Source organism: Sorex araneus, chromosome 7 (assembly GCF_027595985.1).
Source record: "Sorex araneus isolate mSorAra2 chromosome 7, mSorAra2.pri, whole genome shotgun sequence".
NCBI lineage: Eukaryota > Metazoa > Chordata > Mammalia > Eulipotyphla > Soricidae > Sorex > Sorex araneus.
The window spans coordinates 56792871-56853818 of record NC_073308.1 but is presented as its reverse complement, the minus strand read 5'-3'; the positions used below and the strand labels follow the sequence as shown (position 1 = coordinate 56853818).

Here is a 60948-nt window from a genome sequence, read left to right as displayed (position 1 = left end):
TATTAAAAGCTTAGTATATTTCCCAGCCAAGATTATGTGTGGATAGTAGATCAGGTAAAACAACTGGTTTATATTTAAATCAAAATAATTCCCATGCATAATATTAGAGCTAGATCTTATTTTATATAAATTAACATGCTTTCATTTATTTACATAAATGGTAAGTTGATTTATCATATCAGCAGCACTAAATAGCATTCTTTCTATTTTTCCATATATTTCCATTTACTCTATTTTTAAGGTGTGTGATTATATATTTTTGCTCACATATAAGTTCTGATGTAAAATAAACATTTTAAAGCATTTGATAAAAAAGATACTTTAAGAGCTCTATTTCTTTTAATATCCAATAATAAGTGGTTCCTTCTTATCAAACTTGCAGTTAATTTGTAAGTTAAGGAAGTCAGAAGGTCATATCTTTATTAGCAAATCTCTTCCTTCCCCACTGACCCAGAACCTCATACTCAATGTTTCACTTAGAATCCAGTTTTCTCTTTGCTCAAATGCACTCAAAAGTGCTAGTGAATGACTTTTTTTTGTTAGCTGAAATAATGAAAGGAGTTGTGACTATTGTGTTCTCTCAACACTAGTACCAGAACTTTATGAAGAAACAACAAATAGACTCTAAGCCATGCAGAGTTAAGAAGCACGTGAATACAGCACATATCATTGTGTAATAAATTGTCATTAAAGGACTTGATGCTCATGAAATGATCCAAAAATAGAAACCCTAATTTCATGGTAGGGAAAACTGGAAAAATACCAGAGCATTGATAAACACAAGCACAGACCTTAGAATAACCTTTAAAAAAAAAGTGTTCCTCTTCATTCTTAAAAAACAAAAAACAAAAAAACCCCTTGAAAATGGTAGCTATAACATGCTTTATATATTACTTACCCAGGTAACATATTTATAGGCTGTAATTGGAACTCCCTTCAGCTGACATTTTGAAAGCTACATATTGCCTTTTTATTTATAAGTCTTGGATGATTTTCAAATTGCTTAATTGAATGTTGAATTTAGAGCTGGCTAAACCATACCTTAAATGTTTCCTCTTTCTGTTTGATTCTTCACATCTTGGGACAGAGATTGCAATATATTTCCCCCAAGGATATGGTATACTCTAGGTATGACTCTATTCCCATGCTCCTTTGTGACAATGGGTAAGGGTGTTTCTGAAGGACAGTGACCCCATTTCAGATCCTCCATGGCTAGTGGGGATCCTTTCCTTGCTCAAACATCATCCTTAATAGAATCATAAGGACCAGACATAAAACAGCAAAGGTTTAACAAATAGACCTTCTCTTAGTTGCAGAATGAGTATAACACAATTCAAAACCAAAATCAGTAATTGGTTTACAGATGCAAATAAGTGTTAGCTGAAAGGCAGTAAGTGCAAAAAAAAAATTTGCTTGGTGCCCAAAAAGAATATTTAGGTCAAAACTTTTAACTTCATAGAAAAAAAAGATGTTTGTTATTGTTCAGGATGCCCATCTTTCATCCTTCATGTCCTTTCCTGTCTTTCTCCAGGTCAACACATTGAATCAACAGAAAGCAGTTTTCTTTTCTTTCCTCTTTCTCATAGAAAGTCGAAGGCACAAAGGCCCAGAACACCACGACAACCCAAACAGCACTGATTAATGCAGCTCAAAAGAAGGCAAAGAGGAATAATAGCACAGTTTAAAAGAACATGAAAAATTATTGTATCTACATCACTGTCACTGTCACTGTCATCCTGTTGCTCATCAATTTGCTCAAGCGGGTACCAGTAATATCTCCATTGTGAGACTTGTTGTTACTGTTTTTGGCATATTGAATATACCACAGGTTGCTTGCCAGGCTCTGCCGTGCGGGAGAGATAGTCTCAGTAGCTTGCCGACCTCTCCGAGAGAGGCAAAAGGATCAAACCCGGGTTGCCCGTGCGCAAGGCAAACGCCCTATGGGCTGTGCTATCACTAATCTAAGGTATAGAAGGTCATAATTTAAAAGCCGAAAATCTTGGTCTCTCTACTCACTTCTTCTCATTACAGACAATGGCTCTAGCAAAACTTTCCTGAATGGCTTCTGAGATTATGCTTATTGCAATGTATTCCTTTTTTAAAAAAAATATTTTATTTTATTTTTTCGCTTTTTGGGTCACACCTGGTGGTGCACAGGGATTACTCCTGGCTCTGTGCTCAGGAGTCACCCCTGGTGGTGTTCAGGGGACCATATGGTAGGCTGGGAATCGAACCCGGGTCAGCCGCGTGCAAGGCAAACGCCCTACCCACTGAGCTATCGCTCTAGCCCCGCAATATATTCTTATAAGCTGAAAGTAACTTATTGTATAAAACTATTCAAAACTTGAGGGGGCACTGAACATATTAAAAATATTCACAGATGTCAAGAACATGCCTCAGGTGCAGAATACATGTCTCCCAGAAGTGAGATACCTGGATTAGATTCCCTTTACTCTAAAAACAAATAAACATAGAGATGGTTATGCTCATATTCCATTTCCCTTCTAAGAGTTTATCTTTCCTTAAGCATCTTTTTCTATCCTTTATATTGTTTATCTACAATACAGAGCCATTTTTTTAAATAATAAGTATTAGGTAATATTTATTATTCTTGGTTATCTACTAACACAAACACAAGAATAGGAAATTAAAAATATGCACATACTATGACTAGTCTCACAATGGAGATGTTACTGGTGCCTGCTTGAGCAAATCGATGAACAATGGAACGACAGTGCTACAGTGCTACTATGACATAAAATCATACACACAACTACTATAAAGGGACAAAAGGTTGTAGTATTATGAATATCTTTACCTACCACCTGTTCTGTGTTTTATTTTCCTTCACCAAGTGTCATTTTAAAAAGCTTCATTCAAGCATCGTGATTTACAAAGCTATTCATAGTTGAGTTTTAGATGTGCAATGTTCCAGCACTGGACCCGCTACCAGTGTCAACTTCTCTTCACCAATGTTCCCATGTTCCCTCACTTATTCCTCTCCCAACTCCTCCAGTCGGCCCTCTTAAAAGGAACCTAGAAAGAACTTAGAAAAGTTCTGTTGTTTGGATCTGGTGATTTCAGTGTTGACTCTGTGGTTTGTGTATTTGGTGCTCTATCATTCCTAATGTCACTGATGAGTGCACGGCCACTCTGTGATTAAAATTAATTATAATTCAGCAATGATTTAGAGGTTGTATAGAACATCAGGACACTTGCTTTTCACACTGCCAACTCAGGTTTGATCCCTTATGACAGCACATGTTTCCCTGAGTGCTTCCAGGTATGGTCCCTGAGCATTGTTAGATGTAGCCCAGAAACCAAATAAACCGTTTTATGGAATAAAGTGCTTTGTTTATGACTAATCATTTTCTTGTCAATAAAAATTGGATGTTTGGAATTATTTGCTCTTGCATTTGTCTGCACTATAATCATTTCTGCATCAACTCTGCTTCAACACAAGCCTGTAGCTGTGATGTAGCATTTTATTTTGACATTTTCTTTGACATGTTGAAATTGTTTTCACAGAAAGCTATTCACATCATAGAATCCCAATCAAACTTTTCAGACTCACTTGAGACTGATTGCCTGAGAAGCTTGCTTTCCCTTTCTCATTAGTGCTTTTGAGGGACGCAGAGAGGGTGCCACAGCTGGCAGTGGGTTACTCCTGGTTCCCTTCTCTCTCTCGGAGATCACTCCCAGCAGTGCCTGGAAGACCATATGTGGTGCCTGGGGATCTAGCACCAGGCCAGCATCTTACAAGGCAAGCACCCACTCCCATAGTGTCTCTCTCCTGTCCTTCCACCCTTGCTTTGGACCTAACACTTAGTCAATCACTACAATCTCTTCCTGTTCCACTCACCTTTGTGTGGACTCTGTGCATTAACTAACTTAAGTGTCTACTAGATTGGAGTACATAAATTTGTATGCTCATACTTTTAATGAGGACAAAATTCATTTAAGGCAGCATGGCTTGCAATACTATTAATGAGAGAATTAAGTGTGTAATATTCCAACACCACCACGCAGTCCATAAAGTTCTCTCTCTAATCTATACTTCCCTCCCTCACTCAGGTAGGCTCAGTTCTGTAGACCAGTTCTAGACCAAAGGTTGTAGTGCCTTTGGCCATTTGTTATTCCTTACTCTGTTCTTCAGATCATAAGGATGACAGAGATCATTCTGTATCCAACTCACTCATTCTAACTTTCATTTCTTGACATCTATCCCAAAGCTCCAAAACCAATTCAGAAAAGACATTTGTGTTCATTGGGGCTTTAGGGTAGATGACAGGACATAAAATTTCTGGGCCATATGAATTTAAGATTACTCATTTTGCACTTGACCTTTCCTAATTTATCAATGATAAACTAAATTTCTCCAAGAAGGAGAAACAGAAATCATTCTAGACAGTTAAAAACTCCCTGGAGTTAAGGGATTCCAAAGTGTAGGTTGTTCACCTCACCAGCATCCAAACCAGGACATGATTCCATCTGGAAGTGAAGTTTAGTCATGGGCAAAACTGGTTTCAACACAACCTATACCAAACGAAATGACTGTGCATTTTAGCTGGTTCCTTCAACTAGTCTCACCGACTAAAAATAAAATGTGCTAAGGCCAGTATTGTTCAATTTTAGCTTACCAAAAGTTCAGGACCCCAACCACAAAGGAAATGTTATTCGCAGAACAATGATAAATACGAGGATGCTGACCATTAGGGCATAAGGGCATATTCCTTTTGAGGCTTATCCCCTGCAAAACACACACACACACACACACACACACACACACACACACACGCACGCACGCACGCACACGCACACACGCACATACCATACCTCCTTAGATTTTGCAACTCCTGAGGGCAGCCCCTTTGGTTAAGAGGTCAGGAATACTTTTGGTGGAGCCACAACCACCAAAACGCAACCACAGAGTCAGTGTTGACTCTATGGTTTGGGTATTTGACTCTATCATTCCTAATGCCACGGATGAGTGCACGGTCATTCCGTGATTAAAATTAATTATAATTCAGCAATGGTTTAATAGTTGTATAGAATATCAGGGCACTTGCCTTGCACACTGCCAACTCAGGTTCGACCCCTTACGACACCACGTTTCCCTGAGTGCTTCCAGGCATGGTCCCTGGGCATTGTTAGATGTAGCCCAGAAACCAGATGTAGCCCAGAACCCAGAAATGGTTGCGCTCGTCTGGCCCAGAATTCAGGCACGGAGCATGGCCGGGGTTTCTCCGTCGTCATTGTTGTGGCCTCAAATGAAAGGCTTGTCACCGGGGCGGGGGCGGGAAGGCCTGGAGCGCAGCAGCACTGAGAGCATCTGAATTCCCTCCTCTGTCGCTCATTGGCTGGAAGCTGCGAGGCAGCCGCCACCCTCCTGCGGCTCGACTCGCCATTGGCTGCCAAGAGGTGGCAATCAGGGCGGTCCAGCTGCTGCGCTCCTTCCAGCTCTCAGCTGCAGCCGCGGTCCTGTTGCGCTGTCGCCGCTGCAGCCGCCGCCTAGGTCCCCTTGCACCGCGCCTCTGCTTGGAGGCGGCCTCCCCGGCGCCGGGAGCAGACACCATGGTGAGTGCTCGCCATCGGCTTCTAGAACCCTCCGGTCCCAGCCGGGCCTGGTTACCCCAGGGACCCGGCCGCGCCACCGGAACTTGGAGCGGGGGCCGAGGAGCACCCGGCGGGTGGCGGGAGCAGCCCGGCTGTGTGCAAGCTCCTCGGGGGGCTGCGCTGGGGGCGCCGGGGGTAGGGGGGCTGGCGGCGCGAGCTGTCGTAGCCTGTGCTTCCCAGGAGGGTCCGCCGCGCTGCACGGTGGCTTCCAGAGTTCGGGCAGGGGACGTGCGGCCGAGACGCGGGGGCTCCCGGGCGCCGGCCGAGCCGGCTGGTGTGGGAGGCTGAGCGTCGGGAGCAGCGGGGAGATGCGGGGTGCGCGCCCCTCTGCCTGGCTTTCCTCCAGGTCCCTTCCGCCTTGAGCGGTGACAGGTGAGCAGGGGAGAGGAGAGGCGGCATGGGGGTGGGGCGGACGGCCAGACGATCGCGTCCCGGCGGCGCCCCCTCTTTAGCACCGCGCTAGCCCCAACGCAGCAGGGTGCACGGTGGACTCAGCTCCGTTGGGCAGCTCCGCTGCGGCCGCCGAGCGCTTCCCGCCGGCTGCCGCTCCCTGACCCCCGGGTACCCCCTCCCTGTTCCCGCAGTACGGATTTGTGAATCACGCGCTGGAGCTGCTGGTGATCCGCAATTATGGCCCGGAGGTGTGGGAAGACGTCAAGTAAGTGACAAGTCCCCCCGCCCCCTCGCTCGGGCTGGCGCGACGCACGGGGGGTTCCCTGGCGACGCGGGCGCTGTGTCCCCCCGCGCCTCGCTCCCTCCAGCGCTTCCCGGCCGCGGCGCGGGCGCGCATCCTGGGAGCTGCCTCGGCGCGCCGCTCCCGGCTGCAGCTGCGCTCCCACGCTCCGGGCCGAGACCCGGAGAGGAGGGGTGTCGGGCGGGGCCGGGACTGCGAGAGCCTGGGGAAAGGAGGGTGGCGGGGGCGACCTCCCGACCTGGCCTGAGCGTGGGAATGCGCTGCCAACGCCGGGGCCGCTCCCAGGCTCTGCAGGCCCGGCGGCTCCCACGCGCGGAGAAGGACCCCTCCGGGGACCCACAAAGGTCCCACGGTGATCATGCTCCCAGAGGCCCTGGAACTGACGACAGACGGAAGATCTTGGCTCCTCTGTAATTTTTCACACCTTGCAGACATAAAATAGGCGCCTTTGGTATGCATAACCTCTCTTATGACCATGCCTTAAGCAACTGTGAATCAAGTGCCTTGAATTCTGAAATAAAATAAAATTTCTCTTTCTTTATCCCTCTCCTCTTTCACAATTTCGGGTTTTTTTTTTTTTAAACTCTTGTGGAGGGGCCTGTTGATGGGGGGGCTGCTAATTTTAGCCTCCCAGTTGCAGTGGAGAGTTGGGGTTCTGGGCTTCTGGATATGAACAGAAGGTACCACAGCGGACGGCGTTTAAACCTGTTGGAATGATGGGCTATCGCTCCGGACGTGTCAATCTCACAGTCTTCTCTCTGTTTTCCTCTGCTCACTTTAATGAAATTTGCATTTCACGTATTGATCGATGACCGCAACCCACTGGCTGCACCAAAATCATGTTTTTGTATTTTCAGATTGAAAGAATGTGTCAACAGTCAAATGGAGACTTTAGGTGGATAAAGGAGAATACATTGAAATCATTGGCTCTGATTTTGTTTTGTTTGATCAAATAGGTTCCCATGTTATTTTCCTAACAGAGTTATTAATAATGAGTTTTATTTTGGCCATGCTATGCAATTACGTCTAGTAATTTCTTATAACTATCTGTTTCAGTGGAAATAATCAGGGTCAAGCTTAAATCACATTTCAGTGTTCCCTTCCACTGTTTCCTTGTCATTGTGCATTCTTTTATGCTCCATAAACTTTTACCAACACGGCACTTCTACATAAGCTAAAAGGAAGTAGAGAGTTGGCAATGATATGGTTGAATCAAATGAGAAACCAGGACCTTAGGATATGTTGAGAGTGAGTAAACTTGTTCACCTTGTTAAAACATCATCACTGTCATCACTGTCATCCCATTGCTCATCGATATGCTCGAGTGGGCACCAGTAACGTCTCCATTGTGAGACTTGTTTCTGTTTTTGGCATATTGCGTACGCCACGGGTAGCTTGCCAGGCTCAAAAAAATTTTAAATTTTAAAAAATATTTTTGTGTAGAGATTTGTAGAGAATGCATCCACAGAAAGATTTAAAAACAATTACATTATTATAAAGTTATTTTTAAAGTCTCTATCTCTGGGAATTTATTATAGCAGCATGCCTAACCCCCATGTGACATTTTCTTATTAATAAGAAAGAAATTATAAAAATTTCTGGTTAATATGTTGTGACAGTGGATAGTCTTAGAATTTTGAGACCATAATAAAAGGTAGTTATTATGGTTAAACAGGCATTATATATTTAAACCAGATTTAGAACCTGAGTCCTATCTATAACAATTTAGATCACCTTTAATGCAGGATGAAAAATTTATTTTATGAGCAAAAAGCTTAAAAATTAACAAATAGCTTAAAATCAACAAGTAGCTTAAAAATTAAACTTGGTAACTTGTTTACATGATTCCTAGTTCCACCGTAAAAGTATCTTTAAAATATACAAATCCCACTGAAATAACTAACTTTGCCAAATTACTCTAAGAATATCATTGCATTCTACTTTTAAAGCAATGTGTAATTTCTAATCATCAGTACCTTTTAAACCATGAATTTATTTATTTATTTATTTATTTATTTATGTATTTATTTTTGCTTTTTCGGTCACACCCGGCGATGCTCAAGGGTTACTCCTGGCTCTGCACTCAGGAATCACCCCTGGCAGTGCTCAGGGGACCATATGGAATGCTGGGAACCGAACCTGGGTCTGCCCCGTGCAAGGCAAATGCCCTACCTGCCGTGCTATCGCTCCAGCCCCATGAATTTATTTTTAAGTATCTTCAAGCAGCATCTTAATCTGTTTAAATTCTGAACATTTAACTTATTCTAATTTTACTGGTAAAATGAAACAAATAATGTGGAACTTTTGCTTACAAAATTGCTTCAAAGATTATACTGCCTTGCAAGATAGTATTTGATAGTAAGTAAGATAGTACGTATTTGATGGTAAGTAAGATAGTATGTAAGATAGTAAGCAAATTAAGATAGCATTCGTAATCCTAGTGTTAACTTTAATTCTCTGTTTTTGTCTGCTTTTGTCTAAGCATCCCTTTTGGTGGAGACCATCTTGTCTTGGTTTCATTTCTGTATCTGGACTAGACAACATGATTTAGCTTTGTCTAAGAGTAGGTTAATAACCTCTGACTGCCAATCTGAAGCCCCTTAGGTTTTACTATCTGATCCCCAAAGAACATTCCTCTAGTCCACAATGAGAGATTCACTTTGCCTTGGGACAGGAGAAATGTTGGAATCTATTTTTCTAATGTTCCTTGGAAGACTGATCCTTCTTGAGCCCCTAACCCATGAGGCATGGAGAACTGTTGCTGTCAATATTCCAGATGTTTCAGTTCTAAATTTTTAGGAATAACTGAATATATATACATGTGCATATGCAAAAAAATTAACCATCTCAGTAAATAGTAATCAAAACTGATACACATAAAATTTTAAATGATACTTTCTTGGGTTAGTTTGAAATGGACATTGATCTTTCATGAAATTGGTGCTAAACATTTCATAACAAATAAAATTCTAACTAACAAATTCCAGACAGTTAAGATAAGGAAGTGAAAGTGCTTATAAAAGTAAAAAATGTATTCCCTTATATTCTTTTCAATAATTTAAACTGTCACAAGAACTTTAAATTTAATAAGAATCAGCACAGATCTCATAAAGGGCCAAATACTTAATATTTTAGACCAGAAATCATATAGGGGCATTGTGTAGGTAAGTATCTATCTGCTAAAATACAGCTATTTAAAAGTGCGAAGAGATTTTTTTAAAAGTCCAGAGAGATAAAACATTTATCTTCCCTTGCACACTGCTTACCCCAATTTGATCCCAAGCACTGCAAATAGTCCCCAACGTCCCCCAGCACTGCCAAGAGTGATCACTCAGTACAGATTTAAGAATAAACCCTGGGTACCACCAAGTGTAGCCCAAGAAACAAGACACATTATTTTCTCCAAAGCCAGACAAAATCAGATAGTTAACTGGATTTGACTCACAGAATGTCTTAATGCCCCTGTGAATTAGATTAATAACTACATGTGAATAAGCAAAAGACATTTCTAAACCTACTTCATATTATATGTTCTTGGTTTCTTTCCAATTTTCAGTTGGTGCTCCAAGAAACCATAGTTGCTAAGGATGAGAAAGTCAAGCATCATTTAAGAAAATAATGAGGCCAGTGTTTACATTTTAGTAAACTGCATCAATACTAATTAAATCACCCTTATTATCCTCTCATTAATCTTGGTTCCATTACTCATTGCATCAGATTCCCAGGTTCAAGGGCCAGAGAATTAGTACAGCCATTAAAACAAGGATCTTGCTTTGCATAGGGCTGACCAGGGTGAAAACATTAGCACTCCATATGGTTCCCTTGAGCATCACCAGGATTGATTCCTGAGTGCAGTAGTAAACCCTAAGCACATCGGGGTGTGGCCAAAAACCAACTAAACACAGTATTATATTTGATTTTAAATTTTCTAACTTTACTGGAGCATAAAGGTAGGAAATATCTAAGATGCCTAAAAGTATTTAGGCAAGCATGCAGACCCTAAACCTTTCTGAAAACTATTTTTCCTCTGGTAATTAGTAAAAAAATGGTAAAGTAGGTCAAGAGTTAATTAGGTTCTTCGCTGTTTTCTTGGAGTGCTTAGTGATCTCTCCAAAGTGCTAGGAGAACTGAGCAGTGTCAGGGTTCAGTGCAGCCCTTCTCCTCAGCCCTGAAGTAGACTAAGAATTTCAAAGTGCTAGGGTTTCAAAGATGGGGTTTACACTCAGACAACTAGTTACACCTGCAAATGAAACTTCAGATGCTAGTGAGTTTATCAACCCTTTTTCATACCTTCCTCAATCATTTAGGCTAACTAAAATATTTGGTTTTAGAGTAAAATTTCCTACAGGAGATATTCCTGGAGCGAGCAGATACCACTGGGCTAACCTAGCACGCGACAGGGATGAATGGAGATGTTACTGGCGCCTGATCGAGCAAATCAAAGATCACTGGGATGTCAAGTGACAAGTTACAGTGATAGGAGATATTATCTTTACAGTATCTAGCTTACCAGGTTGCTATCTATTTATTTCCTTTTTTGGGCTTTTTTTGGTCACACCCAGTGATGCTATTCCTGGCAGTGCTTGGGGGATCATACGGGATGCCTGGATGGGCTTTATGCAAAACAAATGCCCTACCTGCTGTTCTATCACTCCGACCCTGGGTTGGAATTTATACAGAATCCGACCATATCTGGTGAGTTCAATACAGGGGCTTCCTTTGGTGAACGGAATATCCCTCAGAAATCAAGCCAGAACTTTTAGTTTTTGCCTTTCATTACATAACTTTTGAGAGTTAAAGCAAATTAAATATCATTTAATTTGATGTGTGAGAGAAGGAACTTTGTGCTGTAAATGAGTACCAGAGGAGAAATTAGAAAATCTGCATTGCTTTAATATATGGAGACTTAGTCTTAGCAAATATTGGCTTTGTTACTGCTTGCAAGGAATATTGTCATCCCCATTCACTCACCTCTCTCCAAAATAAGAGACCCGAGCAGAGCAAATGTTTCTTTTCAGAGTTTTGGAAAGCCAGAGTTAGGGGTTGATTAGGACAGGCATTAATGGAACACAGGAAGGGAAATGGAAGTTTTAGAGAAATCTGTAGAATTGGCTCGGTTCAGAGGGCGAAGCTCAAGGCTTGCACACTTGCAACTTCTCTGTCCACTACCTCTTTCCTCTTGTTAAACTCACTGTAAACTGAGTAAATTGTTTCTCAACTTCTTCTACATCAAAATATATTGATGGTAAAGAGATTTCAACACTCTCTGGTGTTTATTATACCACTCTGTGGTTTGTTTCTATTGCGCATTCTGATTTCCCTGCCATGTGATTATGATATATTGAATTTTTTCTTTTGGGGTCACACCTGGCATTGCACAGGGGTACTCCTGGCTCTGCACTCAGGAATTACTCCTGGCGGTGCTTGGAGGGGACCATATAGGATGCTGGGAATTGAAGCCGGGTCGGCCACGTGCAAGACACGTACAAGGTTCTAACACTGTGCTATCACTCCAGTCCCTGAATTGCAGTTTTATTGAAATTCTGTGAGTCCAATTTTCAAATCACCTGAACATGACACCTTCCAGTCCATATGCCCCACTTGCTGTGAGCATCCAAGGCCCCTGGGTCTGCTTTTGGTTCCTCCAGCCTAATTTACTCATATAAGACTGTGTGCTCGGAACTGTGCTAACACAATGCCTGTGCATAGAAGTATCCGTCTTTCCCACTTTCTTCATCTCATCCCCTCCCATGAAAGTAAAATATCTTCATTTTGGGGATGGTAAAACACATGTCACTTCTCTTTGGGTTTATCTTTTGGCACATAGCCTGTCCTGCTCAGGGTCTTCTTCTGGCACTGTATTGGGGGATCTCTCCTGGATAAGCCTAGGAAAACTTAGATAGTGCAGGAATCAAACTGGGGTCTTTGGCATGCAAGGCAAGGGATTTAATCCCTGTGTTCTTTCTCTGGCCCAACCCTATATACTTTTTCTGGTCCAACAGATGCTATGTATTCAGGGGACAATTATTTCATTTTCAAAACCGAACCTTTCCTTCATAGTACATGCGAGATTTTATAATTCTAGATTTGTATCATCTGCTTAATTTCTATTTTGTCTCATGAGATTCTAGACTCTACCACTGTTGCCCAGCAAAAAGCATGGTGAATGGATGTCCACCCTTTTGCTTGGCAGATAAGTGTGAGACCTAAATAATTATATAAATAATATAGAGTTATATAGATAATGTACTTCTATATAGATATCTGTTATTTCACTTGTATGCTTTCTATTTTTTCTACTTTTCTATGCTTTCTCTTCACTTAAGATGTAGAGATAGGCAATATAAGTGCATTATCTTTTAAATTTCCAAGGAATAGGATGCTGTCATACTTATCTGTGATTTTTCAGAGGGTGCAGCCAGAAATTATCTAATGATGAGAACTTCAACTGCTATTTCATAAAATGGAAGAGCTGTTCCAAGTGGATATTTCTTACAAAAGGAAAGGAGCAGAAGGCCTAGATGACAGCATTTCCTTTTGGACATTTCAAATGTCTTTATACTGATAGGATTAAGAACACAACCATTTTTAAATTGTTGCCCTTCAAACATGATTGTACAATGACAGGATTAAGAACACGACTGTCCTGCAGTTTCCAAGTCAGTTGCTAGATTATGGTTCAGGACAAGTTTGAATACTTTAGCAAGTCTCTACTCAAGGAGGTGCGTTTGGGATGCTATTTCAGGTCAGCTTCACAGACTGCAGTTCCTAAGTCTTAAATTAGTTGTAGAAAGCAGATGAGAACACTCACCGTGTCATTCTATTTGAAATGGAGCAGCTTCTCTGTCTTGCGCGCTTAGCATGTGTGCACAATCACATGCCAAAGGCTTCGTTTCTCCTAAGCCCCACAACCACCATAGAAAGTAGATTTGACCATTATACTTATTTTATCAATAAGAGGATTGAGGCTTAAAGTCTCCAAAAGATTGTCTCAACCTAATCAGCTATTAATGATCCTCCATAGACATAGACATGGATCAATTTCTAATAATCATATTATCTACTTATGACCTTTCTTTCTACAGACACCTTAAATTGCATATAGACAACATAGATGTGTGTGTTCTACTAATATGCGAACTGATATATGTGTTGCTATTACTCATTTGGGGTTTGTTTTCCTAGAAGGTCCAAGCCCTTATCTGGGTCATGCTTTTGAAAGTTAATTTTAGTCACCATCCAGAGCATCAACTAAATTATCTCAGAACCTTAGACATGTTGAGTAACTGTGTATACGGAGGAGGAGGAGATGTGACCTTTGGACTCAGGAGGTGAGTATGAGACCAAGAAATGCTGGTCCTGAAGAGAGGGAGGTGGATGCATTGGTGGTGGGTGTTGTGCTGGAAGAAACCATGATTAATAGCCTTGTAAGCCACAGAGTCAGAATAATAAAATAGTTGGGTCCACACCCTGCTGTATTCGAGTTAACTCCTGGCTCTGTGCCCAGGGATAACACTTGGAGGGGCTCTGTGAACCACATATGGTTCAGGTTGACCACATGTAAAGCCTGAGCCCTCTACTATCTCTCTGGCTTTTAAAATAAAGTTTTAGGGGGCTGGAGAGATAGCACAGTGGGTAGGGCATTTGCCTTGCACACCGCCGACCTGGTCAGGTCTGATTCCCAGCATCCCATATGGTCCCCTGAGCATGGCCAGGAGTAATTCCTGAGTGCATGAGCCAGGAGTAACCCCTGTGCATCGCCAGGTGTGACCCCAAAACCAAAAATAAATAAATAAATAAATAAACAAATAAATAAAATTTTTAAAAGTGTTCCAAAGTTTAAACAAACAAATAAAATGGGAAATGCTACCCGGGGGACTGAATAAATTCATTTGTTTGATGAGGGCACTGGGAATTTGAAATGCTTGTGGATTTTTTTTTTTTCAGAGTTCTGGAAGTAACCAAAGATAATCTCTTCCCAGCTGGAAACACAGCAGCATAAATGTAAATATGTACCAAGGGCCACTGGTGTGACTTTACTTTGAATCCTGACTTTCGGCAGAGTAACAGTTAATTAGCTGTTACTGTTTGCAGTGCTTTGGATGTAGTGGGCACACTGACTTGAGAAGAATAGCCTTTTCCAAATAAAAATGGGCCCAGGGAAGACGGCATCACTGCATTGAGAGGGGCTGTCTCTACCACAGTGTGGTTGGACCACTGAAAAATGTAACAACCCTAGAAGCTTCACAGCCGCTCAGAGACTATCCCTGGGAAATTTTAGCTGTTGTATAGACATTAACTTTGATGCTAACTCTGCTTTATAGTGAGAATTTTAAATAATTGGAGAATGCAGCTCAACAATTAGGATGTTCTTACAATGCGTTAAGTAGGACCATTTTTGGAACAAAGCTACTTACAGAGGCATCCGGCCTCCATTCCTGACATTGGATTTGGTGCCTGGAGCCCTACCAGGAGTCATCCTTAAGCACAGAGTCATTAGTCAGCCCGGAGCACAGAAGATATGACCCCCAAACGAAAAAACAAATGCGCACACATGCATTTTTATTAACTCGGGTTCCTAATGAAGATGATGGTAGATTCTGTCTTAATACAGCATATACTTTCTGACATTTCTTTCTTTATTTATTTTTTTGCTGTTTTGGGTCACACCTGGCGATGAACAGGGGTTACTTCTGGCTCTGCCCTCAGGAATTACCCTGGCGGTGCTCACGGGACCATTTGGTATGCTGGGAATCGAACCAGGGTTGGCTGCAGCAAGGCAAACGCTCTACCCGCTGTGCTATTGCTCCAGACCCACTTTCTGACATTTCCTTGGGCTGGCTTGATGTCTGACTGGTTTTTTTTTTTTTTTTTTTTTTTGCTGACTTCCGACACTGCCTGAAGATCCCACTTTTAGGATGCCCATTTCATACTTGCAAGGGGGACTCATTTACCAAAAGGGCTGCAGTTCTCCTGACATGTTATACTTGAAAAGTGGGCGGAAGGAAGGAAGGAAGGAAGGAAGGAAGGAAGGAAGGAAGGAAGGAAGGAAGGAAGGAAGGAAGGAAGGAAGGAAGGAAAGAAGAGAGTGAGGAAGGGGTAAAGGGAGGGCAGGAAGAAAGGAAGAAAGAAAGAGGGAGGGAGAGAGGAAGGGAGGGAGGAAGGGAGGGAGGGAAAGAAAGGAAAGGGGACAATAGCAAGAACCCAGTTCCAGAATGTGGATCCAGTTTGTTTGCTTTCACATTTTGTAAGTAAGGAGCGTCCCCTTCTAAAATCTCAGGGCTAGGACGAACGGAGACGTTACTGAGACCGCTCAAGAAATTCGACCATCAACGGGATGGTGATGATGATGATGATGAATAAAAACAGAACACCATTATGACAAAACACTATAACAAAAGTTATTTGAAAGACATCTATTTCTTTCAAAATATATTGTCGCGCTGTGATACTTTTGAACACCACTGACATCTTTTTTAGGGGACGCTTCTTCTTCCTTCTTTCTTCTTCCTCTTCCTCTTCTTCCTCTTCGTCTTCTTCCTCCTCCTCCTCCCTTCTTCTTCTTCTTCTTCTTCTTCTTCTTCTTCTTCTTCTTCTTCTTCTTCTTCTTCTTCTTCTTCTTCTTCCTCCTGTTCCTCCTCCTCCTCCCTTCTTCTTCTTCTTCTTCTTCTTTTTCTTCTTCTTCTTCCTATTCTTCTTCTTCTTCCTCCTCTTCCTCCTTCTTCTTCTTCTTCCTCTTCTTCCTCTTCCTCCTCTTCCTCTTCCTCACCTCCCTTCTTCTTCATCATCATCTTCTTTTTCTTCTTCTTCTTCTTCTTCCTATTCTTCTTCTTCTTCCTCCTCTTCCTCCTCCTTCTTCTTCTTCCTCTTCTTCCTCTTCCTCCTCTTCCTCCTCCTCCTCCCTTCATGTTCTTCATAATCATCATCTTCTTCTTTTTCTTCTTCTTCCTATTCTTCTTCTTCCTATTCTTCCTCCTCCTCTTCCTCCTTCTTCTTCCTTCTTCTCCCTCTTCTTCCTCTTCCTCCTCTTCCTCCTCCTCCCTTCTTCTTCTTCTTCATCATCATCATCTTCTTCTTCATCATCTTCTTCTTCTTCTTCTTCTTCTTCTTCCTTTTCTTCTTCTTCTTCTCATTCTTCTCATTCTTCTTCTCCTTCCTTCTTCTCCTCCTCCTCCCTCTCCTCCTTCCTCTCCTCCTTCTCCCTCTCCCTCTCCTTCTCCTCCCTCTCCTTCTTCTCCTCCTTCTCCTTCTCCTCCTTCTCCTTTTCCTCCTTCTCCTTTCTTCTTCTTTCTTCTTCCTCTCACTCACTCTCTCTCTCCTTCTCATGTTTGATTTGATTTTTGATGTCTACTTGTTTCCATGACAATATTGAAACTAGTTTTCCTGAACATTTTTGCATTCCATTCTTGTGCTTAGTTCTATCTGTTTACCAATTCACACCAAAATATCTATGATATCACCAATGAGTCTTTCCTTGTAAAGGGAGGAACGTGAAGAATGAAGTACCAGAAAAAGGAAAGTGGGTCCAGAAAGTACTGCTGAGAAAGGCAAACTATCCCTTTGAAATCAGCTTAGATGTTAATTTTTCCAGCTTTGATGTTAAAAATCTCAGCTTAGATGTTAGAAATTGTTGAGTCTGGTGATTCAACCAGACTCAGTGTTACAACTGTTCCTTTCATCTAACTACTACTTCCTACTTATATCCACTTTCCCTCATGGTATTCACTGCTTCATAAAAATATTTGAGTATGCCTTATGTTTATTTCTTATTTCTTTTTTCTGCGAACAAAAAGGCAAATTCCATAAAGATAAGGTTCTCTATGTTATTCGTAGTACAGTAAAAGTCTCTGGAATATAATAGGTGCTAAAACATGTATGGAAAAGCTCTTTTGGAAGTTTGGAGGTTAGAATAACTCATGGACACCCCCACGTGTCCCCAAATATTTTTTAGATAAAGAAAATCAAGGAACCCTGGACATTTTGGATAAATTATGGGAATTTAGTATGAAAATTTGCGGGAGATATAATTCTCTTCCATGTACTACTTATTTTATATTTCAGCCTTCCTCATGGGATTGTGTTATAGTAATATTTAGGAAGCTAAGCGTCAAAGATATGGGGCCTTAATTTTAATAAAACAAATGAGGTGTTGATTCACAGGGGATTTCTAAGGGAATGTTTGTTCCTCCAATTTATGCTGAAGGACTTTATACTTTTACTTTACTCATGTAGATGTAATGATGGTAGAAGTTTCTAAAAATTGTGTTTATTGCAGAATTTATGTCATCAGATTAATTACATTTGGAGAAGAAATTAGAGCAGGGGTTAATTTATTCACATGCATACAAATGTACATATATAGAGAAAGATTTTAATTTATTAATGTATTTGTGGAATGTTCTAAATCAGAGACTTGAAAATTCCAGTCTATAAACCAATACTACTTCATGATATGGTGTCACTGACAACTAGGCTAGTCTTATTCATCAACTCAGAAATTTTATTTCTATGAATTTATTTTATGTTTGCATAGAAATATATGATTAACCATAAAGGTATTCATTGCAACATTGTTTATACTTGTTATGGTATTACAAAACTGTTAAAATGATGTAAAGAATGGCATGAAATATTAATTCAAAATATGGTTTTAAAGCAAGATAATCAAGTGTGTTACATACATATATGCACATATATGTATATACAACTATATATAAGTATTTTCAATCATGAGCTACTTGAATATAGTACTGACTGTTTCTCTGGATGCTCAGGGTTCTGGGGAAATTTTCTTTTGGTTTTTATGTTTACTGTACCTTTCATTTTTATATAATTAGAAGTCCAAGTGTATAAAGTATTAAAAGCAGTTATTAAAAGACAAGTCAGAGTTTGTGTATCTTCATGAGTTTTTTATATTTTACCTACTTTGCATATTTTACTAATGGAGGCTTTGAAGATTGTGTTCTCCTCATTTACTAGTTGTGTGTGTAAATCTTACCAAAGACAATTTTACATCTTCTATATTGCTGTATAATTTTTGGAATATGAAGACACATGAAGCACTATGTATATTCACCTTATTCCTGCAATTTCAGAAAACCATTACACTGGTTTTTAAAAGAGGAGTTCGAATGCTGATATATTTTGTGTGACTGACTTGTCCAAATTCATTCACTTGTAATTTCTGGATTCTGGAATTTGGATCTCTAGGCCTACCCAAACCATTCTCTCTGTTTTTGGTTTATTTTCACAAGCATTGTTCTGTAGGCAAACATGTGGTATGTACTGAAGAACATGGAGTATCTTTAACTATGTTTCCTCCTTACTTGGACCTATGACATGCTTCTCTATAGACATTTTCCTTTGAATGACTGTGGCAGCAAAATTTCAGTGATTGTGGCTGGCCTAAACTCTTTCCAATAGCATTTAAAGAGATTCTCAAGCATGAATGGACTACTTGAATCACTGTGTTAAAGTCCCACCTAACTAGTAGGCCTACTCTTATTAGTAAACAAGAGTATTTTCTACTCTTTTCTGAGCAGTAGAGGAGGATTTCGATAATTTGCATGGAGTCACACATTTTCAGGCTCTGTGTATTTTTGTGGCTTTGACATTGGGAAAGATATCTGGGAATTTGTTGGTTGTCTTCCACAGCTTGCAATGTTTTGGCCGATACATTTCTTCTCTTTGGACACTTGATGAAGAAAATAAACCCAAATCCAATTAAAAAATATATACTGACATATTTTTGACAACTATTAAAACATTTCCTCTCATTGGGTAATATATTTTGAGTTAATGCATTTAGTAAGCTAAGAATATATTTGAAAATGGTATCAATTTACTTTACAACCCAAACTTAATGTATTTAAAACAATTATTGATCTTAGTCGCAGTTCAGTAGTCTTTCCCACGGTTCGACAGTCTTTGTAGCTATTGGTGACATGGTCTTTCCAGCATTCTTCTTTGTGTTCTTTCCTCCTCTGACATCCTGTTTCTAGTCCATTAGCAAATCATGCGGGATTTGTCTTCAGAACAGACATGTCTGGATTTGGATCTGGTATTTCCCATTTGCAAAGCAACAGCGATTGAAGTAAAATTTCTCACTGCCCAAATCACAAATGCAAGGACCATCTTCTCAATAATAAGACGAGTGGTCCCAATGCCCATTCAGGGACTGACCTCCTTTTGCTTCAAGCAACACAGCCGCTGCCTCTGTTCCAGCCCCACTGGCCTCTGCTGATCTTCCCACACCCTTGTCAAGTTCCCATCCTGCCCTTGTCATGTGCTCTTCCTTCTGCCTAGAACACAAGTCCCAGACTGTTCGTGGCTCACTCCCAGGGGCCCTTCAGGCTTCACTCAACGGCCAGATTCTCAGTGATTCTTCCCAGTTACTGGGATCGAGCTTCCTACCCACTGCCTGGCATCATTTTTCACCACAGCACTTACCATTAAATATGTTCTTAGTTTTATGCCTCCTCTGTCTCTTTTCTTAGAGCACACAGGATCCAAGTGGTCAGACACTTTTGTTTATTTTTCTACAGCCTGGAATAATGTGTGCCTGGAATAACGCCTAGTACAATTGGGGACTCGACAAATATTTGCTGACTATCAAACCAAAAGTCATTTTTTTTACTATATTTCCTATTGGTTATCGTATAGGGCATTCAAGTATTACATAAATGTTAGTCTTACTAAGCTATATTTAAATATGTCATTTTGCTGGGGGTATGGATTAATTTCTTAATCACTGAACTTTTAGAGAAATTGTTAAACAGATTTATCTTTTTTTCTCTCTAATTTTCCCTAAACAAATAACCAATTGTAGCTCTCGTGTCTATTCTTCTATCATCCACCTCATCTTTGTGTTTTATTTTGTTGTTTGTTTTTCCAGAAAAGAGGCACAGTTAGATGAAGAAGGACAGTTTCTTGTCAGAATAATATATGATGACTCTAAAACTTATGATTTGGTTGCTGCTGCAAGCAAAGTCCTCAGTAAGTTGTTGTGGTTTCCCTTCTTTGGCTTAATTACACATAAAAGTTAAAAGGAATACTTGTTCCAAGGTCACGTTGTATAGCTGTGCAGGTTGTATACTGCACAATCCTGATGGGATAACATATGGTACAGGGTTCAAGCCTTTTATTTATTTATTTTCACAAGCTAGTTATAAAATGAATGCATACTACACTGCCCCATAATTGAAAATAGAAGTGAATAAAAAGATAATGTAATAAACTAATAATGCACTAATAATGTTACAGTGTCAGCAACTGGTAATTGCAAAAGTGGATTAGTAGAGGATATTATGCCAATTTTCTGTTGCAATCATGAATTTTATTAAGTTTTGAAAAAGAAATAGGAAACTGAGATCTACATCAGACAAAACTTATGAAAGGGTAAAAAATACTTTTTTAAGTTTCATGGAGGCAAACTTGTCCTCAAAATAATATCCCTTTTTCCCTTAACTTGATTTGTAAGTGGGCAACACTTTGAGCGGATTAGCATGTGGCTTCCCAACTTGTGTCCAAATAGAACTAGAGGGGTGGATACTACTTGCGGGCAGAATAGGCAGAACATTTTTGAAAGCATGGTAAAGTTATTAACCCTAATATTAAAACTGTCCAACCTCATTAGTGATCAAAATGGAAGCAATATAAGATAACTTTGAATATGTTTGGCAATTAAAATGACCTAGTATAGTCAAAGGTACAATTAAAACAAAGGGAAATAATCTGTCCTGGTTTGTTTGCGGGCCATGCCATATAGTGTTTAGGGACTCCTCCCTGCTCCAAGCCCAGAAGTTGCTTCTGGAGAATCTTTCCAAGCCATGCAGTGCCAGGGATTGACCCCACACCTCTTATGTGCTAAGCATGTGCCCAACCCATGTGGCTATCCCTCCAGTCCTACATTTTTAATGTTTTGCTAAGTCAGGATCACACTTTTCAGAGATTGATTTTGCATCAGGTGTCAAAATCTTTTTAAAGATGCTTGTACCCTTAAATATTATTTTTCGGAATGGAATTTGTTGTTGTTGGTTTTTGCTTGTTTGTTTTGGAGCCAAACTCAGTGGTGCTCAGTCAAGGCTTAATCCTCGTGGGCTCACGGGACCACATAGGGTGGCGGAGGGTTTAACACGGGTCAGCCATGTGCAAGACAGCATCTGTATTATGGCTCTGGCTCCATAACAGAATTATTAAGTGTATATGCACTAACACTTTAATATCTTTTTATTCCATAGTTTAATTATTTTTTCAAACAATTAGAGAAACACCAAGTTTGACTAATATCTTATTCAACATAGGAATTCAACAATGTATTGAACCTCTCCAATACATTCAATACATTGTTGAATTCCTATGTTGAATGAGATAGTGGTCAACTTTGGTGTTCTAATAAAAAAATCAAACAGAAAATACAAGCCATGGAACATTAGGTAGAAAGGAGGGGATATATTATATGCAACCCACTTGTTTAATGCATGTATTTGTATAAAGAAAAATATTTTGAACTCTTGATTTCAGGTTTTTAAGCTCTTTATTGTTTACATGTTCCCAAGCAGTAATTAGGAAATTTGGGGCCCCCTCCTGGCCTTCCTCTGCCAACCACCCTCCTTCAATGAGAGGCCTGAGGATTATCCAGGTGATGACCCAGGTTATCCCAGCAGTGCTTGAGGTTCTCTAGGGCTGCACTGGAGATACTGGGGATGGTCCAGTATCTCCATATGGTCCAAGGGATCAAACTGGGGTACACTACATGCAAAACATGCACCTTAGCCTATGTGTCATCTCTCTAGCCCCATAATCTTTCTGTGATTTTTAGAAAAAGTAAATACTGCATTGAATATATGCTTAGAATTCATTAAGTAGTTTGCCATGGAAACTGAGAAGCTGATTGTTCTCCTGTGAGTGTTGGTTTGTCTTCTCAGATTTTAACCTCTGATGCTGCTCAGAAGTGTTTCCTCTGTTCTATATTCGTTCTGCACACCAGTACAGTATTTTTTAAAATGTATTTTTATTATGGATTTATCTTCATTCTTTACATTAATCATTTTCTCCCTATAATATTTTTTTTTTACCTCTGTTGTTCCCTCAAACCTATAAAAATAGATCTCAATGCTGGAGAAATCCTTCAAATGTTTGGCAAGATGTTTTTTGTCTTTTGTCAAGAATCTGGTTATGATACAATCTTGCGTGTTCTGGGATCTAACGTCAGAGAATTTCTCCAGGTAAGCACCTTAAGGTCCTAGATCAAAAGTTTGAAGGTCCTGATTCTTTATTTTAGAATCTAGAATGCATATGTCCACTCAGTGAGAAGTTTTGTGCAACTAAAATAGAATCAAAGAGTTGCATATCATAATAATGATTGACTGGTCTTGAAAACATTTTAGCATTTCTGCATCACATTTTTTCTTTAACTTTTGTTTACTAACACTGAATAAGTTATAAATGAATGCTCTAGCTTTTTGTTCACCTGCCTATTTGTTAATAGGTATAAGTGCCAATAAGCTGCAGTTTTATGCTTTAGGTAATATGATTTTGTTTTTGTGTGTGTAAGATATTCCTAATTTGAAGTGATAAATAATATCACTTCAGTAACTCTGAGGGTTAACTGGGAGCTCAGTCTTTAGGACAAAACACCATAATTTACACACACGCTCTGTCTCCAAAACAAATTTGAGAACCTTTATTCTAAGTTGCCTATCAGTTAAACTACTATAAAACCCAAACTAGGAAACGCTCCAAAGTCATCACAGGTGAAGTAAAAGAAGAGATAAATTGGAACCCTAAAGCCTTTTGTCTTCTAGTTTAAATTACCTGAAAAAAAAATTTCCTAGTAAATTACACATCAGATGAGACACTATTTTTGGATTGACTGTCCTATTTTAAGCACTGGCATTCGTGAGACCCTCCTCTGGAGACGTGCTAACTTTGAAAATTATGCGGTTGTTTGTAAAGGTTATTTCTAAACTGGCTGCTGAAGGCAGCCAGATCTCGCTGGAAAATGATGTCAGTGCAATTGTAGCTGAACCCAAGCCCAGTTCTGAGAGAATGTAAACTACTCCCAATCCAGCTGCGTTATTGATTCAACAGCCAAAATAAGAGCTTTCGTGTTTAATCAAAGTGTCTGTTGTTTACATAGTGACATTTTTCATATAAACTTAAAACAGCGTTAAATCAAGATGGAAGCCAGTTTGCAATTTACCAAACTACTGGTGTCAAAAAAAAGCTGCCACTTCCAAATGAGGTAGCTGCTGGGAGTTATTTAAATTAAACTTGAGCAAGTTGAATTTAAATGACTTACTTAAAATGAATTCAGGCTTGGTATTTAAAAACATTTTGCGCTTTCAGATTTCCTAACTGCGTGTTTCATTTTTTTCGTGTGCTCTCTTTTGAGTTTTGTCATGTTCCCAGCAAAATTGCAATTGGAAGTTCTTCTGTATTAATTTTAACTTTCACATTGGCCACATCTGCATGACAAAGGACTTCTTCAAATGGTTTGGCTATTTTTATTTTTAACCTTTCCTCTTTGGATCATCTGTTAGAAAACGGCCTCTTTGTGCAATAGATTTTTTTAAAAAGTACAATATTGGTGAAAACGCCATGATACTCTAACTTTTGAAGGACTACCAAATGCAGTGCTATTTCATGGAAATTAAAGGCAAAATAAGTCACAAAAGAAACTCTAGAGCAATGCTGCTCAAGGAGACTGCCACTAGCCACTCATGGTATTCAAGAATTCAAATGTGGTGGGCTATTTATCCGGCCAGTTTCAAACAGAGCACCGCCCAAGTCAAATAGCTCATTCCTCTTTAATATTGATTGCAAGTTGAACCATTTTGCATATTGAATATCTATAAAATAGATCAATACATTGAATTCGCCTAGCTTCACTGTTATTTTTAGCATGGCAATTAGAAAATCTGACATCTATATAGGACTGGAATTTGTGGTTTTCTTTAGTGTCTTGTATTGTCTTTTAGGGGCCTGGGGAGTGTAAGGGGAACATTTGTAGTGCCAGGAGTTGGGTGGGGTCTGTTGAGTTGCTAGTCAAGTAACTTACCTCTTGTACTCTCTCCAGCCCAGTGTTGCCTTTATTTTCATTAGCCGACATTATATTAAATAGGTTGAAGCCCCCTTCCCCTCAAACTCAGTAGGCTGCTTTGGTTAATATAAACTTCCATTGTGGACAGTTTCGTTTTATGTTTCTTTTGCATGTGAACAATTAAAAAATGCTGGAAATTAGAATATAGCAAAGTTTTTATTAATAGTGTGCATTTTAATCTAATTTATTTTTCCTGCAATTGAGATTACATATCATTAGCAAATCGAATGTATTCAATGGCCACTTTATTTTGAAGTATCTGTTTGTTATCAACAGGCTAATGAGATAGAAATTAAATAAATATTTTTTTTTCCACATCAGTGACAAGAAAATAAAGGAACCGATGTTTGTACATTGCTTTAAGATCTTAGCTTATGTAAAAAAAAGGAGGGGCCTTATTATTGCATAAATTAATAAAACGTTCCTTAAGGTAGATTTTAACCCCTCAAATAAAAGGGCAAAATAAATTATGCCCCATTAAGAGTTCTCTTTCTCTTTGACATCCTGATTTTATTTTTTATTTTTTTGGTTTTTGGGTCACACCCAGCGATGCACAGGGATTACTCCTGGCTCAGGCACTCAGGAATTACTCATGGCAGTGCTCGGGGGAACATATGGGATACTGGGAATTGAACCCCTGTTGGCCGCTTGCAAGACAAACGCCCTACCCGCTGTGCTATTGCTCCAGCCCTGACACCCTGATTTTAATCCATTATGAAATTCTTTCTAAAATTTGAGAATTCTGCCACTCTTCTTCATTTCCCCATCACTTTACTGGTGCAGTAGATTTTGTACATTGGGAGGTTTCCCTGCCTGTCTTCATGATTCCTCCTGTCATCTGCATTCTAATGACGTTACTGAAATGCAAATATATCTCAGAACATCAGTTTCTTGTTAAAACTCTCTCTCTACCCCCTATTGCTCTTTGAAAAGTGTCACGAAGAACTTAAAAGTTGCTTAGATCCCTGTTCATCCTTCCTTCCTCTTTCTTTCCCTCTGAAGGTAGTCAAACAGAGCATCTCTTTTGTTTGTTTGTTCTGCTTTTTATCTTGAAGACAAACATCTGGTAGACCTCAAGGGCTCCTCTTAGCTCTGTCCTGGGGTAATGCCCCAGGGTGGTCAGGGTGCAATGAGGTGACGGATTGAACCAGAGCTGTCCCAAAGCATGAACTCACCCTGCTGATCTCTCTCTGTGCCCCCCCACCCCCCACCAAATAGAACATCTTAGTAGATCTTTCTATTTATTTTGCTCTGAGCATTTGATCTTCTCTTCTGATTATCTGGAACACTCTTTCTTCTTGTTTTCAGACAGAGAAATCTTATTAGTCTGACTGGTGAAATTACTTCTCCCAAGAAGACTTTGTCCAGTCTCATCTTATCTGACTCAGAGTAGTTGGTATTTCTTGTGTTTTCAGAGTGCAGTCTTTCCCCAGCAATAGTCTATCACACTATAGTAACATTTCCTGTTTGTGGCCTGGAATGTAAACTGAATGACACCAGATACCAAGTTCAATCTCCACAGATAAAGCTCATTTACTTGGTATCTCAACAGATATAGCTCATGTGTTTGGGAATGAATGGATTACTTATTATTTTTTTTGAATGGGTAACTTTTAAGTTACTGTTTTATAAAAATAGGAAGGGAATATATAATAGCTAATGATTTTAAATGAAATTTTGCAACTGTTATGATTGCATCCTAGATTCAAATAGGAAAGAATTGACAGAAACCAGACCATTTTCCATTTCATGGAGACACTGGAAATCATTGATTAGTTTATCTGCACAATTTTATTTACCAGAGGTATTGAAATCAAAAAAAAAATTCTCCATTTTTCAATTAAAGCTTTCAGAAAACATTGAAATAACCATTGAAATCATAATGTAGGAGTTCATCAGAGCATATCTTGAGTCTATGAGCATTTCCCCAAATAGGTCTCTCTCCTATATCTCGGTTGGATATATGAAAAATGGCTCTCTGATGTTAGAAGGAGAGTCCAGCATATCGGTTCTTGCCTTTCATGCAGTAAATCAAGGTTCAATTTCTGACACATTGCATGATCCCCGGGCATTGCCAGGAGTGATCCCAGAGCACAGAGCCAGGAGTAACTCTGAGCACCACCAGGTGTGGCTCCAAAACAAAACAAGCAAACAAAAATGAATGGCTCTCTATGGCCTCGAGAGATAGCTCAACAGACGGAGCCCAAACTCAGTCCCTGGTACTACATGTCCCCCTAGCACCTCCAGTGACCCCCAAGCACTAAGTCAGCAATAGATGTTGAACCAAGAGAATGGCTTTTATGAAATGTATACATTTCTATTTTTATTTCAATAATTTCAGCTGTTTTCTTAATACCTTGCACTGCACATAATAAGTAACCTATAAAGAGTCTTTGGATGATAGAACTAGTCAATGCTGAATTACATATGCACAAATATGTGTGTTTGTATATGTATATACATTATGTATATGTGCATGTATATATAGAGATAGATCTATATCTATCTCTCTATCTATCTATGTATATATACCATTGGTCCTGATTGTAGAGAAAAATCCTGCTATTTGCAGGAATTTTATATTCAAGGACACACTTTACTTGAATTTTTTCAATTTTTTCCCATATAGATTTTATCATTTCTTTTAGTTAGAAAACTTAAATAATTTATCAGAATTAAATTAGCCAAGGGGAGCGATACTAGGAGGAAGTATACTATGAGAAGAAGGCCACACTCAACAGTGTGGTGTGACAATATTTCTGGCCCTTTATTCAGGACGCCTCAAGGTGGTAACTTGGGATATGTGGTACCAGGGATTTAGACTAGGGTATCAGTCTTTCCAGCTGTATGCAAGGCAAGCATATTATTTTCTGTACTGTCTCTCTGGTCCGATAATTTATCAGTTTAAATTGAACAAGTTAAGCTGTTTAAATAATGAACTATCTCCTTTGAAAAGCCTTGTTCCTACTGACTCAACTCATTTGTACTTCCAAAGTCTAATTTTTAGATTGCATTATTTATTTTAAAATTTCCTGAAACTTTCCCAAAAGCCAGCTAAAAAAAAAATCTATGTGAATGGAGCAATAAAACATAAGAAATAATTTTAGAGGAAACTTCTAGGAAACATTACTATACACTGATGTTATAATTATTGTTCCCTGAAAGCTTCAAATGAATATGTGGGATTAATATTTTCAAAACATTAACAGTTACATGTAATGTACTGTGTAATTAATAAACAATAATTTGCTTTGTCCATCTGAAAAGGGATTTGGTCTAGTGTGTACTTATTCTTTCTTATTTGGACTGATAATGTGATGCTAACTAGTCTCACATAAAATGGGTCTTGTTATCCATAATGAAAGATTAATCATGAGCTCTACATATTTGTTTCCCATTACTATTCACCTGATGTCACGATGCAGGTAATTCATTAATTTAGTTCCTCTGCACTGGGTTCTCAGGCCTGTGTTTACCTGTTTTCAACCTGCGATGGTTTTCAACCTGGATGGCTGCAAGGGTTGAACCAATCTGCCAGGGCTGAACTTCCCTTCCTGGGGGTGGTGTCATATTTTGGCTTAAAAAGCAAAGCTCTTGTGACTCAATGAGTCTGTCAGGAGCTGACTAGGGTTTGTGAGCCATGTACAATTTTTAAATGTTTGTGCAAAATGATATTTTGGGAAATCAGAGGAATTTCATGAGCAGCTGTGAGATTCTAAGTCTTCCCCTAAATATTTATAATATCACTTAGGGGAAAAAAAAGATATCATTCATTTTATTTTCAATGTTTGAGTTTCAAAAGGACTGTTTTCTCAACATCCCAAATGCCAATGTCTATAACCTGCCATTTTAAAATTGACGAGTGAGGACTTGAAAAAGAAACTAAGGATTTCACAATTTAAGATGGTTTGTTCTTTGAATATTTGATCTGTATTCGTGTAACTTTTCAGAACTAGATTGGCAAAAGTATTATTATATAAGTTGGGATTTTAAAATATGAATTTGAATTTTTAAAGTAGCTATTTTTACAGGTATTTCAGTTAATATTTTTATTACAACATATCTCTTAGGAGGATGGTGATGATAAAGTCAGATCTCTTGAGGGAGACTCCTAAACAGTGCTCAGAGGACTTGGGGACCATTTCCTGCCATCCTAGGCCTGAGGATATGGCTGTGCTTAGACTTTGTGGTGCCAGGAGCCATCAGGACCCCCTTAGCAATGTACAGGGTCCCTTAGGACTGACTAAACTACACCTGGCAGTGCTTGGGGGTCTCCCAAGGCTAGAGGCAGAGGAACAAGGCTGCTAGGTGCAGAGGCCCAGCACCAGGGTCCTTAAATGCAAAACAACTGCCCCTGATTCTAGGTCCAGCTTCATGCAGCTTTTAAAATATTACCATTTCAATACTTGCAGTGATTCTGGTACAATTTCTTTGTTTTTTTTTCTTTTTGGGTCACACCCAGCGATGCTCAGGGGTTACTCCTGGCTCTGCATTCAGGAATCACTCCTGGCAGTGCTGGAGGACCATATGAGATGCTGCGAATTGAACCTGGTTTGGCCTCATGCAAGGCAAACACCCTACCCGCTGTGCCATTGCTCCAGCCCCTACAATTTATTTTTTTAAAAGACATTTCTTTACCAAAAAAAGAAGACGACTACGACTATGACGACGACGACGATGATGATGATGATGATGATGATGATGATGATGATGATGATGATGATGATGATGATGATGATGATGAGACAGGAGCAATAGTACAGTGGGTGGGGTGTTTACCATGCACACGGTCGACCCAGGTTCAGTCCCCAGCATTCCAAATGGCTCCTCAAGCACCACCAGCAGAGATCCCTGAGCACAGAGCCAGGAGTATGTCCTGAGCAGTGCTGGTTATGGAAAAAGAATTGGGCCTGAGTTGCGTCCCTGATCCTGCCTCCCTCCCTCCCTCCTTCTCCCTGGTACCACAGGGTCTGACTCACCTGGTCCCTGTGCATTATAATACTAACCCAGCACAGAATCATCTTTAGGCCAAGGATGGCCCGGCAAGCCTCTATATTAAGCTGGGTATGACCCTGACTTAAACAAAATCACTTAAATCCTTTTCATGGGAAAGCTATTCCTCAAGAAACAGCCTCTGAGAGACAGAAAAAGTACCATTTAAATATTCATTTACAACTTGCTTTGATCTTAAGCTAATCATACTCTTACTTTGGCAGCCTATGGCTTGGGGTTTCCGCTTTATGTCTTGCTTTTTTTAAATGCTTTATGTTCAAGTTCAGAGGTAACTTCTCACTTCGAAGACTTGAAAGATGGTGCAAATTACAAGGTTCTTGTAAAGAAATATTGGTGCTAATGTTCCTTTTTGTAAGGAAGTATAAGGAATTAATAGCAAGGAAATGACCTGATCCGCTTCCCTTAGGGAAAAATTTGCGGTGACTAAATTTTAAGTTTTCTAGATCACTGATGTTTTCAAATGTTCTCTATAATCCCTTCAACCCCTCCTAAATTTCTGAAACGGAAAATTCTCTCTTCAGTACACACTTAAGGTATTTCTCCCATTTAGGCTGATCTTTTAGGAATTTTTAATTAGATGTAAAAAATCGGGAAATGAGGTGGTTAATGCCAGGAAATCTTGTGTCTATAATTATCTGTGAAATTATTTTTGCCACACATATTGCAAAGAGAAATTTTTCATTTATTTTGAAATACTATTGAAAGATTTTTTTAAAAAAGATAGAACTTCAAGGCATAGCTAAAGGAATTATAAATTCCCAATTGTCCCCTAAATCAGTGGCATATACTAAGCCTGAATTTAATATAGTTCCCCAGATTGCCTACTCTCATTTTTCTTCTGCAAATGATAAATGTTAGGTGACAAGATGAACTGGAATTTCAGATAGCAGAGTTCCTGAGTAGAGAAAGTACATTCATTTTGTTTGTAAAATACACAGTAAGATGATGTCAGAACACAAAGAGCTACAGTCAAAATCTCCTACTAAACTTTTGGCATCATGAGGCAAAATAGGTGAATGAAACCGCTCTCTATCCCTTTCCTGTTCTCTCACTTTATAAAGGAGAATGGAGTCCAAGTTTATTTGAGGTCAACCTTTTTGTTTCCTGAAAATGTACTGTGCTGAAATACGTGCAATTACATGTGCTCTGTCTCTTTTATTATCCTTCTTTGTCATTACAATCGGCTGCACAGATGTTTCTTTTCTATATCTGCTTCCGTTGTGATATGCAGAAATAAAGCAATACATGTTAAACATGAAACTCCTCCAGATTACATAGCAATAGTTCGGTGGGTAGACATTTAGCATCCTCTGCAGAATGGTACAAATGTGAAGAGGATTTCCTCTTGGCAAAATTTGAGAGCCTTTGGGGGGGACTTTGAGGTTGATATAGGCACATTTCACATTTTCAATGGAAAAAATCTGGGTGAAAATGATTTCATTAAAAATGTTGGAAGTGGGGTCCAGATAGATAGTATCACGGGTAAATCGCTTACCTTGCAGAAGGTTGATCCCAGTTCCATCCCTTGTAACCCATGTGGTACCCTAAACCTGCTAGAAGTGATCCTTGAGTGCAGCGTCAGGAGTAAGCCCTGAGCATGGTTGGTGTGGCATAGAGAAAAACAAATAAGTAAACAAAAATAAAAGGAAGTGTTTGAAGTTAAATGGTTTTATTGATGGGGACTACTAATTCTAAGAAGAATATGGAATTCTTCAGAGAGACACAGAGAGCGGAGAAAGGCCCCAAACAAAGGCAACTCATTGCCCCAAGGCACACGGGCAATCCCAGCATGGCATACAATAAAGCAAAGCAAAAGCTACATACCGCAGACCAGGAAACAGGTGACCCCAGAGTGCCTGGTTTAATTTTTAACCCTGAGTTCCATTTCTCATGATAAACAGGCTATGGGGGACACTTGATGAACTTAAACCCAAGCAATGAAAGCTGTAACCAAAGCCATCCCAGGAGTATATTTTTCTGCTACATACTATGTAAGGAAAATCAATATTACATTAAGCGGAGTTAAATCTTTACACTCCAGGAAAGCTCTTCCCTTGTCCATTTAATTAATGACGAGTTCAATAAAGCAGCAGCTCTCTAGAGAGTGTTATCGCAAAGCCTTGAAAGATGAGCATTCTAACTCATAATGTTTTGGCACCCCATTTGCTTTTAAGTGATAAATTTAAGCACTCGTGTTTTTCATATTAAGTGCATAATGTTAGCAATGTCTTTGTTGCAATTAAAATTGCTAGCCATTTAGCTAAAGTGCCTATTTTTTATTCATGATATGCCATCCCAAGACCATGCTCGCCAGTCTTATCTAATTCTTTAGTGTATTGGGCGCAGCTAAACTAAATGGTCGCTGTTGCTATTCATTGCCCCTGCTATACTATCTGCATGGAGAAATGTGCTTATAGAGCAGTCGGACCAAAGGAAAAAGAGATAAATATAAAAATGATACAAGTGTATTGAGTTGTGCCATATTCAAACATTTTGTAGAGGAAAAAATGAAATAATTATTAAAATACGTCTGTTTTGAATTGTTTAGTTCAGTATTTTTTTTAAAGTCAACCACAGTGGCATGCCCGAATCTTACTACAATGAGGCGTTTCCTAAATGCAGCAGCAGCGGCGGCTCTATTTTGACTTTAGAGCTGCCTATAAAATTGCACATAAAATGGAGATGCATTTTTGTCCTATAAAACTCATTGATATATTTTCTAATCAGATTATCTCTCACATTTTATTCAACTGTTATTAAAAATATAAGAATTAGGAAGAATAGTCTTCGTATCTTTCCTTCTCCAGGAAGTATTTCCACAAATGACTTCTTTGTTGATCGCTAAAGTTTTTTTTTATTTAAATAAAATAGTACATTAAAAGGCTCAGATGGGGCTGGAGCGAAAGCACAGCGGGTAGGGCGTTTGCCTTGCCGACCCGGGTTCGATTCCCAGCATCCCATATGGTCCCTTGAGCAGCACCAGGGGTAATTCCTGAGTGCAGAGCCAGGAGTAACCCCTGTGCATTGCCGGGTGTGACCCAAAAAGAAAAAAAAAAAAAAGTCTGCGTTGGCTTTTGTGACTGGCAGTGGCCGCCATAGTGGATTCCATTCATACAGCAACAGCGACCTCTGGAGGCCATCGGGATGAATAGACGTTTCTTTCCAAGAACTGGCGTGATTCAGTTGTAACAAAATGTGTCTGTTTTCTGGAAGAAACCAAATATGTTGTACATGAAGGCTGTTGAAACCCAAACCAAATTCACCCAGTTGAGGAGACTCTTAAAACAGTCATCAGGATGTCACACTGAACCACTAGCTCAGATCTCGTCTTCCCTTTCCTTTGGACCTAGTTCTTTCCCGGGAGTCCTCTGCTCCTTTAATTATAGGTAGAAAGTCACTTCCCACAGTGTTTCTGACATAAACCGTGATGCTGGCGGGCCCCTGCCCGGGGTGACTTATGTGAGGTGGAGAGGAGGAGGAGAGATTTCTCCCGATCCACTCCTGCCACCCCGAAATCTGCTGGGACGGCTGCGCGGTAAGTCCAGCCCCGCCAGCCCTACTGTGTTTCTGTCAAGCCTCACCTGCGGCCCACTTGCTCTGCCTGGCCCAGGGGTTAATCCCCACCACTGGACTCCTCGGGGAGCCACAGACTCAAGCTGGAGCGAGAAATTTCCCTTTGTAGGGAAGGGAAACCAGTCCTAGGCCTTACCCAAGCCTTCTGGGTCCTTGTTTTTCTCTCAGAAAAGAATTTCAGGAAAAGATGAGCAGTGAAATATAACATTGTACTTACAGGGTTTGTTTGTTTGTTTGTTTGTTTGTTTGTTTGTTTGTTTGTTTGAGGATAGAGAAGGAGAGGAAAAAAGGGAGAGAGAATAACACATTCAAGAGAGAATGTGGGCTTCTCCAAAGGCGGAGAGAGCTTTTAGTACACATTTCAAGAGGGAACATGAGGGTGACACATGTGCTCCACTTGTGCTCCACATGGCACCACATGCGCTTGGCCATGAGGCATGGACACAAGCAGCACATGGACTAGGGCAGCATTTGCACATGCTTCCTTTGTTCAAGTTACTTCCTACAGGACTTTTCCTAAGCTGCCCCATCTGGGGCTTTCTACCTAGGTTGGTTGGAGTCTGTTGCTAGGGGGTAGCGTTGGGAGTGGTTGATGCTCTTCTTTGCCTTTGTTCCTGCTGGATCTTCTCTCACAGGGAGAATCCAGTCTTCTCTGGGTCTGCTGGTACCAGTTAGGTCTTATCATGCCTTAATTTTCTGTGTCCACAAGGTGGGTTCTGACAGCCTTAGGGCTAAATGGATATAACTTCTTTGGAATCCTTTGCCATGGTGGCCCGTTCCTTGGTTTGTAAGGTCTCCATCCCTCTCGTGATTAGGCTAAGCGCACCTGGGTATGCATGATAACCTCTCCAACTCATGATTCATAATACCAAAATAATTCCAGAAGGAAAAATCTCCTTAGATTCCAATAGGGTAACATATTTAAAGGGATTAGAGTAAAGAATTCTTTGGTGCACCATTATTTTGCCTATAAAACTGGGGTGTGCTAAGTTCTTTATAGCTGTGTATCTGTATGTATGGTTATATATGTACTTTTATATCACATTAGTTGGCCCTGCTTTACAACAAAGAACAAAGTCTTAGAAAATTTGAATAAATTAGACATTACTATAAAAATGTCACTGTCGTGCTTTAAAACAAGTCTCCTTGATCGTGATGTGCTCTTATTATGATCCTAATTCTTATAATGTTCTGTCCTATATCTTATGTTTGTATCTTACGGTATATTCGCAACACTATGAACTAAGTGATTTGAAAAATATTTTCAACCCACTAAAGATTACAGCTGGCACCCTTTTTTTTCCTAGTAATCATTATACAAATCCATTTTGTATACGCTTGAGTAATTCAGGATGCTAGCTAACTTGACATATGCTAAATGAATGGTAAGGTTACAAGAACAGAAAATGTTTATTGGCAACTTTATTATATCACTGTCAAAGTTGATTATTTCACAGATTAGCTTTGGGATTACATTTACATTATAAACTACCATTGAAGACCAAGAAGTGATACTGCTTTAGTTTCTAAATTGCTTTTTAGTTTCTAAAAAGAGTATTTTGCAAAATAATCTACATTTTCTTATGCTTGTAACTCTGTGGTAATTTTTCCCAAAATTTAGTTTTGGGATTCTAGGGTGAATGGAGAATCATCTGCAATCACATGGGCATTGTATATTGATCGTCATGCTGTGCATATACTTAGCCCCAAACCCTATAAATATACTTTTTTTGATTATTGTTTTGTTTTGCTTTGGCTCTTAACTGTGTTTCTTTTCCCTGCTTCAAGCATTCTTTTAATATCCCATTTGCTTATTTACCCTTCCTTAAAATGTTGTGTCTCTTAATAGCCACAGATGTTTTTCTTAATTATTCTACTTCAGTTCCGAGTTCTCTGTGGTTCTAGCCTTACAGATGTGTGGGCGTAGCAATGGAAGGATGGGCTTTCATATTTACTTGGCTAATCTGCCTAGTTAGCTCCTATTTGAGTCCTGTTTCCTTATCTTGCATTCCCAAGGCAGGCCGCCATAGTGGAAGCTGTATTTATTCATCACCATTTTCTCTTTATTGCAGAATCTCGATGCTCTACACGATCATCTTGCAACTATCTATCCAGGCATGCGGGCACCTTCTTTTAGGTGCACTGATGCAGAAAAGGGTAAAGGACTCATTCTGCACTATTACTCGGAGCGGGAAGGACTGCAGGATATTGTCATTGGAATCATTAAAACGGTAGCTCAGCAAATCCATGGCACTGAAATAGACATGAAGGTAACGCTCTTGATCAAAGACACTTCTTGATACAGATGACGTATAAAATCTTAAAAATGACAGGCTTCAATTTACCTTTAGTTCTTTTACTGCTGGCCACCTCAGCAGAGGTATATTTAGGCTATAATAGTAACAACACAAGCAATCTTCTGTATTTGGAATTGAAATTGCATTTGGAATATATTTGACCATGTTTTCCCCTGTGACAGCAAATTTTTCTTTCAAATGATGGATTTCTTAGAGACAAATGAAATTTAGTTTGCGTTCTGGTAGGCACACATCAGAAAATGGTGTTATGTCCCTGACTGAACTGTGCCCTCACAGAGTAGAAAACTCACCCACTGATATGTGACTAATAAAAATCTGAGATATCATAACATTGAATATTATTTTATACTTACCCACAGTTATTTTTTATTTTTTTTCTGTTCATGAAAAAAATTAGAATAGTTAATGTTTTTAGCTGAAAGTGTTTTGTTATTGTTGTTGTTACTTAGGCAAGGAAGCCAGATCTCTTATTTTGAAATGATGTTGCTAAGTACACACTGTGGGTATTGAGTAAGTTTAGGATACGGTGGGACAGAGAGCCAGCACTGTATTTCCACCCAAAAGGGCTCTGCTTCTTGTGTGCCCCGTCAAGCCTTCAGGACCACTTCTGTGCCCCTCTGTTTGAGAAAAGAAGGGAGAAGGAGACCCTATTTCAGTTTTCTTTTTATGAGAAATCCAAGAGGCAATACTTTCTTGAATATTGTATTTATGTTCTAATGCATATGACAAGCTCAAACATTATGTTTGTTTGTTTTGTTTTCTTTTGTTTTGTGGACCACACCTGGCGGTGCTCAGGAATTATGTGTGTCCACTTCCGGCAGGGCTCACAGGGCCGTATGGTGTACTGGGGCTCCAACCTGGGTCGCTGTGTGTTAGCCAAGTGCCCTACCTGCTAGACTGTCTCTACAGCCTCAAACTCGATGTGCTACACTTCCAGTCTTTGAGTCTGAAACCAGGCTAACACCCCAGGTCCCTAATACACCACGTCTACTGAGAGAGTCAGGCCCAGGGTTTTGTTTTTGTTTTTGTTTTCGTTTGCTTTTTTGGGTCACACCTGGCAATGCACAGGGGTTACTCCTGGCTGTGCACTCAGGAATTACTCCTGGCAGTGCTCAGTGGACCGTATGAGATGCTGGGAATCAAACCCAGGTCAGCCACATGCAAGGCAAACTCCCTATCCGCTGTGCTATCACTCCAGCCCCAGGCCCAGGGTTTTTGATATATTGTGTCTACCCTTGGTTTTGACTTTAATTTATCTAAGCCAAACAAAAACACTTAATTCGGGATACTTCGAGACAATTGAGGGAGTGAAGAATAGGACGCTCTGGTCATTCAAATCATTGGCTTTAGGGGTTGACAGAATAAACACACTAAATAATATTGATGTTTTGACTCAATTGTATGGTCTACAACATATATGATCCCTAATTTGGTTTGTGGCCTTCATATGTTCAAATGTTCTGATATAGGTTTCTGAAATATCTTCATTATATAATTGATTTTCTACATTTATTGTCAAAGCTATTGTTTTTATTTCCTAAAATATTGTATGTTGCATCTATAAGCTTAATAGGTCAGAGCCACCAGTATAACCCCATTAAAAATATTGTGTGTTGGGGCTGGAGCAACGGTACAGTAGTTAGGGCGTTTGCTTGGCATACAGCTGACCCCCAGCCTCCTGTCTGGAGTGATTTCTAAGTTCAGAGCCAGGACACACAGTTAAATGTGGCCCAACCCCTCTCCTTCACATAAAAATCTGAAACATTATGCTTTGTCAGGAAGTGGTATGCCGCAGAGATTAAAAATATCAGAAAAGCTTAATCAAAGCCAGATTAGTCAAAACCGAAGTATAGAATTTAGAAACTACTGTATCAGGGACACATGTAATTCAGTTCTTTTACCTAAAATGGAATGGAGTAGAACATTATAATTTAAACTAAACTGTAAGGTTGACTTTTTTTCCTTAATGGTTATTAGGAAACAATTCTCACAGCGCATAATTTTCCGATCATAAGTAATTACACTAATTTTTAATTAAAGTAGTAGATTACCATGACAAATACAGTAGTAAGAGCCGGTGCCATGAAAGTTTTCTGGAAGAATATATACAATGGCATCCACATTAGCTGTGACTGTTCTGAAGTCTGAGAGTACACTGCAGTGAAGTGATAAAGCAAATAAGAAGGAAGGTGAACCTCATTTTTACTTCCTTATGCTAAAAGTGAAGAAAAATGATCTGGCTCTTTCATTTGCTGTAGTTGAAACAGATTTTTCTGTTCCTTTGATAGGATGAATCCTTAGAGCTGAGATGAAATTTAAAAAAGTACACTTTTTTATGGCTTTTTGGGTCACACCTGGTGATGCACAGGGGTTACTCCTGGCTTTGCACTCAGGAATTACTCCTGGCGGTGCTCAGGGGACCATATGGGATGCTGCGAATCGAACCCAGTTCGGCCACGTGCAAGGCAAACTCCCTACCCGCTGTGCTATCTCTCCAGCCCCAAAAAACATACACTTTTTAAAGGGATTTTTATGCATGTGATCAATCTACCTCTCAGAAAGATTAAATCAATCTACCTGCCCAGTAATGTCATCTGAATTGACTGTTTCCTACACGATTTAGTATATATACTCTGAGATGCTGCCTATTAACTATAAACACCATAAATATTTATGATTAATAATGCCATTGCATGTATTTTTAGATGTGTATGCCTATATTTTAGTCTCATCCTATTTGCAAATAATTTTACTCAAATGAAATATCAGCTCTTTGCATGGTCTATAGGTTTCTGCTGCACAATTTTCATGACAGGGCGCTGAGCCCATCAGGAAAAGAAGGTTATCAGTGAGTCCTTTTCATTCTCCCAAACAGATCAGAAGTGCTCCTGAGAGACTGACATTAAATTTGCAGTTTTGCTGTATATAATTATTCAATAGATAATTAACACCAGTTTTTCTGCTGATATCTAGGTTATTCAGCAGAGAAATGAAGAATGTGATCACACACAGTTTTTAATTGAAGAAAAAGAATCCAAAGAGGAGGATTTTTATGAAGATCTTGACAGATTTGAAGAAAACGGTACCCAGGAATCACGGATCAGTCCATACACTTTCTGCAAAGCTTTTCCTTTTCACATCATTTTTGATCGGGACTTAGTGATCACCCAGTGTGGCAATGCTATCTACAGAGTGCTCCCTCAGGTAATGGGGCTTCCTGGGGGCTGAGATGCAGCTGTGAAACAGGCCAATTATAGTTCCTCCCTCTGGTTTTTAGCAGATGCCATGGAGCGCATACCTGTGCGTAGTTTAAATGTGTCTTTGAGTGGACTCAAAGACAAATAGATTTGTTTTCTATTGTAATCACTTATAACGCCATTGGGGAAATTATATGTAAGTGACATATTTGTTTTTTAATAACAAAACGTAGAACAGGTAGCAATCTGCTGTTACTTGTCACTTATGTATTCCTTCATTGAATCATAGACACTGTATACCTAAAGAAACTAACTTTCAATGTCCACAGAGAAAAACTAAGAACATTTTAAAGTCACAAAAGAAAAGGGAAGGGCCAAGACTGGAGTTTGAGGCATGTACCCCCATGGCTTACACCCTAAATTCCATACCTAGCACTACCAAAAATATGTATGTTGGGCAGTTTCATAACAAAGGCATAAAAGAGCAATGGCTAAATGGTCATGAAAAACACTAGACTTTCATTTATCTGATCCCATTTGTAAGTATTATAAATATTCTTTTGTCTCCTCTATCTTTTGTTTGTGATCCTGAACGCACGGTCTTAATTCTGCAAGGTCTGTGTTCTACCATTAAGCTCCACTCCCACCCATAACTTTTGGAGTTGTGCAATTGTGTACGACATATGTCTAGAAATGTCTTGATACTTTTTGCTTGTAGTTAAAAAGACGTGATTCATTTCAATGGGATATTGTGTAAAACATTAGTTCTTGAAACAAAATAGAGTGCAGCCTTGCCTCTCTTTGGTTATATGATTTTCAGTTCATTGTATGGTCATTAGTACATTTCTTTGCCTCTCTGCCCATTTTCCTTTTGTTTTAACATTAAGGAAGAAAGAACATAAAAAGGTTTACTCAAATACCAGGATGATTTTGAGTAGTTCATAATTTTAACTTATTATTTTTTATCATTATTATCTCTTGATAAATATTGAATTTTGATACCTCATGCCACATTTAAACGGCATTTTTCATTTTATAAAAATTTTTATTTAGCTTATTTGTACTTCTATAATAGAATATTAACAAATCTTATTACATATTATATTTTATGTTTATAAAACTATTTACTCAATGTCTTTTTAACGGCTGAGTTGCATAGTTCAAAATTAGTTCAGGGGCCAGAGAGATGATACAGCTAGTAGGACACTTGCCCTGCATGTAGCTGACCTGTGTTCAGTCCCTGAGCACTGCCAGGGGTAATTCCTGAGTACAAAACCAGGAGCAACCCCTGAGCATCACTGGGTTTGTCTCAAAAGTCAAAAAAAGAAAAAAAGTTGAGTCCATAATTAGGGTATCTTTTTTGTTTGTTTGTTTTATTTCGTTAGGAGATATCTTTTATACATAATTGTGTTTTCTCTTTTTAAATATTGCTGGGTTATTTTAAGGTAACAATTGGTATCAGATTATTAATATTATTTGATTACTTACACATCATATTTGCTCTGACTTATCTTTCAGCTCCAGCCCGGGAATTGCAGTCTTTTGTCTGTTTTCTCTCTTGTCCGGCCTCATATTGACATCAGTTTCCACGGGATCCTTTCCCACATAAATACTGTTTTTGTACTGAGAAGCAAGGTAATTCAAGTATTCTTTCAATACAGTTTGAGTGAGTAAAGTACAAATTGGAAGTACAAGTTAGAAGAGGGAAAATTAACTACAGCTCCATCCTATGAGCAGGAGAATGGATAGAGACCCAGAAACCATCATCAAAGCCAGCTTGACTTCAAAAGTGATGCTAATGGTTTGGGGCTTCAAGGAAAGTGTGGCTTTTATCAGCTGATCCGAATGAACAAGAATAAGTTTTGAGAAAGCATTGCTGAGACAGACCTATGTTCTATAATGAAACCAAACCAACATCTATAGAACTACAACTGTTGTATCCTACTTTATAAATCAGAAAAAAATATGATTAAGATTTTTTTTAAACTTTACCTGAAGCCAATGATTTTGCAATTTGTCTATCATCCTTGGTATTCTTTTTGTGTGAAAGTAAGGCTTAAAACATTGCTCACTGATAATTTAAGCAGTAGCCATATCTCATAGTTTCTCAAATTCAGGGACATACATAGCAAAACTGTTCTAGTGTATATACTTCGTCCTTTGTCATCCCTACACATGTAGGTAAGACATGTTATCCATACATAGCTTACCTTACACGTACTTTATATGATTGGAATTAAATACTTTCTGCTGCTCCAAGAATACTGGGGTGAGAGACAGAGATTCTGGGTTAATTTTTGAATAGAAGCTGATATTAAGTGTTATAGCCATATTGAAATATAAGAAATAAAATTTTGATGTTCTAAATAAATATGTGAACAGTACCACCATTGTTGTCTATCTAGGTTTAGGAGAGAATAGTCAACTCACTCTTCTGTGGTGTTTTCAGACACTGTTTTAAAAAGAAAGAGGTAGCTTATATAAACAGCGGGCAGAATTCTGATGGAATGCCATCTTCTATTGTAACTAGAGCACATGTTTTGTGTGATGCTTTATCTCTTGAGGGTGGGAGAGAAGGTCTGTGTGTCCTTTTATTGAATTATCTGGTAGGAATAAAGATATTGATTAATGGATACGTCTTTGCTTTATAAGGAAGGATTGTTGGATGTTGAAAAATTAGAATGTGAGGATGAATTAACTGGGACGGAGATCAGTTGCTTACGTCTCAAAGGTCAGATGATCTATTTACCTGAAGCAGACAGCATACTCTTCCTGTGTTCTCCCAGGTAATACTTTCCACATTAATTTCTATAGATATAAGTGTTTGATATTTGGTGAAAAGGGGATCCAGTAACATTGAATTTAACGGTGTATCATCTTCTGAAGTGTAACTAGATTCATGACCCTTGTTATGCATCTCTCTATAAAAGGATAATTTCACTTAATAGTAAACTCAAAAGAAATTATGCCTTTTTACTTACATTGTTTCATCAATTTGCTGAGTATTTATGCCACTAGATAACTGGAAAACTAATTTGCATTTGGTTATTTTTGTACCTTTGTATCTTTCAAAGAGATACCACATAAAAATCTATTCCATCAGGCTATCCATAAAATATCAAAAACCCATAGACACCCAAAATTTAATGCTCTGATTATCCCTGGATTTGATTTATTTTATTTTTAAAAATATTTAGCATCTATTTAAACTATTAAATTTAAACCTATGTAAATTATATTACTTGAACATAATTGTTGCGTTAGAGTGAAATGAAACTGTAGGTTGGTGTTTTCTCTGGTTTCCAAGTATTTCCCTAAAAGACATTTGGAAATTGAAAATAATAAATGCATGTCAATTTCCCTCAGATGACTGTGCAACTTATTCCATGACACTTCTTTTTGTACTTATAATTGGTCTATCAAAAAGACATCTACATTGATCCCTGTGCAATGTATACAGCTTTAAAGTTTAAAAAATTTTAGGCCTTGGGGCTGGAGTGATATTACAGCGGGTAGGGTGTTTTCCTTGCATGAGGCCGATGCAGGTTCAATTCCCAGCATCCCATATGGTCCCCTGAGCACCGCCAGGAGTATTTCCTGACTGCAGAGCCAGGAGTAATCCCTGTGCATCGCTGGGTATGATCCAAAAAGGAAAAAAAAAAAAAGGAGTGTAGGCCTGAATAAATGGTAGGAGAAGTAAAGCACTTGCCTTGCATACTGCTTCCTCAGTTGACCCTGATTCCAAGCCTGGTGCCACATATGGTCCTTAAAGTACTGCCAGTGGTTCCTCCTGAACACGGAGGTAGAAATAGGCCTCAAGCACTGCCAGGTTTTAGTCCAACCCCCCCTACCATTCCCAAATTCAAAACCTCTTAACGTTTTAACGCCCCCTTTAATACTATTCATGTAATTTTGTTTTGTTTGGGGACAGCACCTGCAGATTCACAGGGCTTACTGTTCAGGGATCACTCCTGGCAGGACCCAGGAGACCATATGAGGTGCCAGGAATTGAACCTAGATTGGCTGCATGCAAGGCAAGCGCCCTGCCAATGTACTAGCACTCCAGTGCTATATTAATATAATGTTAAGGCTACATAAGATTAATGCTGAGTTCCTTATATAATTTTCTTCAAAAACTATAGAACATGGGGAGATCCCGTTACTCATCGATTTGCTCAAGTGGGCACCAGTAACGTCTCCATTGTGAGACTTGTTGTTACTGTTTTTGCATATTGAATACGCCATGGGTAGCTTGCCAGGCTCTGCTGTGCGGGGGGGATACTCTCAGTAGCTTACCAGGCTCTCTGAGAGGGAAGGAGGAATCAAACCCAGATCAACCACATGCAAGGCAAACACCCTACTCGCTGTGCTATCGCTCCAGTCCAGGATGGATTTTTAAAAATGTAGCTTGCTGGGCTCTCTGAGAGGGATGGAGGAATCAAACCCGGGTCGGCCATGTGCAAGGCAAATGCCCTACCTGCTGTGCTATCGCTCCAGCCCATATCCCCAGTATCCCCCCCCCCTTCCCAACCCTCCCCCTGCTCCATGGCAGACAATTTTCCTCATACTCTCTCTCATTACTTTTGGGTATTCCTTGGTACTCCCCTCCTGTGGCCTTACTGCCACATCCCACAGTGCCACCCGGCATAAGGCCCCGGGCCACACCCCAGTCCCATGCCCAACGCCCAGAGACACTTCCCCGGTGAAGACTCATTAATTGAACACATTGATTGAACTATATCTGCTATCAATAAGTATTTTTCCTGGCCCTTCTCAAACTTCTTTAGTAAAATGACATCTTCTCAACAGGTATATCTTCTGTGAGTGGAGAAAACGTTTTTTTGGTAAAAAGGTAGAAAGCTTGTAGTCTGTTAATTACCACCTGTGGGAATTGATCCCAAAGTGACATTCAAATTCTCACATGGAATTTTTTCATGTATACAAAATATTTTCACTCATATAAGTAAATTGGATGAGCTAAAAACACTTTAATTGTAAAAGATAATTCTAAGATCATTGTTTATGTTTGTTAAAATAATAAAGTATTTTAGAACAATGAGACTTACATTTACTTTTCTCATTTCTCTAAGCACTTTTAACCATGACTTTCCACTTTAAGCTTATAATCATTTTTGGCTTATGAGGAAGTTTTTGTATACCATTTAATAGATGATTTGGCTTCTTTCCAGAGAAATCTGTCTTCTGCAAGTGAACTTTAAATTGTACATCTTAACAAAAATGTACAGACTTATTTTCTAGTAAACTCATTGCTCATTTTATTTTTGTTTCGGTATGCTCATTTTTATATTGTTTATGGGTGTTTCTGCTAAAGATATATTGTAATTTCATTGAAACTTCATCGTGCTAAAATTTTTAAATTATGTCACATTGTAATTATTTCATTTTAGAGAAACAATAGCTGTACAGGGCCAGAGAGGTAGTAAGGCAAGTAAGAACTTGCCTTCTAGGTAGTCCCAACTAGGGTTCAATCCCAGGTGTCACATATGTTCCCCAGAGTCTCACCAGGATTTATCCCTGAGCACAAAGCAAGGAGTAAGCCCTGAGCATCACTGATTTTACACCCCCCCAAAAAAAACCCCAGAAAATCAATTACTATAAATATCTAGAAGTAAACCTTTTACATTTAAAGAATTTAAAATTCTGGAATTTTAATACATTTTTTAAAACCCATCCTGGACTGGAGCGATAGTACAGTGGGTAGGGTGTTTGCCTTGCACTCGGCTGACCCAGGTGAGAGCCTGGTAAACTACCAAGAGTATCCCACCTATACAGCAGAGCCTGGCAAGCTACCTGTGGCATATTCGATATACCAAAAACAGTAACAGCAAGTCTCACAATGGAGACCTTACTGGTGCCCACTCGAGCAAATCAATGAACAACGGGACGACAGTGCTACTGCTACTCTATCCACTATTAGGCCAAAGACATCGCTCGGTATCTTGGAACCCCTGCCTTGCAGTCTTGCAAGTGTGTGATCCCAGACTCAGGTTCTCCATCCTCTGTGTCATATGAGCTGAGTGCGCAGCTAGTAGCTTTGTTCGTCCAGCCTGGCTGTCCTACTGTTTGTGCCCCTGGTACCACTGAAAATAGATGGAAAAGAGAAAAAGCAAAGAAATTAAACTCACACCAATTTTTTAACAGCAACAAAAAAAGAGGTTCAGGCTTTTAACTTCAGACACTATCTTAATAATTAATCAAGAAACATGATTATGTTGTCCAAAATATGATATGATATAAATGAGAAACAGAAGATTAGCACATAAAATAGACAGTCAAAATCCATAAAATATTGATCAAGATGACTCATAACTATGGTTATAAATTTTTGGTAATGTTTCACAAAGGGAACATCAACCATAAAATCTGCAAAATAAAATTTAGTTTCCCCAACGAGTCATTCTTCCCTGTTAATAACAATAAAGATAAAATTTTCCTCCTCATACAATCAGGAAAACGTTTGATAAAAATAAGTCATAGTCTTGTGTTTAATGCCCAAGTTGGTTTCATACAGGCAGAGCTCTACATTCATTTTTGTAAGTTGGTCAGTCTTTTTTGTAAAAAAGTAAAAGGATAATTTGGCTAAAATGCATTTCAACTTCACTGTTCTTTAATAGATTTAAATGCTTTAAAAAAACAAGTCATATTTTTCTGCATGCTTTATTTTTTCCTCAGTTTTATTTTTGGGGAAGTGTTGGGGTACACTCTGCAGTGCTCAGCGGTTAGTCCTGGCAGGGCGCTGGGGACAACAGTCAGTGCTGAGGTCAAACCAGTGTTGGCCTCACATAAGGCAAAGGCCTTCATACCTCTGTAAGGTTTGTTCGAGACTGAATGGCGGTGGCCAATGGATGAAATAGTGACATTCCTAGACTCGAAGATCACTTTGCTCCCAGCGTGGAAGACAGGACTTATGGCCCACCTGGCGACAGAAAGCCACCAGGCTGCATTCCATGCTTCCTCACATTCATCACCTACAGATAACGGGCCAGACCAAGCACACCAGCTACATGGTTCTTTGTTCCCTTCTTCCCTTTTCCAGCCCAAGACAACTTTGAAACCCCCTTAGTCTCTCCCAGCCTCACCCAAGATTCAGAGTTCCACCCAGGAGGGCACCCCAGTTAGCTTCTTCTATTTCCTTCACTTTATTCACCTCTGTCCCTCGGCCTGCGCCGGACAGGGTACCCACATCTATCAACTCTATCAGCTTCTACTATCACCTTTAGTCCCCAGTCTGCAATTTGGACTTTGGCGGATGGCAGGATGATGCTTCTTTTCAGTCATCTGTGTTAGCCTTGTCATGGAGCCCAGGTGAGACTGACTTTTGCCTTCTTTCACCACATAACAGTGTGATGAATCTGGATGATTTGACGAGGAGAGGTCTGTACCTCAGTGACATCCCTCTGCATGATGCCACTCGAGACCTCGTTCTTCTGGGGGAACAGTTCCGAGAGGAATACAAACTCACCCAGGAACTGGAAATCCTCACGGACCGACTGCAGCTCACGTTGCGAGCTCTGGAAGATGAGAAGAAAAAGACTGACACGTAAGACAGTCACTTTGTGATAAAAGCTTTTGTTTGTCTCTGGATGATGAATGAAAATTGGAAAATAACTGGTAAGGTCACACCAAAGACAATTTGCTTAAACAAGTACATGGTATGTATATTATATGGCCTTGTGTCTATAAATCAAAAGCACTGAATTACTGACTTTCATAAAAAGATTTTTACCCAGGATCTAATTTGTTTAGCTAAAATTTTATTTCTTTTCAATGTTTCCTTGTTTTTTATTGAATTGCCATGAGAGATACAGTTACAAAGCTGTTCATGATTGGGTTTCAGTCATACAATTTCCAACACCCATAACTCTACCACTGTACATTTTCCACCACCAATGTCCCCAATTTCCTTCCCATGCCCACCTATGACAGTCACTTTTCTTCTTGGAACACGGAAGAATACATAGGCAAAACCCTCCATGACATTGAAACTAAAGGCATCTTCAAAGATGAAACACCGTTGACCAAGCAAGTGGAAGCAAAGACAAACAAATGGGACTACATTAAGCTAAGAAGCTTCTGAACCCAAAAGAAACAGTGACCCAGACACAAAGTCAGTCCACAGATTGGGAAAAAATACTGGATACCCATCTGATAAGGGGTTAATACCTAGGAACTATTTTTATTTTATGTTTGGCTTTGGGGTCACAGTCAGCTCTACTCAGGGCTTCCTCCTGGCTCTGCACTCAGAGATCACTTCTCATGGGGCTTGGGGTACCATACGGAATACAGGGATTGAACCCAGGTCAGCTGTATGCAAGGCAAGCACCATCCCCCACCACTGTCCTATCTCTCTAGCCCAGGTACCTGTTTTTAATGTTCATATAATAGAAAGTATTCTTATTGGGAATCGCCACAAGAAAGTATTCTTATTGGGAATTTCTTCCACAAGAACTACTTCACTTTACTCGAAAGCCGAAAATATTAGTAACAACACAGCTTTCTATATTTTTCTTCCTCTCCTACAAGTGTAGTTGCCCACAGAATGATTGGACACCTCATAAATATGTTGGTTCACCAGCTATTAAGAGCATGTGTGAGCTACAGAATATCATCTTAAGTGACTTTCTTCAATATAGATTCTTAATTTGCTTATATATATACTTGGCATGCTTCAACTAAAATAAACCTTTGTTTCCTTTGAGACCACTCTACTCTCCTCTTGGCCCTAAATTGACCATTTTTTCTATCTAAGGTGTTTGGTAAAATTAAGAAAGAGAATCACTGAAAATCCTCCTGTTACTTGAAAAATAACTCAAAATATTTACTTTATTGCTATCTGAAACCACGTGGCTCATGAAAAAAATAACATATTTTATTTAACTTGTAAGAGAATGCTTAGAATTAACATTCATCCATAGAAGGGTTCGTAAATATGTGAAAATTTTACAAATTTGCAGCATCCAGCTCTGATTGCTTAGAAACCCATCTTATGTTAGAAAACCATTTGGCATTTTTTTTTCTTAGCTGTATGTTTTCTAGCTGATTAACTGTAAACCATTTACTATTAATTTTCTTTAAATCTAAGTGGTCCTATATTTACTTTTGTTATTCAAATGTTTTATTGAAGATTGCCAAAGGTAACATGTCCCAGGGATAAAGTGCATAGGAGACCTTCCATTCCATCACCTCAGGGCAAGAAAATGTTGAAAACAAAAGGCTGGGGAGATTCCACTTAAACATCTGGAATCTGCCCTTTGGCTACTGAAGAAAAAAAGGTTCAGAGTTAGTCAGGTTCCCTGGTTTCTGCTCCTGTCCCTGTAACCCCCTGAACTTCCATCCAGGGCTCCTTTCCTCACTGGTCCCTGCAGTACGATCCCCGATGCCATATATGTTGCCTGTAGATGTTTTCTTGTCTAGGTTAGACCAGGTTCTGCCTATGTTATTAGTTTCTTCCATGAAGGAGAGGACTATGAATGAGCTGGCTGATTTGATATTATTTTACAACACCTGAGAAAGTTTATTTCTGAGAGACAAACATGTTTCTAGATTGTGCTAATAATGCAATCCTTGGAGTGTCAGTAAAGGCACCTTTTTATATAGTGAACATCATGAAAGTAGGGCCAGATATCAGGGCTAACAAAGAGAAACTTTGATTTCCCATTGTCAGTCCTTTATTTTGTTTGCTTGGCTTATTTTTGGAAAAGGTTTGACCTTGGAATATTTTAGGTGGTTAAATGGAACACGTGATTTATGTCTTTACTTATAAATATGACTTATATTTGATGCAAATTTTAAAGCGTCCAGGAAGTTCAAGACTGTTCAAAGTAAATGACTTTTACATGGGTCCCCATGTAAAAGCATGGGGACCCATGTTCTTCTAAACCCGGATGGGGGAGAAAATGATGCTTTCCCCAGCATGTCTTAGCATGACTTTTTCTCCAAATCACTCAACAGGTTGCTCTACTCCGTCCTTCCTCCCTCTGTGGCCAACGAACTGAGACATAAGCGTCCAGTGCCTGCCAAAAGATATGACAATGTCACCATCCTCTTCAGTGGCATTGTGGGATTCAATGCTTTCTGTAGCAAACATGCGTCAGGAGAAGGGGCCATGAAGATTGTCAACCTTCTCAATGACCTCTACACTAGATTTGACACACTCACTGATTCCCGGAAAAATCCATTTGTTTATAAGGCAAGTTCCCATGAAGTCTATGATTACTAGTGTGATTTAGACCAAATTCTTGGGGCCTCACCCCTAAAGGCACACCCTTCATAAGCTCCCATTCTGGTTTTACTCACCTTGTATGTAGTCACTGTTTATCTTCACTATTTAACTCTTGTTATAAAACGTTCTCTTTCTTGTCACCCAAGAGAATGGAGCAGATAATTACCTTGTGAAAATGAAGAAGCTAAGCAGCTTTTATGTGCTTACAATAATAATACTGTACAGGTTGTTTATCACATGTAGTTTAAATATCTCATTGGTTTTAATGCCATGGAAGAGACTTTTTTCTTACCAAGTCATATAGATACTTTGTGTGGTGACATTACAAGCAGAAGGGGACAGTGACAGATTTGCTTGTAGGTGATTCCAACCTAAATTAAACATTTATAGGGTATTTATGCCCTTTGCTTCAATCAGAAACAAGTAGCATATGAGAAAATTAAAATGGGTGATTTAGTGCTTCATCAAAGGCAGGCATGTTTAGAAGACTACTCCTAGGCACCTGGAGGATAGAAGTGCCACAGATACTATTTATTTTGTATTCCTTCGCAATGACAGTGTAACACTTGGTGAGAACCTCATATAAGTAAATGGTTGATAGCTGAGATGAATCATTCTCTCATGTTATCAAACTGTCACTGTCTTAAGAGAAATTTGCTTATAAGTTATTCTTCTGACTCATGAGGGTATCTGGGGAAAGAAGTGAGAATTTATTAGAGGAAAGCCAAGCTGTATCACATAGGCCTATAACCAGAGATAGGTGTTAAAATAATTAAAATAATTCCAAGGGTTCATCTTGTTGAAGTTGAATATATTAGACAAATTAGAGACATTTGGAGTAGAAAGTTTAAATTGAAATTACTGATAGCATAGGGAAAATGTTCCTGGTACTTAGGTAACAAAAAAAAACAATGTGTTTTTACTAACCATTGAACATCTATTTCAATGAATGTGTCTGTGCTAGGTGGAGACCGTTGGCGATAAGTATATGACAGTGAGTGGTTTACCAGAACCATGCATCCACCATGCCCGATCCATTTGCCACCTGGCCTTGGACATGATGGAAATTGCTGGCCAAGTTCAAGTTGATGGAGAATCTGTTCAGGTTAGTAAAAAAAAAAAGTTATTATAGTAGACATCATACTTGCTGTAGATCACGAATTCATACTCTTGACCAAGAAATTACTAATTATCTACAAGGAAGGCTATCTTGATAGCAAACATTCTGATAATATATTGCATATACTCATGTTATTTTATTTATAGAAATGGAATATCTGTTCACCAGCTTGAAATTGTTTTTTTGGTTTTTGGGTCACACCTGGCGATGCACAGGGGTTACTCCTGGCTCTGCACTCAGGAATTACTCCTGGTGGTGCTCAGGGGACCATATGGGATGCTGGGATTCAAACCCAGGTCTGCCGAGTGCAAGGCAAACGCCCTACCCGCTATGGTATCACTCCAGCCCCAGCTTGAAATTTTTAAGTCTGTCACATGAACTGGAAGCCATGAGAATAAACTAAATCCACGTGTTCTTTCTCCTTAATATTATTGGTTTTGAAGGTGAAAGGGGTGGCTCACAACCAAAGCTCTGGGGACCCATGCCCTGTGATAGCTCATCAGCCAGATGGCTCAGTGCTTAGGCCGGGCATTGCAGTGATGCTCAGACAAAGCAGCTGGGGGCCACCAACAACACTCCTGATAGTCTCTATAGTCTCTGGGGCCTCCAACCCTACAAAGACCTGTGGTTCTGTGAGGGATGGGGCCCGTGGTGCCAGGGATTGAACTCTATCCTTGCACAGATAAAGCCGTGCCATCACCCCATCGTCTCTAAGACTTAGCCCTGGCCGTCTCTGATTAATTTTTAGAACTCTTTTTCACATGTCTCACACAAGTTCCAAGATGTGAATTCACATCTGTTAAACCTTAAGACTGTAGAAGAAGGTTTCTTTTGGAAAACAGAGTTTTCTCATTTTAGGGGTTTGGGTTTTGTCCGTTTTATACTCTAGGGGATTTTTAGGATTTTTTTTTTCTGATAACTGTTCATCATCCTGTAATTAAAAGTAACCAACAGTGAGTGTGTCTGTGAGCGAAGGTGTTGCAACAGAGCTCTGCTTTCTGCAGATAACAATAGGGATCCACACTGGAGAGGTTGTGACCGGGGTCATCGGCCAGAGGATGCCTCGTTACTGTCTTTTTGGCAATACTGTCAACCTCACAAGCAGAACAGAGACCACTGGAGAAAAGGGGAAAATAAATGTGTCTGAATATACATACAGGTAAGGGAATGGATTGGTATTTGCAAATTTACAAGATAAAAATGTTCTTGCTGTGACTTAACTCTCTGGTGTTGCTGGCTGTGACTGTAGTCACCTAAGAGTGTCTTTAGTTCTACTTGAAATGGCTCTAGGCCCTCTGTGGGTCCCCTGCTGGATAACTGTGACAATCTGGGGTTACCTTGAAATACCACTTCAGTGTACACTCTTTCTGCCTTGATCTGCAGCTTTGATCTTGTTGCTTTCCCCACGCCTCTCACCTTTCTGCCTCTGCCCTGCCTCCACAGGTGTCTCATGACCCCAGAAAATGCTGATCCTCAATTCCACTTGGAGCACAGAGGCCCGGTGTCCATGAAGGGCAAAAAGGAACCAATGCAAGTTTGGTTTCTCTCCAGAAAAAATACAGAATCAGAGGTATGACTAATCAGCGTAATTCTGTGTGTGTGTGTGTGTGTGTGTGTGTATGTGTGTGTGTGTGTGTGTGTGTGTGTGTAAATACGGGAGCAAACTTTTAAGTTGGGTAGCAGAAATAGTGATCCACGTATATGCCACTTAGAGCAATAAACATGTCTCAGGAGATATGCTAAGGAGACCAGCCTTGGGCCTGCAGTGAAACTGAAGCCCCAGGTGTCCCAGGGAGATCTAGTTTTGGGTCTAGTTCTTTCCCAGGAATTCAGCTTGAAGAAGATGTGGTAAAAGGGCCTCCTGGCCTCTGCTCATGCAGCCCCTAGCCTCCTAACATCACCATCAGGGCCTCATCAGGCCTGGGGTAGGGCAAGTGTCTTGTTTGTTTATTTGTTTGGGACCATAGTCAGTGATGCTCAGGGCTTACTCCTCTTTGCCCAGGGATTAATCCTGATGGTGCTCAGGGAACTTCTGTGGTTCTGGGCATCAAAGCCCATGTGAAAAAAGCTTTCTACTTGCTATTCTCTCTCTCTGCTCTGGAGGGTAGTGGAACAGGGATGTGCCTTGATGGTGAAGAGTCAGATTTTTCAAGGGGCTAATAGCCTCTCCAGTGAGTGATCTGTGATCTTTGGGATTCATAGTCTTCCCAGAGACAGGTAGGTAGGAGCAAGCATCTTCCAGAATTGACGTGGTTCTGTAAGGAACCTGGTACTCTGGTTGAAAGGATGGCAGGTGTCCTGCTAAGGTGACCATTAGAACTGGGCCCCGCCACTTGACTCAGCGTGGGACTGGGCACACGACCTCCTGCCCAGCTCTTTCCCACCCAGCCTGCTGCCTCGGAAGCAAGTCTGCTGCTTTGTTCCCAGGCTGTCATTGGTTCTTTGGAGGTGGTGAGCTTACTTGATTACATTTTTTCCCCCTCTGTATATACAGTGCCTGAAACTGCTTTTAAGTGTATAACAAGTCCCCCAAAGAATGAAATACCAAGTTTTAAAATATTTATCTTAAACCTTCTCCAGCTGTTTTTCTTTCAAATAATTTACTTAGGGGGTGGCATGCCTGTTCATGTTCTTCGGGACCACTAAATTATCTCCAGTGTGGCTGTTGGGTGGTCCCGATTCACCCAGAATTGCACTGGGGGTGACTAGGAACACAATAGAGAGGACGCACCGAGACTGTACCCTTTAGGAAAAGCCCTAAAGAGTTCCGGGAGCTTTGTTATTGTTACACATCAGATCTGTATCTCCTGCTATTTTCAAAGGAAACACAGCAGGATGATAACTGAGCCTTGGATGGTCGGATGAAGAGGACGGAGGATTACTGCTTACACAGACCAGTAGAGAAGCCGGTTGCCCGTGGAGTCTGAGTGTTTGCTTTGTCCTTTTCAATTATCCTTGGCCTTTCTCCTAGGTATACCTTTTACTATTCACTATTCAACTTTATCTCTGCTTCCAATTACTTTCCAGGTTTTTCTATAATCTAAAGTTTGGCTTTAGAGGTGAATGATGTGAGCTTTATGTGTCTTAACATCCACTACAAGCCCTACCTAAATGGTGATTTGCAAGTAGTGGGCACCCAATAAATATTTGTTGAATTTAATAAAACGGAACTGAGCAGTCTTTGGCCAACTGGGTAGCTAACCATGGTTTGCCAATTCTGTTCGGTGCTCCCTATATATGTATATTTTCATGACGATAGCCTATATCGAAGTTTCTATTGTGTTGGTTGGCATATACCATTGTAGAAACCATTTTCTAAAGAAGTGAATTCTTAGATTTAGGGGAAATGTGATTTATTTTCAGACTTTCCAAATAAGAATTAATAGGCCAGGCTAAGAAAATAGTGACTATTTTGAAGTATGCTTCTTTCCCTTTGGTAATATAGAATATACTTTTCTGTTACTAAAGTGTTCGGTTATTCATTCAAATCTTATGGCAATTGTGATTCCTCCAAAATGCTATCTTTTGTATGTTACCCCTTGTACTAAATCTCCCTAGTCGCACACAGCTGTGGTGGACAGTTGCACTGACTCACCTTGAGCTGGAGACGAATTAGCTTAGGATGAGTGTGGGGTTGTCTCACCACATCCACGAGTGAGGAGAAAAGCACTGCTGAGATCCGCCTGCTAGACAGAGCCATCTCCAGCCTTTTACTCCCAGAATTTAGCTTTTTCTTAGCTGAAAAGCACATGACTTCATCTAGAGCTTCCAGCTAAGAGACTTTAGTTTATATTGACATAGAATGCTTCCTGGTTGGGCTAATAATTGATACGTTGTTCTTAAATGTCTCCAATAATATATGAATGTCTATCTTTTTCAAATAGAGTGCAACTACTTTTGTGTAAAAAAATGCTTGTCTTTATATTTAGTATTTCATATCAGCACATCAATATATGTATAAATGTTCCATGTTAATGTGTAAAAGAATTGGCAATAAATTATTTTTTCCACTTGTCTCTAGGAAGTTTGTTTGTGTCAATAAAAATGATCGTGACGTTGTTATGACTTTATTCATCCCATTTTATACGTGCATTTTATAACTTTATTTTATACATTTTAAATTAATCTTGATGTCATGCTTTAATTTTCATGATCAACTTGAATGAATGGTCTTCTTCAGTAGGTATATTTCTATCAGGTTATTTTTTTTTTCAGTACCAACAAAGTGATGGGAATTAGATTAGATCTGAAGGAGGCGTAGATGGGGCATAGATCTGGAACAGTTTATAGTCTCCCAGGAATAAATTATACCTATACAAATAACCAATGTGTATTGTTCTCAGTTTAAGACACAAGAAAACTTAAAGAATGGAAAAGGAGGGGCCGGAGCGATAGTACAGTGGGTAGGGCTTTTGCCTTGCATGCAGCTGGCCCAGGTTCAATCCCTGGCATCCCATATGCCCCCCCCCCGCACCGCCAGGAGTAATTCATGAGTGCAGAGCCAGGAGTGACCCCTCGGCATCACTGGGTGTGACCCCAAAAGCAAAAGGAAAAAAGAATGAAAAAAGAGAGGACAAGGAAAGGCAAGACACAGAGACAACAGAGAAATAAGCAAGTTCTATGATGGTGGAGTCCCAAAACCTTCACCAGTGCTCAGAATCTGACTCTGCTCAAGCACCCAGTACTCAGTCTCCAGTTTCTCCCCTGTTCAGTCTTCACACACAAAATCGGACTTGCCGCATTGACTGGACATGTCTTAAGAGTCTTTCATTAACTTCCAAATTCAATGAACATAAGTAATCCTTGTCTCTGTTGCCTTGGCACTGATGGCTTCTTTGTGAATGTTTTCTTGATCTTCCTTTTGTTCTTTCTTTGTAACTATCTCCCAATATTTTTTTTGATTCATTTGATAAAAAATAATAGTACAAAATTCTTGTCTTCTATTTGCAGTGTTGCTACAGTTCACCTACCACCAGAACATTAGGATTCTTCTACTGTTATTCCAAGGCACCATCTCCACCCTCTCTTTCCTCCTTCTGACCCTCACCTGCCACACACACACACACACACACACACACACACACACACACACACACACACACACACAGAGATCACAGTTCTGTTGACCATATCTCGGGGATATTTCTCCCCCAGACATTACCTAATCAATTGCTATTTTTTTTAATACTCCATAAGCAGGTGAGATAATCTATGCTTCTTTTTTCTGAGCACTTTACTTAGAATGACTTCCTCCAAGAAGATGCAGTGAACTGCATGATTTTGATCTTTTCTCATAGCTGAGTAATATTCCATTGTGTAGATTACCAGACTTTCTTCATCCACTCATCGGTTGTTGGGTATGCTTGTTCCCCCCCCCCCCACACACACACCATATTGCCTGTTTTAAATAATGCTGCAAAGAACTTATGGGTATATATGCCCTTTGGGGTTAATATTTTTTTTTTAATTTTATTGAATCACCATGTGGAGGGTTACATAGTTCTCAGGATTATGTCAGTTATACAATACTCAAACACCCTTCCCTTCACCAGTGCCCATCTTCCATCACCAACCCCCCCAGTATACCTGCCGCCCCCTCCCACCTCCCCAGTCCCCACCCTTGTAAGTGATAAGTTTCACTTCGTTTACGCCTTATCTCGATTACATTCCATGTTTCAACACACAACTCACTACCGTTGTTGGGGTTTCCCCCAAAAAAGAAAAAGACAGTCCTATTGCCAAGGAGGCATTTGATAGTTCTCCACTGCTAAGAATATAGAGATATTAAGTCCCGCTGTTTGTTACATAACTTTTCTTTTTTCCCCCTTGCACCGCGCCACCGAGTTCACGCCTGTTTAGTAATCGCCATGCTGCCTGACAAGGGAAAAAAAAAACGAAAAGGATGGTTATTTCCCGTCATCAGCAGGCGTGGGGCTCTGGCTTAGTTGATAGACTAGTAGAGTGTCTGCAAGCAGTTTCTGGAACCGAAGGTCTTGCGCTGGTATCGGCTCCGGCTCGAGATTCCACCAGCATCCCACTGTTCCATGTACATAATTTTTCCCCTTATATCCCATTCCCACGCCACCAGGTCTGTTTGCTTAATGGACATCACACTATAGTTGACGCCACGCGCGTTTCTTCCCGAGAAAGAAGAAAATTTCTTCTCAGCCGGCATGGGGATATAGCTTAGTTCAGTCTAGAGAGATGGCTACCACTTAGATTGCCTTCAATATTTCAGCAACAGACTTACTATTCTTGTTAGGATCTCCCACAAAAGTCCGACCCATTAAAAAGGAACCATTACATATTGCTGATGCTAAGATGACGTTAGGTCGCGCGGCCGCGGCAGTGGCCGCACGGTTTTGGGTTTCTGTATAAAGTCCAGGGAAAGTACAACCAGAAATAACATCACTACAAACTTTTACCCTTTTATGGTGCTCATAAGATGGAGAAACCTAGAGAGAGGCTCGGCGTCTCCATTTTGCGCTCAGAAAGCCGCAGACCCTGCGCTGTGCTCGGGAGGAAGGAGTTGAGAGAGAGAGGTTAAAAGAATTGGGGGATGCCCGGTTCCCACTGTTTCAGCCCGCCGTGGGGTCTCCGATTCCGTGCCGGAATTAGTTCAGTGGGCTGCTTGGAGTCCAAGGGCGCTTCCTTGGGCTCTTCCATCATGCTCACTCCGCAGCAAGGTCCAAAGGGCTGCGGTTAATATTTTTAATGTGTTTTTCCCAACATGTTTTTATAGGAACCACACCATTCCTTTCGATGTTAGTTCTGGCAGTGTGGTACAGCCACATTAGGATTGGTGTTTAGTGTCCATGGGGGCCACACCCAGAGCTGCTCTGAGGGACCTGTGTGCTGCTTGGAATCTGGAATCAGGCCTCACTCACACTAGGCATGTGCTCTTTTACTCACACTATCTCCACGGCCTTCCCAGCATTTTTGGTAAGAATTTTGAAGCAGAAGAAAAGGTATTGGGGGGGCTGGAGCAATAGCACAGTGGGTAAAGCGTTTGCCTTGCACGCAGCTGACCTGGACTCGATTCCTAGCATCCCATATGGTCTCCTGAGCACTGCCAGGGGTAATTCCTGAGTGCAGAGCCAGGCGTAAACCTTGTGCATTATCAGTTCTGACCCAAGAAAGAGGAAAAAAAAAGGTATTGGTACAGCTCTACATCACTATGTATTCTACAGCTACAAAACTCTATGATAGCCCCCACAAAAATTTTACATTCATTTTCCAGATTTCTGTATTCTACTAAAATTTTTTGATCTATAATGCAGTTAATATAAAATTAAATGTATCCTTCAATACTTATAGGTTTGTACAACTATTAAAACCTGGATTTTAAAAAATTTTTGCTTTTTGAGTCACACCCAATGATGCACAGGAGTCACTCCTGGCTCTGCACTCAGGAATTACCCCTGGCGGCGCTCAGGGGATCATATGGGATGCTGGGAATCGAACCCGGGTCGGCCGCATGCAAGGCAAACGCCCTACCCACTGTGCTATCACTCCAGCCCCCAAACTGGATTATTTTTATTGCCTGTAAGTGTTAACAGATTTTCCCGATTTACTGCTTTCTGAAGCCTCTCACAGCTCTATTTCTAAGGATTTGCTTGTTCTGAATAGTGGGTATAGATGGAATCCTATAAGGGTGGTCTTTCTACCTGGTTTCTTCCTCTTGCTATGTTTTCAGAATCAGAAGTCTTGTATCAAATACCAATCAATATTTCATTACCTATAGTGGCTGAATAATCGCTTATTTTATGGATATACCACATTTTGAGAATCCATTTATAAGTGATGATTTAGGAGGTGTTTCTTCTTTTTAAGACTACTAGAAATATAATTGTGAATTAGATACAACTATAAATATATATACAAATACTACTAAGAACATTCATAAGTCTTGTGAACATACTTATTTTCAATTCTTGTGTGTGTATATGCCCAAAAGCTTAATTTCTGGGCAATATGGATTTCTGGATTTTTTGAGGAATTATATGAATGTTTTACAAAGTCAAAATGATGTTTTCCCATTTCTATTTCAATAAGTACTGTAGGAGTTTATGAGTTACAATTTCTTTACCTTCTCAACACTACCCACCAACACACATTATTGTTCATCTTTTTTCATATATTCGACATCCTGCTGAATAATAAATGTATTTTATTATAGCTTGTATTTTCCTAATTACTGGTGACATTGGGCTGGAGCTATTGCCCATTGTCACCAATTGCACAGCGGATAGGGCGTTTGCCGTGCACACGGCCGACCCGGGTTCGATTCTCCCGCCCCTCTTGGAGAGCCCGGCAAGCTACCGAGAGTATCCCGCCCGCATGGCAGAGCCTGGCAAGCTACCCGTGGCGTATTCGATATGCCAAAAAGCAGTAACAAGTCTCAAGATGGAGACATTGCTGGTGCCCACTCGAGCAAATCGATGAGCAATGGGATGATAGTGACAGTGACAGTGACTGGTGACATTAAGCATCTTTTTTTTTTTGGACTTTTAAATTTACCATTTGCTTATCTACATTGAGGAAGTATTTTTGCCTACTGAAAATAAGGTTGGGGCAGAGAGAGAGTACCGTGGGTGAGGCTTCCCTGTACATGGCCAGCCCTGGCTCAAGTTCCAGTTCCACATATGATCCTGTGTCAGTGTTCAGAATTGCTCACAGTAAGTGGTAAGAAGAGCAGTGTCACGTGTGACTCCTGAGTACACCTAGGTGTGATGCAAAAACAAAACCAATAAAACTGTTTTTATTTAAATTTGTTTAGCCATAGAGTCATTGACTGTCAAGTTCTTATATATTTTTAATAGTTATATATGGTGCCCTGAGCATTGTCTGGGGACACTCCTGAGCGCCATGTCAGGAGTGTCCCCAGACACTCTGAGCACTATAGCCTCTGAGCACTATAGGTTACGCCACCCCACACCTCCCAAATAAAACAATGCTAATAATTAAATTTGTGCCTGGAGGTTATTGTGCTTTATCAATACAACACGGATTGATTTAGAAGGAAAAGCACCTGGTGGAAATAAGGGCCTTTCCATTTCATTGTGTGAGCCTCCTTCAAGGGTCCAGTATAATTGGAGACTCACTGAAGCCAAGTCAAACTTCAAAATTAAGTGCACAATAAAATTTTCACTGTTGGATATATGAAATGGGTAGAATCCTTGAATAGTGGTAGGTAATGATATGATTAAAAGGATGAAAGACATAGAAGAGGGAACTGAGTTTAGGAGAAAAAGCAGCATGAATAATATTTGACATGAATTTGATGTTCTTGGAATATATTTAAAAGTGAGATGACTAATCTCTTTCCAAGTGACATGAATATATATTACATGAATAGGTCTTTTACCAGATTGGGCCAAAATGATTATCCAATTCCAAAAACCCTATTACTAGTTCTTTGATCTGGATAAAGGCACTTAACCTTTCTATGAACTTATTTTTCATTGTAATACCAGGAAGTATAATACTAAGGTTGCTGGTAGATGTCATGAAACTACAAAGAAGTTGCCAAGCATTCGCCTTTCCTTTTTAAAAGTACTGGGGGGAAAATGATACATGAAATGCATATTTGTGAATCATTAATGACAGATGTTGATAAGACTAATTTATGGACATCTCATGTCATAAGTGCCAACAAGGAAAACCAACGAACACATTTTTAACATCATTGACTTATAAACAAATCAGGTCAAAAACATTTAAAATTAGAAAATACAACTTTATGAGATGGTTTTTGTCAGTTTGAATTGAGTACATATGTACATGTTTTTATACTTTAACATTTAAATATGTAGAGGATAGATTTTAAATAATTATTTATTTGGTTTAAATCTATATTTGATTCGCCAATTTCCATAGTCTGTATATATTAAATTTGTGTGTGTGTGTGTGTGTGTGTGTGTGTGTGGGTGTGTGTCTAAGTGTACCACATCACTAATAGCTACCCTAAACTCTAGAGGGCAGCAAAGAACTCCCTTTAGACTCAGATGCCACAGAAGTGCAGTTACCATCTTGGCATCCAAACCGATTCTTCCTGTGTGGAGTCTTATTCATGCCTCCCACCTTTTTTCCAGTTCAAAGGAATGTCATAAAACTATCTCTGTTTAATTATGATCACTTATATAATATGCATGGAATTGATCACATAAGCTTTGTTCAAATTTTTTATATAAATATTTCCTAAATCTTTTCATAAAAATTTGCAGCAAGAATCTAAGTACTTTGTTATAGAGGCTCTAATTTTGCCTAATATTATCACAGTCAGACTTAGCTTCATCTGGCTCTAGTTGGACACTATCAGGTACAAGTAAAATACACTATTTATTTAAAAGGAGTTACTGGGGGAAATTTTGTTTTGTACTAAACTGCATTTAAATTCATTCTATTAGAAAAAAAAGAGAGGATAGATTATAAGACAACTAAAAAAAGGAATTGGACAAGATGATATCTAAAGTTAAATATTGGTCTAAATTCTTTTTTTAAAATTAATTTTTTACTTTAGGCACCATACATTACAAAGTTATTCATAGTTGAGTTTCAGGCATACAGTTTTCCACACCTATTCCATCATACCAGTGTCAACTTCCCTCCACCACTGCACCTCTTTTCTTTCTTTTATTTTTACCATGGTTCCAACTATTGTTTCCAACAGACATTCAACCTTTAGAAGATTGAAGAATTTCGAAGCTAATGTCTAAAAAATGAATCTAGAGTAAACTACTCCTTGGAACTTCTACTTCAAATTAAATAATTAGAGCTCAGCATATAAATATTAATGTGTTTCATTATAAATTTGTATTTTAATATACTTTTGTGAGGGAAAGGATTTGGGTCTCATCCAGCAGTGCTCAGAATTTACTTGTGTCTCTTTGTTCAAGAATCCATCCTGCTGGGGGCTGGAACGATAGCACAGCAGGTAGGGCATTTGCCTTGCACCCGGGCGACCCGGGTTCGATCCCCAGCATCCCATATGGTCCCCTGAGCACCACCAGGAGTAATTTCTGAGTGCAGAGCCAGGAGTAACCTCTGTGCATCGCCAGGTGTGACCTAA

At 39.7% G+C, this 60948-nt stretch overlaps 1 protein-coding gene across 2 annotated transcripts; it reads left to right on the top strand.

The window, feature by feature from the left end:
• Window positions 1-5419: 5419 nt before the first annotated feature.
• On the top strand, window positions 5420-53893 carry GUCY1B1 (guanylate cyclase 1 soluble subunit beta 1). 2 transcript variants are annotated; one of them, XM_004606160.2, is made up of 14 exons: window positions 5420-5577; window positions 6201-6274; window positions 20205-20305; window positions 22418-22536; window positions 35072-35269; window positions 38291-38521; window positions 40033-40149; window positions 41167-41300; window positions 45878-46075; window positions 48487-48724; window positions 49722-49862; window positions 50882-51036; window positions 51321-51447; window positions 52700-53893. In XM_004606160.2, the coding sequence occupies exons 1-14, from the start codon at window positions 5575-5577 to the stop codon at window positions 52721-52723; spliced, it is 1860 nt and encodes a 619-aa protein (XP_004606217.1). In that variant the 5' UTR covers window positions 5420-5574; the 3' UTR covers window positions 52724-53893. The 2 variants fall into 2 exon arrangements, with proteins under 2 accessions (XP_004606217.1, XP_055000605.1); XM_055144630.1 differs by lacking the exon at window positions 5420-5577 and adding an exon at window positions 5809-5988.
• The last annotated feature ends 7055 nt before the right edge of the window (window positions 53894-60948 follow it).

Coding starts and splice junctions, on each gene's coding strand:
- GUCY1B1 (XM_004606160.2), top strand. Junction 38,522..40,032: donor TCTACAGAGTGCTCCCTCAG/GTAATGGGGCTT, acceptor CTTATCTTTCAG/CTCCAGCCCGGGAATTGCAG. Junction 40,150..41,166: donor TTTTTGTACTGAGAAGCAAG/GTAATTCAAGTA, acceptor TTGCTTTATAAG/GAAGGATTGTTGGATGTTGA.